Source organism: Populus trichocarpa, chromosome 18, assembly GCF_000002775.5.
Source record: "Populus trichocarpa isolate Nisqually-1 chromosome 18, P.trichocarpa_v4.1, whole genome shotgun sequence".
NCBI classification, from domain to species: Eukaryota; Viridiplantae; Streptophyta; class Magnoliopsida; order Malpighiales; family Salicaceae; genus Populus; species Populus trichocarpa.
Window position 1 is genome coordinate 4,160,115 of NC_037302.2, and position 72,089 is coordinate 4,232,203.

Sequence of the window (72,089 nt, forward strand, 5' to 3'; positions counted from 1 at the left end):
ATATAAGAACTGGTTATATGTAATGTTAAGCTATGTAATGATTATATAGGAATAAGTTGAATTTAGGAAATTATTTGAATGTCGATAATAATGTGAAATAAACGTGTATTGATAGTATTATGGAAAAGAATTTAGAGCACAAAACATATTACTATGTGTTAAATAATATATTTATCTTGTTTTATTTATTAAGGGTAGAATAGTATTTTCAGTTTAACCTATATATAAGCTCTTTGTATTTAGGTTAAAGTAAGAACAATAATACAAATCAACTGAGGAGAATTCTAGCCTCCTTCCCTTTCATGTTCGTATTTATTTTTGTGTTAATTGAATTTTTTTTTAGTGATATTTTGTCTTCCGCTTCTGCAAAATCTGGCATTTTAACTTTCCTTCAGCTTCTACAATTTGGTATTTTTGTTCTGTATCTGCAATTATTTTGGTATTTTATCTTCTGCAATTTGTTTTGTGTTTTGAAGTAATCGTATAATTTCGAAAAGATATTTGTTGAGTATCTATGATAGATGTTCAGTTTCTGCAATCTGGTACTTTGTCTTTCGCTGCTTTTGCATTTTGGTTTTGTTTGTTTGTTAATTATGGCTACCGAAAGAGATTATTCGCTTCAATTTGTGAGTGTGAGGTTGGATGGAAAGAATTATTCGTACTGGAGTTATGTAATGAGAAATTTCCTTAAGGGTAAGAAGATTTAGGGGTATGTTAGTGGAACTTATGTGATACCTAAGAATACTGAGGAGAGGGATGTTGTTTTGATAGATACATGGGAAGCAAACAATGCAAAGATCATTACTTGGATCAACAATTCTATTGAGCATTCTATAGGTACGTAGTTGGCGAAGTATGAGACAGCAAAGGAGGTTTGAGATCATCTACAAAGGTTATTCACGCAATCAAATTTTGCAAAACAATATCAATTAGAGAATGACATATGAGCTCTTCATCGGAAGAATATGAGTATTAAAGAGTTTTATTCTATTATGACAGATCTTTAGGATCAATTGGCTCTTACAGATCGGCAGAATTAAAGGCATGTGGTGCCTTTATTGAGCGTAAAGAGCAGTAACGTTTGGTACAGTTTTTAACAGCACTTCGCAGTGATTTTGAAAGACTTAGAGGTTCAATTCTGCATCGTTCTCCACTGCCTTCTGTTGACTCTATTGTCAGTGAGTTATTAGGAAATATGTCTTCAGTCTTATTCTGAAAAGGGAATTCTTTCTGCTTTGAATCCTTCTATACTAGCAGTACCCTCTAAGCCATTCTCTAATCATTAGAATAAGCCTTACACAAGAGTTGGCTTTAATGAGTGCAGTTTCTGTAAGCAGAAAGGTCATTGGAAGGCTTAGTGTCCCAAGTTGAGGCAACAGAATCATACCATAATACTGCAGCAGTAGCTTCATCAAACTCTATCACCGATCCTAGTACTCTTGCTGAGCAATTTCAGAAGTTTCTATCCTTACAACCACAAGCAGTGTCTACTTCTTCTTCTATAGGTTAGTTGCCTCATAGCTTCTCAGGTATGTCACATTCTGAATGGGTCTTAGATTCTGGTGCTTCCCATCATATGTCTCTAGATTCTTCATCTTTTACCTCTGTGTCTCCTTCGTCCTCCATTCCTGTTATGACTGCTGATGGCACTCCCATGCCTTTAGCAGGTGTTGGTTCTGTTGTCACACCTCACTTGTCTCTCCCTAATGTTTATCTTATTCCGAACCTCAAATTGAATCTTGCTTCTGTTGGTCAAATATGTGATTCTTATGATTATTTAGTCATGTTTTCTGGTTCTTTTTGTTGTGTACAGGATCTGCATTCTCAGAAGCTGATTGGGACAGGCCATAGGGAGAATGGACTATATATTTTGGATGAGTTAAAAGTGTCAGTTGCCGCTGTCGCCGCTGCTACTACTACTGTTGATTTGTCTTCCTTTCATTTGAGTCCTTCATCTTCTAGTTTTTATTTATGGCATTCTCATCTAGGTCATGTTTCGTCTTCTCGTTTAAGATTTTTGGCATCCACAGGAGCTTTAGGAAATTTTAAAACTTGTGATATTTCTGATTGTAGTGGATGTAAACTGGTAAAATTTTCCGCTTTACCTTTTAATTGAATTATTTCTGTTTCTTCTTCACCTTTTGATTTGATTCATTCTGATGTATGGATACCTTCTCCTATTGCCACAAAAGGAGGGTCTCGATATTATGTTTCATTTATTGATGATCATACTTGTTATTGTTGGGTTTATTTAATGAAACAACGTTCTGAATTCTCTGAGATATATACAGCTTTTCGAGCTCTTGTGAAAACTCAATATTCTGTTGTAATCAAATGCTTTAGGTGTGATTTGGGTGCGGAATACACTTCTAATAAATTTTGTCAGTTGCTTGCTTTAGATGGAACCATTCACCAAACTTCATGTACAGATACTCCTGAGCAAAATGGTGTTGCTGAAAGAAAACATAGGCACATTGTTGAAACTGCTTGTTCTCTCTTGTTGTCTGCTTCTGTTCCTAGTGAGTTTTGGGAAGAAGTTGTCCTCACTGTTGTAAGTTTGATTAATACAATCTCATCTTCTCATAGTTCAGTTTTGTTTCCTTTTGAAAAGTTATATGGGCATGTCCCTAATTATTCCTCCTTTAGAGTTTTTGGTTGTACTTGTTTCGTTCTTCTTCCTCATGCAGAACGCAGTAAGTTGTCCTCTCGTTCTGTTATTTGTCTTTCTGGGTTATGGTGAAAGTAAAAAGGGGTATCGTTGTTTTGATCCAATAACTCATAAACTTTATATGTCTCATCATGTTGTCTTTCTTGAGCATATACCTTTCTTTTTTATTCCATCCACTACTCATTACTTGACTAGACCTGATATTATTCGTATAGATCCTTTTTCTGAGGATTCTGATAATATATCATCACAGGTTCCTAGTACCTCAGATACCCTTTCCCATGTTCGACCAATTTGTACTCATCATCCTGTAGGTACTGACACTTTACTCTTTAGCACACCTGAAGCTCCATTCTCATCTACAGCCCCCCAAGCTTCGTCTGAGATTGTGAATCCATCTCTACGTCAATCCATACGCATTCGTAAGTCCACAAAACTACCAGATTTTGCTTATTCTTGTTATTCTTCATCATTTACTTCCTTTTTAGCTTCTATTCATTGGCTCTCTGAGCCCTCTTCTATAAAAAGGCAATTCATGATCCTCTTTGGCAGCAAGCTATGGATGAGGAACTTTCTGCTTTGCATAAGACAGATACTTGGGACTTGGTTCCTTAACCTCCTGGTAAGAGTGTTATTGGTTGTCGTTGGGTGTATAAGATTAAGACTAACTCTGATGGGTTTATTGAGCGATACAAAGCTAGGTTGGTTGCAAAAGGATACTCTCAACAGTATGGTATGGATTATGAGGAGACATTTGTCCCTGTTGCAAAAATAACTACTATTCGTACTTTTATTGTTGTAGCTTCGGTTCGTCAATGGCATATCACAACTTGATGTTAAAAATGCCTTCTTGAATGGAGATCTTCAAGAAAAAGTTTATATGGCGCCTCCTCCTAGTGTTTCACATGACTCTGGGTATGTTTGTAAGCTCAAGAAAGCGTTATATGGTCTCAAACAAGCACCTCGTGCTTGGTTTGATAAATTTTATGTTGTGATCTCATCTCTTGGATTTGTTTCTAGTAGTAATGATCCTGCTCTTTTTATTAAGAGCAATGATGCAGGTCGTATCATTTTGTCCTTATATGTTGATGACATGATTATTACTAGTGATGATATTGATGGTATCTCAGTTTTAAAGACAGAGCTGGCTAGACAGTTTGAAATAAAGGATTTGGGTTCTCTTCGATATTTCCTGGGTATTGAGGTAGCTTACTCACTTAGAGGTTACCTTCTTTCTCAATTGAAATATATTGCAGATATTCTTGAGTGGGCTAGACTTACTAATAACAAGACTGTAGATACTCTCATTGAAGTTAACGCAAGGTATTCTTCTTTTGATGGTTTGCCTTTGACAAATCCTACTTTATATCATACTATTGTTGGAAGCTTGGTATATCTCACCATTACTCGTCCAGATATTGCATATGTTGTTCATGTTGTTAGTTAGTTTGTTGCTTCTCCTACTACTGTCCACTAGGCAATTGTTCTTCGTAATTTACGATATCTTCGGGGTACAGTCTTTCAGAGCCTCTTACTTTCATTCACCTCTTCCTTGGAGCTGTGTGCATACTCTGATGCTGATCATGACAGTGATCCCACAGATCGCAAATCAGTTACTGGTTTTTGTATCTTCTTAGGTGATTCTCTCATCTCCTGGAAGAGTAAGAAACAATCTATTGTTTCTCAATCCTCAACCGAAGTAGAATACCATGCTATGACATCTACTACCAAAGAGATTATTTGGTTACGCTGGTTACTTGCGGATATGGGAGTTTCACCTTCTCATCCTACTCCTATGTATTGTGACAATCAGAATTCTATTCAGATTGCTCAGAACTCAGTTTTTCATGAACGAACTAAGCACATTGAGATTGATTGTCATCTTACTCATCATCATCTCAAGCATGGCACCATTACTTTGCCTTTTGTTTCTTCTTCCTTGCAGATTGCATATTTCTTTACCAAGTCGTATTCCATTTCTCGTTTTCTAGTTGGCAAACTCTCGATGCTTGTAGCTGCCGCATCATGAGTTTGAGGGGAGATGTTAAATAATATATTTATCATGTTTTATTTATTAAGGGTAAAATAGTATTTTCAGCTTAACTTATATATGCGCTTTTTGTATTTAGGTTAAAGAACAACAATACAAATCAACTGAGGAGAATTATAGCCTCCTTCCCTTTCATGTTCGTATTTATTTGTGTTAATTGAATTGTTTTAACAATATGGATATAAAATATATGTAAATATTTATGAGAGCAATATATATAAATATGTACAAGATGTGCTTAGTGAGATTAAATATTCCATAACTGAATTAACGAGATTTTGATAACCTTTGTATTTTTAAAAGAAGCTAGGAAACAGCTGAAGGAAGATGTGGAGAGGAGAAGAAGGATCAGGAACGTCCCTGAGTTATGGAGCACGCCAGATATTCAAGCAGCCAACAACTCCCTTTTACGACAAACATCCATGAGAAAGTGACAAAAGGGAAAAAAAAACGAAAAAAACAAAGAAAGACCGAGGAGCATGAAGGAACAAAAACAGCATGAGCTGGGGAAAAACTAAAACAAAACGAGTGCTCAAACTCGAGAAAAGAACAAGATCACTCACATGTCAAGCCATTCACAGAGCAGACAAAAAAAGCCTCAAACAAAGTAGGCGAATCGAATAAATAAAGAAAGATTTGCGCGAAAAGGTCTAAAGGAATGAGGCCAGCTTCTGAAAGAGAAATAACAAAACAATGATTTTACATCTGCTCTTACCTCTCTTTTTCTTTGAATATTTTTTTTTTATTTTTAAATGTCATCCCATTTTAATTCAATTTAATATTAATATTTTTTAAAAAAAAGAATCATCTAAAATTTTTAAAATATAATTTATATTATATTTTAATATATTCTCTCAAGTAAAAGTCAACCCACACTAAATATTTAATTTTTATCAAATAAATAAAGATGATAAAATTAGAATTCTTTACCGTGTAGTTATCTTGTTAAGAATTTAATATCTTGTTAAAGATATGATTAATATAATTCCAAAAAAATATACCATATTAAAATTACAATAAAGAAAAAAATAAAAATAAAGCCAATGAAAAAACCCTTTTAAGAAAAAATGTTTCGGTCAAAATTCTTAGGTATAAACTCAAACTCGTTTAAATCGCATTTGCTTCAATATTCGAATCCAATGAATTATTTCATCACGGATCCTCTTACAGCCTCAAAAAACTTTCCAAGCAGGATTTCTTTCAATTTTTCTCTAAGAAAAGACCGAGAAGTCGGTGAATCAATTCCTGAAGTAAACAGGCAAATCTACAAAGAGAATCAAATCAGAAAATGACTGAATTCAAAACACACCCAAAAAATAGAATTTTACATTTTAATATCAAGACGACCAGCTAATCAAGGGGTAAAGATAATCCCCCCCCCCCCTCTCTTTCAGTTGCATCACTATGCTCCTCCTTTTTAGTAAAAAACTAGTTAGATATCTCGTGCTATGTCGCAGGTTAATTTTTTATTTGCATAAAAAAATTAAATTTCAAGAGTGTTAGATCTGGCTATAATGTCATACCCAATAATAATATTTATATTGTTAATAATAATATTTAATTTGTCTGTCCAATTCTTATGTTTTTTAATTTTTTAAAAAAATAATGGTTTTTCTTCAATAGTAATAATAGTATTTTTTAAATTTAATAATAATAATAATAATAATTATTATTATTATTATTATTATTATTATTATTATTATTATTATTATTATCAATTTTATTAATTATTTTATTAATAATATTAATAATAAAAAATAATAATAAAAATAATAATATTTATAACACAAATGATGATATTTTTAATATTAATACTATTAATTATAATAAAAATAATAAAATTTATAATACAAATAATACTATTTTTAAAATGAATACTTTTAATTATAATAAACATAATAATATTGATAACACAAATAATTATATTTAGAAACCTAAGACCCAAGAACATTAGGTCTTGACAAATGACTCAAGATGATTGGGTCCTGACGCAGGACCCAGGAGAAATGGGTCCTGACACAGAACCCACGCGAAATGGGTATTAACATAGGACCCAAGAGCATTGGATCTTTACACAGAACCCAAAACAATTGGCTTCAAACCAAGACTAAAAGAGACTTGGGTCCTGACGATGGCCCAAGCAAAATGAGTCTTGATGCAGGACCCAAGGTCAATTGGTTTTATGTTTGGAGCACCCAAGAAAATTATAATAAAAATAATAATATTTATATCACAAATAATGATATTTTTAATATGAATACTTTAAGTTATAATAAAAATAATAATATTTTGAACACAAATTATAATATTTTTGATAGAATACTTTGAGTTTAAATAAAAACAATAATATTTATAACACAAATAATAATATGTTTTATATGAATACTTTGATTTATAAGAAAAATAATAATATATATGCAACTAATAATTTTATTTTTGAGGTGAATACTTTGAATTATAAGAAAAATAATGATATATATAACTCAAATTAATAGACTCAAGAACCTTGGGTCCTAACAAAGGACACAAGAGGATTGGGTCCCGACGCAGGACCCAAAAGACCTGGGTTTTGATGCAGGACCCAAGCGAAATGGATCCTAACGCAAAACTCATGAGCAGTGGGTCTTGACGCCGGACCCAATAGCATTGGGTCCTAACACAAGATTCAAGGCCAAGGCGTCCTGAGCGGGTCTGAAGACCCGCTCACTTAGATCTGCAGTCATGGGTGCGGGTCTGGCCCCAGCGTCCAGGGCAAACCCACTTGGCATGCGGGCGTCCATGGCTTGCTAGCCCCAGCGCCAAGTGTCTACAGTCCGGGGCTTGCAGCCCCACCAAAACTGGAGCTGACCATTTTCTCCCCAACCATCTCTTTAATGTCATATACATCCCAGTGAAAAAGACAACCCCACCCTCCCCCTACAGTCTTTTCAACTCTTTATGGCAAGGACAGCTCTGTCATTACACTGCTTCAATCCATAGTGCTTTGTATCTATATATACAGTAACAGTGACATTGATCCCTATTAGTATATTGTATAATTTCCTTCTTTTATATACCTCATGCTCCTGTTACACAACCGAGAAACATTGTTATGTTCGTTCTAAACATTTAAAAACAAAAGGATAGCATGAATGGACCATATTGAGGTTTTTTCAAGCAATTCCTGAATAATCTTGATTTATCATCATCCTGTGGTATTTGGAACTCCCTGTCTTACATCTATAAGCATGTCTAAACTCTCAGTCACTCTCAAGGTTAAAACCAATCATAACAATTTTTTTTGTAGCTAAAGTTGAAAGGAATGTTGCACCACTGGTACTATCGGTGAAAAATTATATAATGTGATCTCGCAATATGATGGTATTGTGTTTGATTGTCAATTCGGTAAGCAGAAGTTTTCTGGTATTGGTGTGACCCACAATTGGGTAAAGCAAAATATTTTTTGAAAGTTTTTTTATTGGAAGACTAATCTTCTCAGTCATAATTTGGATGTCATGCATATAAAAAAAAAAAACAACGTGTTTAAAAGTATTTTTAACATGGCAATGGATGTGAAAGGGAAGACAAAGGATAACATGAAGGCTAGAATGGATATATCTTTGTTTTATCACCGTAAGAATATGGAGTTGATTTATGATGAGTCACGGGTCGCAAAACTCAAAACCAGTTTTGTCTTATACAAGAATGCACAGTTACCTGTCTACAAATGGTTTAAGAGTCTATGTTTTCTTAATGGACTAAAATACTCATGAAACTAAGAGTTGTTTAAAGCCAAAATGAACACAATTGTGATAACCAAATAAAAAACTCGAGGTCCATTATCTGTCCCTTTTGTTTCAAAACAGTAACCAAAAGCTACATAAAATACTCATAAAACTAAGAGTTGTTTAAGTTCAAAATGAACACAATTGTGATAACCGAATAAAAAAAACTCGAGGTAGAGAACTATGTGAGTATTGCTATCTTAGTGTACACCAAAAAATGAATAGCTCAAGACTTCACATTCACTAATTAGCTGAGTAAATTCGATAGTACTTTACTAAGAAATGTTCAAAGCCTTAAGTCACATATTCTAACATAGTGATCTATAAATTTATTTTCACTTTATAAATCTTCGAGTCTTCATATACTAGTAAGAAAAATTTTCATTCATATAGGGGTGTTAGAATTTGTTTTTAATAAATATAGTTAATATTTTAGAAGGAAAGGAGATTATGAACTTAGCTTCCTAAGTTACCACCCCTTAATCATTTATACTATCCCAAACAAGTTAAACCTTACACAATATTAACCAAAACTAATATTGCTTGGAAAAACATTATAGATTATGAGTGAAAACACTATTTATTATAATAATGTTTTCACGGTTTTCCTCTTTCCATCAAAAAACTTAAAACTAGTTATTTGGAGCATTTAAGTCTTTTTACAAAGCTCATTAGGCATTACCATATTGACCGGGACAAACAAGTTTTTTTTTTTCATTTTAAAAGCACGGTGAAATGACCAGAATACCCTTAAAAGAAAAAAAAACTAACAGCAAAGGGTATTTTGTATTTTTCACAATGGTTTTTTTATTATTATTAGGTTAGCTGAGGAGCAATTTGATATTTCACTAAATATATATATATATAAAAAAAAAAGTTGGCGTGTGCAACGTACGTACCAACATATCAGAGGTGCTCGCGCCTGTCGGGCAGCATGTGTGGCATCTTCCTATGGCCAAACTCTCATTTCCATCATGTCTTTAAAAGCGTCGTAGTGTCTTCTTTCTTTTGGGGTGGCACGTGTTATTGGTGGTGGCACGGTTTGTCTTAGCAATACTTTCTTCCTTTCTTTTCTCTCTCTTCTTGAAATTCATACTTGCCATGCAAAATTTTTTTTATTTGTCCTCTGATTTATTGGGATTTCCAGTTCAATCTTTATTTTTTTTGTTTTTCATCTTTTTGTAAAATTTTAATTTATTTTCAATTTCATCATTCAATCTTGGTTTTGGATATGTTATTTTTTCAATTTATTCCTCATTCTTTTGATTATTTTCTTTTTGTTCCTTTTGGTAAAGTGATTTTTCTTTTCAATTTCACCCTTCAATCAATTTTTTTTTATTTCTATTTTGATCCTCATTCTTTTGACTGTTTAATTTTTTCTTGAGTCCTTTTGTTAAATTGATTTTTATTTTCAATTTCACCATTCAATCAAAAATAAAATTTATTTTTTGTTTTAATTTTGATCCTTATTTTTTTAATTGTTATTTTTATTCTGAATATTTTTGTATAATTAAATTTTTTATTTTAATTCTATCCTTTAACATTTGATTAATTGAGAATTGAGCTTCTTTGTTTTTCCAGATAGAGTGATTCTAGCCTAATGACCTAGATCAAAAGTTTGAAAAGTTAATATGTGTTAACATTATTTTGTGTTTTTTTTTTTTTTTGCTTTTTACTTGTTTTCTATTATGTTTTCATTGTTCGATATTTTTTTAAAATAAGCTTTATGATTTTCTTTTCTTTTTTCTATTGGGTTATCCAATCTCATGACTTAGATCGCTAGTTTGATAGAATAACCCGGGATGGCTTGACCCCGATTGCTGGGGTTAGAGATTTGTCATGCTAACTTAAATTGACCAGGATCAATTTTTTTAGATCTTTTTTTTATCTAATTTCATCTTTCCATATTTAATGGGTTGAGAATTGAGTTATATTGTTTGTCCCCTTCTAAAATAAAAATCTCAAATTATAGTGATCACTTTTTTTTAATTTGATCTATATATTATCATTGTTTTTTTTTATCGTCTAATTAAAATAAAACTAACTTATTTTATGTATTTACTACACCTAGACATCATATATATATATATATATATATATATATATATATATATATTATATCACGGCAACGTAGTGCAAGTCAAACCTAGTCTAGATTATTAATCCAATGAAGAAAGAAACAAGATTACTTCATTGGAGACATAATGCAATCCATTGTCAAAAACAGAGTAAGCATAAACTTGGCAATTTGCAGTATCATCACCGGAGATCGTGCTTGATTTATAATCTAACATTTTAGCATCAGCAATGGAGTAGCAAAGGGTCTGATGTATCTATACTAGGCGAGGACATTCGGCTTCAAAAAACTCTCACAGCAAAGCAAAGGTATCAAAACTGGCAGTGAATTCGAATTAATTTCATTTGGAAAGAGATTCGGCAGCCAAAAGTGTATAAATGTAACAACGGAAATAAAATAAAAGGGAAACAAGTAATATTTGTATTTCATGCATTCTCTTGTCGATTTAGATTAAAACTGTTGCATGATATACACAGGAGACAATGATTAGTTAAAAACCAAGTCGTGGATGGTTGGGAATTTCAACATAGCACTCTTAAAAGAAGCTGAAATGCAGAGGCTTTATAGAGACGGTGATTACAAAGCATCCCAAAGTCCAGTGTAGTGTATACAAACCTGTAGTTGATTCGTTTGGTAAATATGCTTCATTAATTCTCACTTATATTTGTGAACATGAAACCTTAGGTTCTGCTGCAACCGAGTTTGAACCTGCTGACCTTCATTCTTCCGTCCAAAGCAAGCGCTAACACATCATATTCCTCCACATACCAGAGTTCAGAAACAACTGCCTGAATGATATTCATGAGAGAATGCCATCATATGTCCAAGGAAAGATGAGGGGAAAGAAAAGGCTTACGTATGCCAACATACCTCAAATCCACGGATTTTATCGTTTAGTCTGGCAACAAGCTCATGGAAAAATCGGAGTTCATCTAAAGGCTCCTGGGTGGGACAATAATCAACAAAAGAAAGTAAAAAAGGGTATGGATAATAACAATGTAAGCAAGCAACTGATCGTCTATATGATGAGATGATTGGTTGAATGGGAACATTAGAAACACCTATCTTCTCTAGGCATGTGCACATAAGAGGGCATACTTATGCCTCTAAGTCATGACCAGAAAGAAAGCATTTCATGTAAATTGTTGAAATAGAGGATTGCCGACAAAAAAAGAACTTTATTATAATGTCCATAGTGGTATGACAAACATTCATTCCATAGGCTTCTTAAAGGGTAGAAAAGGAGAACATCACGTTGCATGATTTTCTGGTTGATTATGGTTCCATTATTTGAAATTAGTGACCACGGGCAGAAGCTGAAGTAAGCAATTGAACAAGACAAAATCATCAGATAATTAATATAATACCATGGGAGGAGATTTAGGATGACCCAAAAGCCTTGCAAATGATGTGTGTAGAATAGCATCATCATACTGCACAACAAATGACTGCGAATTAGTATCAAAAGTCAAGCACATGGCCAAGACTGCCATGTGTTCCACCAGACAATATGAATAAGAAATCCAATAGTCCAAAAGTAAATTAGAAATTCACATGGTTCTTACGAGTTGCTTCTTTGGGGCATGTGGAAGTGCAGTTTTCAGTTTAGCCCGAATGGTTAAGGGATCTGTTCCAGAGATCACCTACAAAAAGTAACAAAGCAGTGCTGTGAATTATTATACTTCTCTACTACGAATTCTTCAGAAAGATTTTTCATGTTTCTTTATAAAGATGAAATTTAAGAAACGCTTCAAACAAATAATGGGGCTTAAAATACAGTGATTCACCTATCTGATTGATCTACCAAAAAAGGACACCAACTAATACAGCAGCAATAATAAGCATAAACCATCAACTCACACACACACACAAACACACACACACAAAATGTTTTTGAGTTTAACTTGAACAGCAGAAAAGGCTCTGTGAAGGACGAAAAAGAGTGACGGCCAACAGGTTATCCAGACCAAAGAACAAAAGACTTTTAAATCATTTTTCTAACTCTAAAGCCGGAAAGGAAAAAAAAAAAGGAATTGTACTAACAATAATGAAAAAAACAAATCTACAGTTCCTTCCATTTTGAAGGTTTTGTTATTAGAAATATCTGCTTTTTAGGTTCAGAAACATCAAAAGCCAACCCTCAGCATTTTGTATGTTGGGCAGGATCCACCATTTGAATGTGATGACAACTTCCATGCCAACATAGAATCTCTTCAGCACTGTTTAAGAGCAGAAAAGGGGCCATTCCAAGAGGCTTGGATATCACAATCACCATTGTAATGAGAAGCACAGGAACAAGCTGCTTCTTTGGTGGCCGAAAGTAAGGTCAGAATGACAAAATTTGAAAAATCAAAATATACATTGATTAAGGCCCAAAATGCTCCAAATCATCGAGGAGAGACAAGAAAGTCACTGAAAGCAACCTGCCAGCATCCCAGAAGCACGCCAGTTGAAGTCAAAACCACTCTATCCAAGACAATTTTTAAGGGGCAGAGGAAGTCTGCAACAGCTTTGACAGCATTTACTTCAGCTTCGATCTGACAAAACAAAAGAGGATTCAAGACATTAGTATTCTGGAAGGAAGTGAAAAGACACATAGAATAGTTCTAAAGATGATTTACCTCATCTTCAGTGACAGGAACAGGTTCAATATGATGTGAGGCATGAAACATGCTAGAATGGTATACACTAGAATTCTGAAACCAAACTGCTAACCAAAGCACATGTGAGGATTTAACGAGATAACAATTCAACAAGAAGATAACAATACAAAAATATGGAAATGCCAAATGAGGCTGTTTTCATGCGAATGTAAATACCAATACAATTGATGACATTAACATATGAATTGGCAGGCCAAATAATTTCATACCTTTATCAAAGTATGAACTAAATGTATTCTTTACATTGTCCCTGTGCCAAGCAGAGCATAAATATATGATTTAGGCATTGATCAAAGTAGGAAAAATGGAAATGTAAACAAATGCAGAAGGTAAGACAGAAAATGTAACAAGTATCACAAATTTGTAAAATATGAACATTATATCAATGTAAAAATCCATTTTGTAAGAAATATTGAGCATGCATTCAAAAAAAGAAATCAAAACGGAACGTGTTAGTCTAATGAAAAGATATTATTAAAAGGTTACAATATACAGCACCCCCACCCCACTAAAAGAAAAAAGAAAAACCAAAAAAAAACAATGGTTTCTCTTGCAAACCGTGTTGTTCAGTTTGTTCAATCAGACTTAGTTTTCGATATTTTCTTTGTAACATATTCCATTATGTAGTTTTACACTGATCAGTTGTTAAATGGACCTACAAAGACTAGGTTTATATCCAAGCAGCAGTTCACAACATTGACTGCACAAGACTGAAGAAAACTGGATGGCCATTGTTATGCCGACACCAATAAAAGCAATTCATTACCAAAAGTGAATGTCAAAGGGAAATGATGAATAAACTCTCTAGAAATTTTGCTGAAACCAACAAAAATGTTCAGCCACATGTCATACTTTCAGAGGAATTAGGACTGAGCAACTAATTAGTTTTAGTCAAGGTCAGGAAACACAATTTAACTAGCTTAGACACTAGCTTTAGCAGATATGGTAAGCTTATCAAATCACTTTGTTTTCTTAAGGTTGTAAAGGCTGATTAGCTCATAGATGTGGGGCCTTAAATGACAATAAATGGATTGTAGGTTTTCGAAACAACAAGAAAAGGAGCAATTGCCTTGTCGCATACAAATATGTATTGCCCAAAATCCATTAATGTAGCACACATGTAATGCCATCTCCATGTGGCGTCTCTTTTTTTTTTCCCTCTTAGTTAAACAGCTTTAAGAACATAGCCTTGGTGGTCAAGATCCTGCATTTCCTAAAATTTTATGTTTTACATGCAACAAATCCAGAGACAAGTGCGCACTTCATCTGAAATGAAAAGACAATCTCCACCACAAGGTGCATTTCTTCCCTTAGAGGAAATCTACTTCAGGAAGTATTAAGCAAGCTAATAACAATGGATAAGAACATGATATCTAATAAGATTCTTAGCACAGAAAACATCAAGTAGATTGTATGCAAAAAGTCACCTGGCTTAGAAAAGAACAACTCAGATGAAATTGAATAAACTCATCTTGTTACATTATATTTTACACAGTTGATACATAAAGGCAAGTTTTGTTAAAAGGACTCTGAAAACAGTGTCAAGAATCTAAGATTACAACACAGGAGCAAATGCTTCATTTAGGTCCAAAAGGGATATATTTTGCTAGCATATTAGATTCCCACTCATGTTTTATTTACTGGTGGCTAAAACATATTCGTTTTGCTGCCAATTTTATGGCCTAAGGTTTACAATATGTCTAAAATAACAATCTGCTGATCTTAGGAATAACAATAAATCAAAACAAAAAGGCATGAGAAACAAAAGTAAATGCTCACGAGATGGGCACCGAGTATTCTGGGCTAAGATACAAAACATTAGCCCGGACAGGAGGGTTTGCAGCCTGTACACAGAAGGAAGCCATTATTCACTTTTCAAAATGATGGAAATAGGAACTAAAACTTTGAACTAGTTAAGACTAAATTCACCACAAGTTACCTTGAGCACAGGTGTTACAGATCCATCCTTAAGGGTGAAAATATCCGAGAGCAACAGTGACTGAGAAGTTTCACCATGTTTGAGGAAAGCTGCTCCACGCTCATCCAAATCCCTTTCCATTTTATCATACAACCTTGACCGCTGCTCCGAATATTTATCTAATGCATGTATTTTTCAAAGTTAATGTCAGCCTTTTATTCTATAGCATGCATCAGTGAGTTTTTCCCCTGTCTAGACAATCACAACACAAAGAGGGAACAAAAAAACGAAGACATAAATTTTGCAAAACTGAGAAGTCAATCTTCATAAAAGAAATGATGATATGCATTAATTGTGTTCGACTATTTCTCACCTACCAAAAAGACCAAATTGAAGTAAGAGAGAATGTCACCTGAAGACGACGAAGAGGAGGAATTTTGGAGAGCCATATGGAAGAAAAGGATGTAGAAGAAGATGCAAATACACCAAATTAAAATCACAGTTTTGGAATGGCTCCACCAATTCCCAACACCAACTGCAAATGCCCTTGCCATCTCCAACAAAAAAAAGCTAATGAGTTCATAATATTAATATCCCCATCTGCAACTCACATGCACATACTCTGATGTCAAAATCAAATCCCCTTCCTTTTTCTTATCACAATTTACAGTAACCGAACTCAACAATAGTTAAAAAACAATTGAGATTAGAGACCGAGACATCAAAAACCCACCACTTAAAAACTTCAAACATGAAGCACAATCGTAAGCCTTACCTTGTACAACCCAGCCAGACAACAACAACCTCCAATTTTATTGCATGAAGTGCTTGTGAATTCAACTTTTAGTTTGATCTCTTATAATTCTGTCCTGGATGTTTTATTTATTGTGTTTAATTACATAATTTCCCCTGTAGATTTCAATGTGGTCCTCAAAGTTATTCTTGTAGTAACAATTCAAATTAGGTTGGGCTCACAAGAACGAACGTAGTTTTTGTATTGGATAAATTTTTTTCAGTGAAGTAATCCCTGTTTTATAGCTTGGTTTTATGATGGTAATTATTTTTAAAATAATTTTTATATAAAAATATATTAAAATAATAAAAATATTTTTTTTATTTTTTTAAATTTATTTTTATTATTAAGATATCAAAACAATCTAAAACACTAAAAAAATTAATTTAAAATAAAAAAAATAAAAATTAAATTAATTTTTTAAAAAATACTTTTGAAATGTAAAAATAAATAGATTATTATTATTATTATTATTATTATTAAAGCTATTTGTATTGTGTAACTCAAAACTTGACAAGCCTCCATGTAAAATTATAAGTTTTCCGAGGTGAATTCTACCATGACTAGAATTGAAATAACCATTTTTATCAAATATTTGGTATACTAAATTTTTAATTATTTTATTTAAATATAGCACACAATTTCTTAGGTCAAATTAGATAGGTTTAGATTGAATTATCTTAGGTTTAAATTAGGCTAAGCCAATCAAAAATTGTATTTAAATATAAGAATCTTTTGTTTAGTATCAATTTTATTTATTTGGATTCTTGAAATTTGTTTGACAATTCAATAAAACTATTAAGTTCTTAGATGATTTTGGTGTTCTCATTAATTATGTTTTTTAAAAAAACATCCAAGATCAAAGAAATTTTTAAAGTTGTATAACACTATACATACTCATAATAAAATAATTTAATGTATTTATAAGATTGTCATTATATTTTTAAATAATGACTTAAATGCCCTTGTATGTTCAAATTATAAAATTAAAAATTGATCTCTCCTACCCTACCCCTCTCTTTTACCCCTATAACCACATCTTTTCTCTTTTTCTCTGTCATTGGCCACCATTATCCAGCAGGACCAAATCATATCTATCATTTTCCTTATCTCGTGAGAAAATTAGCCTAGATCTAATATTTGATGATCTTTTCACCTAATTTTATTTTTATCTTTTTTGGAAACCTAGTTTAATTTAAGAACTTGAGTAGATTGTTAACTTGTAAATCAACAAACTCATAAAGCGAAACCCATTAACAAAAACCTAAAACTTGAAGGGAAGTTACTATCTAATAAGACACAAAACAATATTCATCGAATAGTGTAGAGATTAAATTGCCTCTGGCTTAGTAAACCTTTGAACTAGGCATTGAGGGCAAGATAGTCTTTTCACCATGATATAATTATCTTTAACAACTTATCCAAGGTTATGTTAGTAATTTCATTTTTTTTATGTACAATGACATTATTAATTTAACCCTAAATAAAAAAAAATTGAATGTCTTTCAATAAGGGGCATTATGATCTTTTTATTTTTTTGAAATAGTAAAATTACTATGTATCCTTTAAAGACAAAATTAACCTAATTCTCTCTTAAAGGTTTTTTTTCCTTTTACATTGGTTTTGTTGTTAATGTAAAGGTTACACAAGGACATTATTATATTTAATTATATAATAAATACTATTACACTTGCATTTCATTTCTTCTTTCGATGCTCATAAATTCTTGCATAACTATCACCTGGATAACGACCTAGCTAGATGTGCTCTGAAAATGAATCTCATAAAGGTTTTTGACACAGTCATTTAGCATTTCATCCTCATAGGAGTCAGGGCTATTGGCATTTCGGATCACTAAAGATGTAAGCAAAACTCTATCACCCATATTTGTTTTGTTGATGATCTTATGGAATTCTGTCATGCTAATATGGACTCGATAGGAATTTTATAAGGACCTTTGGATACCTTTGTTGGGCTTTCTAGATTAGTCACTGACTAGGGTAAGAGTTTTGTCTACTTATTAAGGATGGATGGGGACCTAAGAATTGCTTTTTAGGATCATCTAGGGTTCATATTATGAGTTTTATTGGTTAAATATCTTGGTGTCCCTCTGATCAATATTATATTGACTCACAGTGATTGTATGCCTCTAGTGGAGCAGATGATCTCCAAAATCAAGATTTGGGCATCAGCATCCCTTACTAATATTAGTTGTCTTAAGTTTAAAACTATTCTTTTCTTTATTCATGTATACTGATCTATTATGTTCATCTTACCTTGCTCTATTTTTAGGAGGATTGAGGGTATTCTAATTGCCTTCCTTTAGAAGGTTCATCTCTTACCCACTCAAAGGCTAAGGTTTGTTACCCTCTAAAGGGAGATGGATTGGGGAATAAGAGCGTCAAGACTTGGAACATGACAGCTATTCTAAAAAATGTATGAAGACTCCTTTCAAACAGCTTCTCAGTACAGGCATAATAGGTTTATAGCTACTTGTTTTGTGGGAGATCCTTTGGCATATTAGACTTATCTCAGCCACTTCATGGTCCTGGGTGAAGATTCTACTCAGTAGAGACTAGTGTAGGGGGAGTTTGTTTCTTGAATTGGCAACAATATGAGTACATCTCAATGGTTAGACTATTGGTTGCCAGATGGGAGATGGTTATATGATATTTTACCATTCAGGGTGCTATCGTCTATAAGATTGACTTGGAACGTAAAGGTCTTAGATATTATTTTAAATGGAGTTTGGGCTTTTCCCACGGGTCATCAGGATCTTCAGCTTTTTTGGAACTCAATTCGTTTTTATCCCTATATTGATGTTCCAAATCACTATGTCTAGAAGGGTGATTTATTAGAAAGGTTTACTATCGACTTTGTTTGGGAGGTTCTAAGAGATTTTAAACCCACAACCTCTATGCATCATCTTATCTGGTTTCCAGGTCATATCCCAAGATATTCTTTTATATTATGGCTTGTTTTTTTAGGTCGGCTTCACACCATAGACAAACTTCATGCATATCAGATTATCATCTCTTCAGTATGTATTTTTGTGGGTCGTATGTTAAGACACACGACCATTTGTTTTTTCAGTGTCCTTTCTCCGCTGTGTTTTGGGGGGATACAATGAGCATGACCTTTAAGAGCTTGCCTACTATAACATGATGAGCTTTGATTCAATGGCTCATACACACTTTCAAAGAAAAAGGAGTTCACTCATCTGCTTGCTCGATTAATCTTCTCAGTCACGGTTTACTTTATCTAGTATGAGAGGAACAATCAGGTCTTTCACCAGAATTATGGACATCACCATGATGTTAGTAAGGAGATTTTTGAGCTCATCCGATCTAGGTTGATTGAGCTTGCGCCACGGTATCAGATCCTAGCTGCCTTCAAGTCCATATGATGCTTTCCAGTATCATGTGGTACCACCGCTCATGGTGTTCTTCAAGCTCCAATTCATATTTCTACTCTTTTGCATAATTGGTTGACCGGTTTTAGGCTCTTCCAGAAGTCAATTGACCAGTTTGTGGGGGGGTTTTATTACTAGGTTTTTGCTTGAACAACCGGTCAACCAATTCTGGGGTGTTAACTGGATAACTAATTGTTGTTCAGATAGTCTAGGTCGTGGACCTTTTGATTTTTTCTTTGGTTTGTTTTGTACCTTTTGCTTGATGTCTATTGACTCTGGGTAACAGGTCTTTGTACTTCTTTGGGTATGCCAAAGAATTACTTTTAAAAAAAAAGTATTGAAATCAAGCTTATGCATGTGATTTATAAGGGTTGCAACCACACTAATGTGTAAGTATAAATTTATATAAATGTACTTGTAGATTAAATAAATGGATGGGTATCCTTATAAAAAATATTGCCCCTAAATTTCATGTAAATAACAATTGAAAAGATAATAATTGCATTGAAAAGTTTAAGGTGTTAAATCTTCGATAATTAAACTTTATGATTTTATTTTGTTTACTTTCAAATACGGTTACTTTGGTATGATGACTAGGTCAGAGATTTTACAACTTGATCTGGGTGGGTTTGGATCGAGTTTTTTTAATTAAATTTTTTTTTCTTAATTTTCATCCTTTGACATTTTATATGCTAGAAATTAAGCTTCAACATTTTTCCTTTTCATTTTTCTTTTTATAGAATTATCACATTCTTATTTGATTTATTAAAAATTGGTCTTCAGTCTTTTTTAATGCTTTTGTTTTTATGAGATTATCTCAATCTTGTATATATGATCGTGAAATTTGAAAGTTAACCTAGTTTAAATGGGGTCCTTTTTTTTTTTTGCTTATTTTTTTTTTTTTTTTGTCTTTCAACATTAGATTATTTAATAATCTGGATGGATTTAAGTCAATTTTTTTTTACCTTGTTTTGTTGTTAATTTTTTTTTGTCAATTTATTTATTGTCATATTTTTTTATTCATATTATTCAAATTACCAATCGAACCAATTACACAAGTGTAATATTTTTTTCCTACACATTCTATTTTTACATTAAAAAAAAATTGATCAGTCTATACCGAAGTGCAAACCACAAATCTAGTTGGTCTTTAGAGTAAAAGGGCATGGTGTGGGATTCATTTCTCCATATAGATTGGGACTATAAAAAGAGGCTATGGAATATTGCTATTAAAGCCCGCTCAGTGAATCAACCTTAAAACTTCTTGGTTCGACTCCTTGTCGAGCACTGGTTTATAATTAAATCGTATGAGAGTTGTTTTAAAGTGACCCAATCAACTTGGTAGATTAAAAAATAACCTAGATAACTGATAAAAAAAACATAGTTTGGCCTTAAAATAAAATTTCAGATGACAATTTTTTTTAATACTTGATACGGTGACATATTGGATCCAAAGCAAACTCGATCTACATTTTCCATAATGTTCAGAGGGAAAAACAATATTCATTAAAATCCTCTCACGAAGAACTATTAACAAAAAAATCCCTTTCTTTTATGTTCAAATTTTAGCAAGCTGACAGCTACGTTGTTTTCTAGCAAGTTTTTCTTTTCTTTCTCTAGCTCAGAAATTAAAAAATAAATAAAATAAAATTTTAAATTAAAATAAAAATTATCGTTAATGTGGAGTTAACAATAAATTTTCTTCGTGTTTTATATTCTAGTTCCATATCTTTAAATGTTGTATGTTTACTATAATTTCAAGACTAATATTTTTTTTAATTAGGCTATAAAAAGGGCTTGATTGAAAAAAAAATAGTTAGAAAATTAAAAATTAAAATATAGCACGTGATAGGTGCATGGTTCAATATATATATGCAAACTATGTAGAGGAGTGCCCGTTTCAAATCAGATCAAGGACAGTCCAAATTCAAGGACTTTTTTCAATTACGATACAATTGTATCGCTGGGGCATTTGACCAAACATTGTGCATGCAAAGACTTGACTCCTACACATTCTCGATGTCGTGTCCCGTTATTGACCACTAATTTTTCCATGTAATTAAAAAAAAAATTTCAATCAATTTCAATTAATTTTCACTATTTTTGTATTGTATTTTATTTTGTCTGATAAGATAGGTAAAAAAAAAATAAAATAATTAAAAAGATAATTAAAATAATTTAGGGGTGAAATAAGATGAAAGAAAGAAAAATTCACTACGATGATTAGGTACTAAAAATAATAATGCAAAAGAGGATAAGAAAAATAAAAAAGAAGAATCAAACAAATTGGAAAGAGATACTACATATTCAAAAAAGAAACTTTAATTAATTAGAAATTCACAATAATAATAATAATAATAAAAAAACAATATAAATTTTTCTAACACTCCTTGCAGAAGCCTAGCCGACTAAAAACCTAGCAAAAAGAAGACAACAGGAATTGAAAAGACCTCGTCACCTAAAGTCGTAGTTGCCGACAACCTCCCTTCCACGTGGTATCGTCGAATTTTAATCAAAGCAATCCACGAAAACAAAGCTCTGGCCACCCACGATCATAACCCAGCGTTTCCACAACTGCCGAGCACCACCCACAGCAGCAGCAGCAGTCCCTAGTCGCCTCTAATCGAACCGTTTCTTGTAGGAATGGGCAGGAAACTAGCGAAACAACCACCTTTCCTCGCCTCAATCTCATTGTCCAGGTGGAGATGATTTACATCGCCGGTGTAGGCAACAAGAAGGAGAAGACGAGCAGTCGATTTGCAAGTCCACCTTCTTACATCACCGATGCATGCAATAACGCGCCTCGATCCAGCTAGTCTCTCCATGCCTGTAGCCCATGTCCCATCAGCGTTTGGAAACGTGGTTATACTTCTTTTATTTTTTTAAATTGTTTTGATTAATATATTTTGGATGAAAAATACTTTGAAAAGCAATCGCAACTACACTCCCAAATAAATACTCGTGTTTTCAAATATTTAATTTTTTTTACTAAAAATTAATTTTTTATATATGTTTTGGATTGTTTTGATAAGTTGATCTTAAAAATAATTTTTTAAAAATAAAAAAAAATCATTTTAATGTATTTCGACATAAAAATACTTTGAAAAACAACTACAATCACCTGATCTGCTTCAGTGACTTACTCCTGGAGGTTAATTTTGAACATCGATGTGTGATTTATTTATTATTAGAGTATAACATGTGTTTGTTTTGATTTGTGAATGTATATTTCTTGTATGTCATTTTTTTTTTTCAAAAATAAGTTCAATAGCAGGCTCACTCAATCTCGTCCAAATAGGACCAACGTGGGACGTGCTTTTTAAATAATAATAATAATAATAATAATAATAATAATAATAATAATAATAAAAGATTCAGGAAATATAAATAAATACATTTAAAACTAGAAAAAAAAATATAAAGTTGCAAGACTCCTAGCTCACGATGTTACCCTAACTTGACAAATATCTATCAACATCAACAATAAATAATTTGTAAATAAACTAAAAAAGAATTAGAATAATTAAAGGCATGTGGAAAATAAATTTTAAAAAAACATATAATTTAAGTAACCTTTCTTTGAAAATGATGTGGGAAATATTATTTTTATTTTTCTTTAAGTATAACTAGTCATTTACTTAAATCTCTAGAACTAGTGTATATTTTAGAAATTTTTGTCTCTTTAAAAAACTGGATGGCAACTTCATTTTTTATATTTTTCTTTGATTTTCAATGGTCTTGATGTAAATTTTATTATCACATGGTCACGCAACTCATAATGAAGATGATAATTTCCTTAAAAAATTGAATAATTAGGTTTGGTTGAACTTTGACCCAGAATTAACCAGTAACTAAAAACTAGAGGTATTAGATGATTGCAAATGACATCAAAAGGTCAATTATACCTTCATACGTCAGATATATTCTGTCACAACAAAGAAAAAGAAGTTTGCTCAAATAAAACTGAATTTCATAAATATCTAAAGGCTACTCCAAACTTGCAGTAAAACAAAACATAATATAGTCTAAGATAATAACAATAATGGTCTTATATTAGGCTACAAACCAATAGACATTAACTAAAACTCCGTTAAGTATAAGCCTAATGCCTAAAACAAGCTTAAACATTGATTTTGAGCCAAAACAAACTCAACGTTAATAAAAGTCGTAAAAATGAAATATAAATATACCAAATATTAATTAAAACAATAAATAAACCTTAAAAAATATTTAGATTAATACAAGTTATCAAAACAACCCAAAAACTATATCTCCTTGCATTGGATCCCTTGTAGTTGATTCTGAAACTTGTAGAAGAAAAAGTGTCCCTTTGTGTCGTGCATTAATTCTCTTTTCTTGCTTTAAAGATGTTATTTTGAATGCTGAAGTTTTTTTCTTTTTCCAACTATTATAAAAAAAAATATGAAGGAAAGTAGTTGAAATTATCTCCTTTAAATAGTCTCTCATAATCTATTTTTTAAATAAAAAAATCCTATACAATAATAATAAAAAAAGGAACAACAAAAGAATCCTAAGTCGCCTTACCATCATGTACATTCCATAATGAGTATGAGATTCTTGCAAACTATAGATAATAGTTGTTTTCATATATGTCTCTTTGTTTAACATGGAATTCTCGTAGAATATGTAAGCCAATATCTACCACACATGTTTCCAAGAGCATTAAAAAATCCTTGTATTGATTAGAATTCATAATACATAATGAAATAATATTTCTTCAATTTTCACACATTCCTGACAGATTTCAGTTCTGACTTCAAACACGTCGTTCTCTCTATTTCATATGAATTATTAAGCCTACTAGATATTGATAGAAAGGTATTAATGTCTATTTTTCAAAGTAATTGAAATCTTAGCAAAATTAATTATGTAACTCTAAATATAGTCCAAAAAATAGACGAAAGTCCAAATAGACAGATTTGACAAAATTCGTCCAGTAAATTCGAGTATCTGAAATAATTCCTTATCAAACTCCGATTGCTTTGAAATTTTAACATAATGTAGAACAACATGTATAAAAACACTTGTAAAACTTTTATTTCAATCTCTCAGTCAAATTGAAATTTATACTTAATAGTATAAAACTAGATATAAAAATATTTTACGTTAAAATCTGAATCTTGATCTTCTTTTTTTTTTTGAATTTTAACAATTATATATATTGGACTGGAACGTACTGGAAGAAAGAAAAAATTGATTAAAATTCTAGATAGCCATATTAAATGATTCAATGTCTAAAATTATGTACGGGAGCCTCTGTTACCGCACTATTTTTCTAATGGCGTACTCCTTGCAAGACAGAATAATCCAAATGCCATGTTGATTATTGAAATATTTATATGGAGAGAACTATTTTGCTCCTGCTTATATATGATTATTGTATGTTTTTTTCACCCCTTCCCTTACCACAACAATCATTTGGTTGTTGGTTTGGAATTTTTAAAATGCTAAGATTTCTAAAGATTTTTTTTATTACAAGAACAAGAACATTTAGGAATGTATTCCATGATTGCCCCCACTACACAACGGGTTAGAACAAAAAAAAATTGGATGTAAAACAAATATTTGGGTGTTATTAATGTGTTTTTTAACATAAAAAAATTAAATTATACGAGTATTGATTTAATATGATATGATCGACTTAATAGGTACAAAAATAACTTGGAAAATCGATAAAAAATATAGTTTGACTAAAAAATATATCAAAATGATATCTTTTTTTAAATATTGAAACGACAACATACTAAATTGACTCTAATAAACTCAATTTAACCTGTCAAATCCATTACTTAAGTCATAAGACTCTTATAACCCTATAAAAAGCACACAAAAAATATTAAACCTAATTCTCAATCAACTCAATGTTAAAATATGAAATTAAAAATAAAATTCAACTAAAAAAATGAGTTTAGTCAACCTTAGTTAACCTGTCAAGCCTAGATCATGAGATCGGGATAACCCTATAGAAAATAAATTATAAAGCTCAATTCTCAATCAACTCAATGTTGAAAGAAGAAATAAAAAAATCAACAAAAAAAAGACAAAAAAACCATCTGAGTCAATCGAACAAACCCGTGATCTAAATCATGAGATTAAGATAATCTCATAGAATACAAGCCAAAACAAATTATGAAGCATAATTTTTAACCAACCCAATATTAAGGGATGAAATTAAAAAAAAAATCAACTAAAAAAAACACGAGTCAACTGACCTAACTCGTGACCTGGACCATAACACTATGATAATCCCATATAAATTAAATAAAAATAAAATATAAAAAAATATTCTCAATCAACCGAATATTGAAGGATTAAATTAAAAAAAAAAACTCAAGTCTACCTGAGTTAACTTGTCAAACTCAGATTAGGAGATTAGATAACTCCAAAGAAAGTAAATCGAAAAAAAATATTATAAAGTCCAATTTTTAATCAACCAAATATTAAATGATGAAATTGATATAAGAAAAACTTAATTAAAAAGGAAAAAAAATTGAGTAAACTTGGTTAACCTGAAAAGTTCACAATCTAAATTATGAGATCATAATAAACTCATAGAAAACAATCCAATAAACAATTATGAAGTTTAATTCTCAATCAATCTAATGTTGAAGGATGAAGTTGAGAAAAAAAAATTAAAAAAAAAATAACTCGAGTCAACACAGCTAACTCGCAAAACTAGCAACTTGACTGTGATAACTCCATATAAATCAAATCAAAACAAAACAAATTATGACATGCAATATTCAGTAAACTTAATATCGAAGGATGTAATTAAAATAAAAACTAAGTTTCAAATTAAAAAAAAAAAGGTTAAAAAAGCATTAGTATTTTACTTTTCATTGCCATAGTGAAATGTCAAGGCCTTTTATTATATACTAAATAAGTGGCTCGCACTACGTTGTGGGCTAGGCTAAATCTCATATTTTACTTTTCACTGTAAGCAAGATGCTAAGGCGATGTATGTGTTTTAACAAAATCAAGAAAAATATGAGATTCAAGTAATTGATTCTACTATGTTTATAAGCTTGGTTAATCTAATAATATGATTACAAAAAAAGACATCAATAACAAATAAAGCAAAAAAAAAAATACTAACAATGATTTAATGAAAAAAATGCTTGTCAATACCATGAAAATATATCTTTAGAATATTCTTAAAAGGTTATAATGATCTTATTTGTTAACAAAGTAAAAATTAAACGAGAATAAGATGATCACATAGAAAGAAAAATGAAAAAAAAAAGAATCTCAATTCTTAGCAAATAAAATGTCAACCAAGGAAATTGAAATAAAAAAAAACCCGAGTTTATTTGAGCCATCAAGCCAAATTTACGACCTAGTTATAAAATCGAGATAACTTCATGGAAAGCAAACCAAATAAAATAATGAAGGTTAATTCTCAAATGAACTAGGTCAATAAAACAATAAAAACTATAAAAAAAAACAACATAAAAAGACCTGAGTCAACCCTAGTATACCCATCGAATCTATAATCTGGGGCATGAGATCGGGATTAATCCATAGAAGAAGTGAAAAAAAATAATGAATACAAACCTCCAACCTACATAATGCTAAAGGGTGAAATTGAAAAAATCAATTTAAAAAAGAACTTAAAAAAAGATCAAATCCAACCCGGTCTAATCCCTTGAACTTGTGATATGGGTCATGAGGTCGGATTGAACCATAAAAGCCAAACCTAAAAAATCATTAAGGCAAACTCAATCAACTAAATAGTGAGGGGTAAAATTGAAAAATTAATAACAAAAAAATAATTAAAAAAAATTAAAATTGAAAAGAATAAGGACCAAAATTGATAAAATTAACAAATGACCATACTTTTCTGAATTTTTGCAAGGAGAACATGTTTTTCAAGGCTGGAGAGAGAAAAAAAAAAGGGGAGACAAACCATTGTCGGAGCTTCACTGGGGTAAGCCAACACGTGCCTCACCACAATGAAATGGGTGGCGTGAAGCTTTGAACGATGCCCTAAAATATGGACACCACACGCACTATCCAAAAGACATCAGGTGCGTCCCATTTGCTCTTGCATCCGTTACACACGATAATAATTTTTTATTTAAAATAATATTATATTTTTGTTGAAAAACTTGAATATCCTTACTAGTTACATAAAACATAAATGAAATAACAAAACACTCTTCGCCTTAACTTTAAGAAATTTTTACTTCAAGAGTAATTTTAATATCTTACCATGCAAAAAAATTTAAAATGCCTGAAAAGCTCCTCAGTTGTAAGTTCAATTAATTTAATTTTTAAAGCTAGTTTAGTAATTTTACATCCTAAATACCCTTGTGAACTACGTAATTTTATATCCTAAATACCCTTGTGAACTTTGAATTGACAATTCAATACCGTAATCAAACCATGTTGTAAGTTTTGTGTTGTCAAGAGTAAAGAAGTGATTTTACTATATCCATCCACAATAAAACAAGAGGTAGTCTTCAGTAAAAGTCTCATGAGTTTTAGTTTTTTTTTAATTAATTAATTAATTAATCTTTTTATCCCTTGGTTTTGTGACTTTTTGTGGAGTTGTAAGAGAATTGAAATTCATAAAAAAATGAAAATAAAAGGGATAAAAAAATAAAAATGAAAATAAAAGGGAGGATGTTAGATTTAGATTTGAACCAATGGAGTTCTATAATATCAAACATATTTAGTTTCCCCAATAATTCCCAAACTTAAAAAAAAATTGTCAGGCTCAGTAAAGAAGATAGAGTATGTTTGAGAATATAGTTATTATTATTTTTCAAAATATTTTTCACTCAGAATGTATTATAATAATATTTTTTTTTTATTTTTTAATAATCATATTTGATATCAGCACATCAAAATAATCTAAAAACACAAAAAAAATATTAATTTGAAGCAAAGAAAAAAATAAAAATTTTCAAATTTTTTCAAAAGCGTTTTTGAAATGCAAAAACAACAGGGACTTCATCGCTACTTTCCTCCTAGTTGCTCTGTTCCGAATCAAAAACAGAAACTCACTATCGTGCTTCCCCAAAATTTGAGAGTGGTAATCTATACCACAGCTGCAAGATTTATTTTGATTCATCAATGATGAGCTGTCCCCGTTTTTCAAGCTCATTAAGCATTGCAAGTGCCGCAGAGTCATATGAGGTCTTCTTATCAGCACTAGCCTCTCCCGCACATTCAACAACGCCATACGACGGTATGTTCATGATGATTTTTGATACATAACTGTTAAATCCCGTCCTTTTATCAGGGCCTTCACCAAATTCAATTGCAGTTCTGCGGGAACAAGTTAATTAGAACGAGAAATATGCAGGAAAAAACAAATGTAGCATGGAAAACTAATGATCTTTGTATATATATAAACGAGAATTTGGGCGACCAAAAAATAGCTTGTAGAGTTGGCAAACCTGGATTTCGTTTCTGTTGTGTCAAATGTAGGCATTGTCCATTGAACTTTCTTACAGAGATCATAAAGACTAGTACGAGGTCCTCCTTTCTTCTTGTTAATCGACTCAATAACTGCAAAAGGGGGTGATTTAGCGAGATATTCCACAATATTTGAGGGTACGATTGAATTCATCAGAAAGCAGAAGACTACTCATTTAACAATGAAAAATCAAGATATAACTGCAGGCACCAACCAGCACGCTAATTTTCTTGCAAGAACCAAAAAACTACCCCCTCAGTCCCATGACAAGCATTTATTATATTAACCAAACTCTTCAATTCATTCCTGGTGCACAAGATGGGCTAGCAACAGTTTTAAGGAAAATCGAGACGGCAAGATAATATAAGATAGGTGTTAAGCATTGGACTTGATCAGAAAGGAGCTGAGATAGTGTGTGCCCTTGAGCAGCACATATAAAATAAACTGTTCCTTCTCTGAATCACATTTAGAATCAAATAGGAAGCCAAATAATTTGATGATGGATACCTGGGGGACCATGACTAGGACTGATGGCAGGGGAACAATCTGTATTTGAATCTCCGGGCACTTGGTTTTCTATTTTCTGCTTTTTTGGCTTTGTTTTTCCAGAAAAATCTTCACTTTCTAAGAAGCCAAGGGAACTTGAATCAACAACAGGGTCAGTGTCCTGTTTCCTCCTCTTTGAACCTCCACGTGAGTATACGATGCCTCTTTTCTGTTTACATGAGCATACAAGGGTTAAAATAAAGTTTACATGAATTTGATTTTTTGAAGCCTTTGACAGACATTCAATTAATTAATCACTGTATGTTTCAAAGACAGAAAAGCATCAAAGTCACACAAATATCTTAAAATGCTATTATTTCTTCATTGATTTTAATTTACAAAAACAGCAAGAATTAGAATGCTGTAAAAGCTTTCACGTCCATGAATTTTCCTGGATAAATATCATCTTTAGTTTGCTCATTCTAGAAACCTGCTGTTGGATTTACTAGCCAAACAACCACCAGAACGACTTTTTAAGTACAGAATGGATTTTTCAGCAGTATGACCATTAGCCAAGAAATCTTACAACAATAGTGATAGACTGATAGTTACTAGAAAAAGAACTAAAGAAACAAAACAGCTCTGGGTTTTATTATTGTGGGATCCAGCAAGTGGTAAAATATGAAAACATACAGGCATGATTGCAATTCCCAGAATTACAAACCTGGAGCTTCTTCAACAAACAAGAAGCTGCTTTTCCTTTAGCTGCTTTCCTGTTCTTCTCGTACCCCTCTCCAGACAAGAGCTCGTTGTCCAGCTGTACCCAAAGCTGGGCGTGAACCATCTCAGCTTTCTTGGTACATTTTTCTTTTACAAAAACCCCTATAGAGTCACATAATTCAACAAGTTCACGCAGTGGAGGCAGCTCAAGTTTCTCAGGGGTTACAATTGGAGATAACAAGGGCTTGAATATTCTCCACACACCATCGAGATTGAACTTTGTATCAATTAATAATGCCCCTGCAATGCTTTCAATCAGGTCTCCAAGAGCCTGTAGGAAAGACAACAATCAGAACAATTTGTCATTAATAAATAGGATTGCAGAACAGAAAACCACCACAACAAGTTTAGATATGTAAAAAGCACCATAATCAGAGCTTCAAAGGATTAGTTGCTGCTAACCTTTGAAGATAGCAATATAATTGAGGAAAACAGCACGGTTCTAACATTAAGAAAATAAGAGATTGAGTGGGTCAGTATAGGAACTTACCTTGGGAGCCTTTGTGCCTTGATCAGATTCATGAAAAGAATTTACATATTCTGTTATTTGACTTTGAAGGAGTGTAGAACAATGAAGAAGATGGGTATATAGGTTTTGTTTCACAGCAACTTGAGCAAAGTTATCATTGTTAACAGAAGCTGAGCGCAAGTCAGTCAGCTCGCCAGGATCAACATCTGTGTGGCTCTGATAGAGATGCCATGTTATAAGCAAGTCCAACACAGAATCACCAAGAAATTCAAGCCTCTGTCGAAAATCCAAAAGTAATATAACAAACAGGCCCGTTAAGATTATTGCAAACAGTTACAGGAAATATAGAGTCTTGTGCACTTAAATCTCGTCATCAAATACATTTAAGTGAGTAAACGTTTCTGTATTAACATTATAAAATGAAAAAAAAAAAAAAAAACATTGAGATCATTCATGTATGTTACAGAAATCTGTTTAAAAATTGCTCAGATAAAATTACTGTACCTTGAGATTTCAATTGTTTTTTTTTTTTTCCAAATTGGTTTCGCTGCTGAGCCACCAGAATAACGAAAATATACTTAAATAAAAAAAAAAGTGTCAATTAAAATAACCCCCTTGAACATTATAGGCACCACCCAAAAGTTTGAAAAATCTTACCAAATCACCTCCAATTTTAAGAAACTACTACAGAAACCTCCTTTTATAACAAAAATACCCTTCATGGGCTAAAATTATCCCCTTTGACAGCAAGGGAATTTGTAATGATTTCTTAAACATAGAAAGGGTTTTTGTCAAATCCTCAAACTTTTAGATGCCATTTGTAATTTCAAGGGCTATTGTAGTTTACCCTAAAAAAGAGAAGAAGAAAAATAGAAGACCAAGTTGATAAAAATTTCATTACCTGGTAACAGTATGTAACACCCTGTTCTTGTATAGATGCATGAGTCATGGCCTCCTGCAAGACAAACTTGACACCGAAGGTATACCCAAGCTTTGACTCTAGACTCTTAATCTCATCTTCTTTAGGGATATAAGATCGTAGAGATGCACTCGTAATTGCTTCGCTTATTAGTGAAGGATCAAGTTCAGCATTAATGCCAAACCACTTCATCACATGAATTGCAGCAATCAATCCACCACTGACATAGTATGCCCCTATGACAGATTCAACACAATCTGATATGGTTTTGGAACCCATCCATCGGTGGCCTGAATCACAAGGTTTTCCAACCTTAACAATTGCGCTTTCGGTTTGGAACTTACGATCCAATGGTACTTCTAAAGTATCAACCCCACATTTGCAAGGAGCAGGAGTACGTACAGATTTCTGTCCAGGAGCAGCCCAACGACGGGGATCAAATGCACTGTCTAGTATATATCCCTGGCATGTAAGAAATGCAGAACATTTTGTTTCAGACACCTATTGCAAACGAACTATTCAAAACACTTATAGATTTAAAATATCGTGGCTAGAATAAAATTTGTGGAAGATTATTCAGTTTCATATCAATCCCTGTGCCTGAACTATTAATTCTGGTAAAATTGAGTGACAGAAAAGGACGATGATCAGAATATACATGTGTACATATGAAGTAGAAGGTCTACTATTTAGACTTGTCCAGATTCAAATACCACATCACAGTCATTTCATGGAAATATAAGTGCAAATACAAGTGCAGAACATTTGATAACTATAATCACAGCAATGTGAAACACTTCAATTCAAGTCTCAAAACAATCAGGGAGAGCATACTTCAATGGACAAAGAAACACTAACAAATTCTATCCCAAAAGAAAATTAACATTGGGTTCAATTGTAAAATCTTCTGGAATTCGTTTCTGCAATCGCAGAACATCAGCAAAGTTATTAAACAATACCTGAAAAAAAAAAAAAAACACAAAGGAGGAGGAAAAAACACATGCGCTCAGAAAACACAATTTTTTATGGAGAATAATACTTCTTAAAGATAGAACTAGAAGCCACATATATCATAATCAAATACCTGTACTTTACAATCTGTTCCCAATTTATGTAGGGTTGAATTACAAACAGCCCCTGAGCGCCATGAGGATAACTGGCCTTCATGTTTATTGGGATATTTTAAAAATAGGTGGCAGCTGACAGCATACTTTAGAACTGAGTCCCCTAGCAACTCCAGTCGCTCCATCGAAAAACTTTCACAGCATCTAAGTGTTGTTATCGCTTCCAGAATCTAATGATCAAAGCAGGTGACTACATTAACTTAAAGGCGAATAATTCATTAAAATACAGAAAAACGAAGAGCAATTTAATGGGACAAGACCAATGAGCTTGGGATGTAAAAATTAGGAGCATGACAATCAATCTCTTGTCTAAGTTGACTGGCCAACATCAGGCACTCAAGACGGTGCATCAAAGATGGCATCAGATAAATTGATTTTACAACACTGATAGGAACATCAATCTTGATCAAAAGCTCTGGTGGCATATGCACATGCTGCTGCTGTTTTCTGCCAACCATGCCATCTTTTGAATCACCTGGTCATTTAATAGAACATGTAACAAATCAGATAACAGAACAGGGAACTCATTGCTAAATTCAACTGCATAGCCTGATTCAGAAGACAATGTAGTAGCTTATAATGTCAATTGATTGCTTTTATAATTGAGAGAAGTTGATGCATATTGGTGAATTTCCCAATTCTTCAAATCTGGTTTACACGTTGTCAATAATCATAGCATAGGATTAACTTCAAGATAGTAGAATTGAAGTGCCAGATAATCAGACTGAGACTGAGTTGCCCAACAGAAAACAATTCCACCTCATAACAGATCTCAAACACACAAACTAACAAACCTTCATCATTAAAGTTTACAAGATGATTGTGTGGGTTATGGCTTTGCTTTAACCGCAACAGAGGCTGTCCTGGATGCATCAGCACAATTCCGTACCTGAGAGCAGCTGATGTTAGGTATGGAAACTGTAGATGATAACGAGGAGAAATGAACATAAGACCCTCAGCTGGGCCCACCAACCTTTTGTTGAAGTACTCTGTGTATGTAGAAAACTCTGTCACATTATCAGCATTTCCCTCAAAAGCACTCTCCGCAGATGAATCGTTCACGACTTTAACAATGGAGTAGATTCTTCCCGTGTGGATTGCCAGTACCACCATATCTTTAATGTTCTCTACGTTGACTAAAGCATTAGCAAAATGGATTAAATTTGTACCATTGCATTCTATGGTGGATGACTGAACATTATCAGGTAATGGATTTCCTCCACCACTGTAAGACCGAGCAGCCAAAAAAGAGTTCTTCAAGTATTCTACCACAGATGAGCAAGCTTCAATTCCTTTCCAATCTATTTTACACCAATCATTACTGGAAATGCTCCATGGCTCTAGTGGTAGAAGCAGATACATGTTTGAGGGACTCCACAGTAATGTTGTTTCTTTCTGAAGTAAGAACTCCCTAGATGATTTAGATCCAGTAAACAACTTTCCAAACAAGCCATTGAAAAAGAATTCTTGAAACCGTTTTGCTTTTGTCATCTGATAAAAAAATAAAAAATAGATACAGCATTCAGGAAATAACCAATCCAAGATAAAAAAGAAATATTACTGAGAGAATGAGCACGCAACATGTTAATACCTGTGCAGCATCCAAGTGAACTACTCCACATGAAGAAATAGAAGACTTGACTATCTTTGCAACCAAATAAAGATCCAACTCAATGTTTCCCACATCATCATCGAGCTTTGACTCAATGAGAAGAATAAATCCAGAATAGATCTGACTGACAATGGAGCAAGAGAAATCAAACTTGTATGCATGAAAAGTGGCTCCATCAAGTTTCTCTCCCCAACTTCCGGATAACGCATGAATGCAAGCTGTCCCATGCAATTCCTTCCTTTTTGTAGTTCCTGAATAGGCAAGAGTGGAACAGAGAGAGAAACAATGAGTTATTACATACAACAAGGAGAGAAACACCGCTACACCTTCCAGGATTGATACAGCAATCCAAACACATTCATGTGAAACTATTAGTGTATCCACCCATCAAGGTTTTGCCAACTTTGCTAAATTACAAAAGCAAATGCATTATAATGTTTGTCCTTACATGAACCATACTGATGTCTTGACAATTTCATTTTATTTTTTTCATTATTGCTTCAGAGCATTCTAAATGATGATATCGCACACATGCAGCGGAATTGCTCTATACTTTAGTATTGGCCACCTGATATCAACAAAGCATGGTAGTTGGCAACTACAGATGAAGGAATGTGTTCTGGATTACCTAATAAGTAGGCTAATTTAGTCAAGTCATAGGTTATCTATGATTTTTCATAGATTCTTTAATAGTAAAAAAAGAGATAACCCAACTAAAAATCCTAGCAGGTTCAACTCTTACTAATGACCCAGAAAGAAAGGATGGTGCAGCTTGGCCAATGAGCTAATAGAGTTTCTTATAGGAATATTCAATATGAATTTTATTATAATAAACATATACCTGCACCTGCAGATGTTGACTTGCTTTTAACAACAGCAATTTCTGAAGGCTCTTCAACTGATGGCAGAAGATGATCATCTAAAGCACCCATTTGATGCAATTTCTTACATGCTTCCAAGCATACAAGCTGCTTTGCTAATTGTTGATTCCTACATGTTGGACCAACTAATGTTTGAAATGCTGCATTAGGAGGTAGCTTCATTGCACAGCGGCAAGACTGTTCAAAAACTTCAAACTGAAAAGTTGGCTTTGGTGTGTAGTACCTAAATTGTAAAGGAAACCAATTAAAAGTTAATTGCTTCTATACCGTATACTTAACCCAAAAAAATGGACAGGGAAATATTTAAATACCTGTCGCCAGGGAGGTGTTGACAATATCGATGTATGAGGCTAACACTAGAGTCTGCAGTTACTGATGCTCCTGTCACATCCACCACATAAGCCTTTGCTGCTTCTGAAGCACATGCTTTCAGATTCCATACATTAGGATCTCTATTTATAGCTGTATCTGTCATTGACCACTCACTTCTAATGATTTCAAATAGCTGATCCCGTTGTTTGGTGTTTCCCCTGCAAGTATATGCACAGTTATACCATGTTTACTGATAACATATACATGAAAAAAATCATGCGCCAAGCATGTTTATGACACAAGAGCTTTAACTAGGGATTCTATCACAACTGTAATGATCTACACGATCAAAATATCAAACACACAAACAAAGATGAAGGCCCCATTCTATTTGCTACGCTACAGCTGCTTTTTGTGCCAGAAAGCATATCAAAGATGCTTCAGTGTGACTGCAGTCTAAATGGATGAAGAGGCATCACCTTTCAAGCATGGTGATAAAGTGGGAATTATTTTGTCGAGCTCGTCCCCGAGACTGGACATAACTGCGGACTGTCTTAGGCAGATCAAAACGTATTACACAGGAGCAGTTTGGCACATGAATTCCCTCCTCCACCACATCAGTGGCAAATAATAGATTGACCTGCATAAAGTTACCCGTGTGTTATCGCGTTTCAACTTCCTGCGAACAATTCATAATACTGAAGAACATATACCTTCCCAGAGCGAAATGATTCCAAGGTCTCCATTTGCATTTTTGGGGCCAGTGCATCAGCTGATGCATTAGTTCCAGTCAAATATGAAACAGTGAAATGTGCTAAAACCTCAACTTTCTTCATAAATCTTTCAACCACTTTCGCTGTAATAATTCTTTCAACAAAAATGAGGCACAATACTTCCCTAGCTTCTCTGCAACCACAAAAGGATAGTAAATCAACTTGGATACAAAATTAAAATAAAAAGATGAGCAAATATTTCTATTACCCAAATGATAGAAAAAGTTGGAGAAGTTCATGTAGTTTGGGGGATATGTAGCCAAAACCCAATGCTGCTGAACAGTCAAACCCATGATCCAAAGAGAAATTATCACCTGAGTTAAGAGAAGGAATAATGTTGGTAATAAGCATCATACTCAAAGCACAATCAAAATACATACTAGTGTCTCCAGAAAGGCAATATCGCAAGGAAAAACATCAGGCAGACAAAATATTCACTGGCACTGTGCTCCAGAGACAGTATCTTTATGCACTATGAATGAATTGCTTGCTCATGAACAACAGAATACATAAGAAATAACAGGAAAATAATAATTGTGGGAGCGAGATGGGAGGAGTTGATGAAATAGAATCTAGGAGAGATACTACATTGTTTGAACCTAAATTATACTCTCTTTCAACTTAAGTAGTAAACTACTGTACACCAGATGAAGCTAGGTGCAAGAGGTAAGCTTTGTTTTGTCCAAACCATTGATTCGCATAAGGGATGGGCTAGCTCTATCTGTACCCATCCTGTGCTCTATAAGGCCCTCGGTTCCTTGGCAGCACCTTGACATGCATTACAAGAGAATTTAAATATTCCTCAATCCACAGGTATGGGACTTTTACCTGTTTATCCAGATGCGGTGCCCTTTATAGTTATAACTTATCGCTCTCTCTTTCCCCTCAGCTATTCACACACACAGACTGTTTTATGCAAGCTCAATTTTGGTTGCTGATGCTATATAGGAGTAAATTACAGCAGGATCAGTCACGGTTAATTTACAATTCTCAAGTAACTACTTGAGTCACAAGTGGCATCATCCGATCCTTGATGCATCCTGGTAGGAGGTTGATGCATCATTAATCTTCACTAATTACTCCAAAAGTTAAAGCTCATATTATTTTAAAATTTTCCAATCGGTCACCCAATCAAAGCAGTCCTCCTCCATGCAGTCTCATTGTCATGAACCCAAACAAAGCCAAAAGATGCACGTGTTTAACAGATTCCAAATACTCCAAACAAATCATAACAAAAAAAAAAGTAACATTCAAAGCCAGATAGTTCCATACATAAATGGCAGCTACAAAATCCCATTATGGGATTAACTGTGAGAAACCTTATCATAAACAAGAACAAACAACACAGTTTTCGAGAAATGCAAAGGCTTTTTTTTCCTTCAGCAGGAGAGACAAAGGTGCCAACATCCAAATATTGAATAATGTTAAATAAGGCAAGCGAACAATGTCAACCACTGCAAGTGATTTATCAACAACCATGTATATAAATACAGGACAAAGGAACAAAAAAAAGTTTCCATTAGATTTGAGCACACCTCATTTACAGCAAGTATGCAATTAGCTGAAAAGCAATATTTTACAAATTCTTAGGAAAGAGAAAGTATAAAAGGTGCTATTATCATACCATGCAGCAAAGATTCACCAATTATATGTAACACATCCTCAAGGAAATATCTACACTGCAAAGAAATTTCTTGATATAATTTGCATTCACCAGTGGGGTTACCAGCATTCTCTAGACAAACCTTGATGGCCTATATGAAAGAAAAGTGAGAAATAATAAACTGCAATCACAAGAGAAGACAACTGCAAAATAAAATCCTTGTCCCCTTTATCTTTATAAAAGCCATGTGAGTTACATTTGGGGGTGATGGAGGATAAGAATCACCCTAGTGCTATACCCATGGGGATAATCCCGCCACCCCCCTGCCCCTGTTATATATATTTCAATTTCTCTAACTCTTTTTTTCCCCTCAAAGAACACACCTAAACAATGTTTAATTCTCTCTCTTCTCACTAACAATATCTCAATCTTTTTTTCCTTAAAAAATGTACCCTTCCATTTATCAACACACCAAGTATGTTTAAAAATCTAATTTTACACCCTTAACAATCATTCTTTTAATAATTACTCATGAAAAATTTCACCTAAATTTTCTAACCATGTGCCAAATAAACCCTTAGAGGAAAACAAAGAAAATGAGGTATTCTCTTTGTTCCAAAGTGTCTTTTTTGATTGCACATTAAGAATGCCTAAAAATATTGCGTCACCTCAGTTATTCCATATCAACTTAAGAATTTTCTAATCTAAGTACGCTTTTCAAGAGTTGGAAAAATTGAAATCAATTTTCAACTAAGGGTAGACAAACCCAAAATGAAAGAACGCTATTTGGGATGGAGGGAGTAGTATTCATGAACACATTTTATGAAAATCACGAGTATAGCCTATAGCTACTGCATTTCACATAATAGAAAGAAGACAGAGTGACAGCAGAAGAACATAGGGCGTGGGCGTTACATCTCAGCATTTAATCCATTTTCTCCTTAGTTTTTAATAACTGTGATTGCAATCATACCTCATAAGCACATATGAGGCCAAGATCTTCTAGGCAATTCAAAATCTTTGCGTGGTCCTTGGACAACTGCTTTCTCGTTGCTTTAAGCTTATCATCCATATCTTTGTAACAACTTTGTGTTGAGCCTTGCAAAGCTAACATTGAAGCATCAAACTATCCACTCAAAACAAAACATATCAGTATCAACACCAATAAACCACTCATTCCACAAATCTCAAAGCTAGAAATTTCTTTGTAAGTGCCACCCCCACCACATAATTTGATATATGTGCACAAGAAAAGAATACCTTGGACCATGAAGCTTCAATCTTATCTTTCAGCTCCACATAAGAACACCATGCTTTGTCATAAAATCTACATAATTCTTTTGCAGAGGGAACATAGACATGCACCTCTGCCCTGTCTTCAATAGTATAAATCTGCAGTAAAACACATAGAATAAATTAGGGAGGAGAAGCGAAAAAAGAAATACCGCATAAGGGAGGGAGGGAGAGAATTGGGGGGGGGGGGATTCCATTGAAAAAAGGGGGAAAGACCAAGAAGAAAGATAGCATAGAAGCAGACTCTATAACCAATTCTCAGGACTTCGCGCTTGCTAAAACAGCAGCATCCCAAAACAATAGGGATGAGATTCTTATATAAGCAATAAATCTAGACAAATTAGAATATAAAATGAGAAGCATGCATATCCCCAGACAAAAATGAAATAAGACAAACTAATGCAAGTCTATCCCAGTTGTGCTTCTGTGGCTTGGCATCATAACTTCGAGATAAGGAATAAGAATTAAGTTTGACTGCATGGCCATCATAGGAAAAAAATTAAAATTAAAAATACCTGAGAATCCAATACACTCTCAAGTTCTGCTAGTTGATCCTCACAGTCCATGGCAGACGAGACACCTAATGAAAAAAAATTTAAAATTACATAAGAAATGCATGCAATAGGTTTATGATTGGACTAAATCTAGAAATCAAAAGATGAAAATAAGCAAGCAGCATACAAGCAAACACAAAGAAAAGGTTTTTAAGAAGATGAACATGATCAGAGGAAGAAGCAAGTTTTGCAAATAATAAATGGCTACAAACGGTAAGGGTTAAACACATACCAAATATTCTCTTCATGGTACTGACTGTTTACGTAATTCAGCTAATTTGAAAAATACAACATCTGTCTCCAGTTAACACACCTATAAAACTGAACTTCTAATTAAGAATACCTCTCTGCTAATTGCATTTGGGCCAGCAAGTGTGAAGACTATTCTTTTCCATGGAAAAATAAAACAAATATATGCAAAATCAACTGCCATCAAGGCAGACCAGAGAAAGAAAGGAAGTTTGAGTTGCAAACTGATCAATGATGGTGCCATCTTGTCCTGGTGACATTTGAAAGTATCAAGTGTCAATGACAATGAGGGGGGCGGGGGACAAATAAGGTCGTAATAATGTCAAATAAAAGATCTAAATAAATTTATGCACTCAAACAGTTACTAAATTTCAAACCCTCCATAATGCCACAACAAGTTCTCTTACCTTTTCTAACTACAGGAGATGCTGTCATTCCAAAAACCTTTGGCTTATTCTCCATTTTGTGATAGAAATCCTTCACCAAACAATCATAACTATCAAAATTAATTTACTCTAACATTTAGAAGAGGAATCGTGACTATAAGAAAGATCAAATGAAAAAAAACAACAAAATTTGTAGCAAAGAATAGGATATCAACCTTCATAATTTTCTTATAAGGATGGTTACCGGTGGAACGATGACACTCGTCAAGTATTAACAAGGATACCATTTTTAGATTCAAAAATGCCTTTCTTAAGGCATCCAAGAGGATCTGGGGTGTCATAACCAACACCTACAAAGTAAGAAGAAAGGACATGCATTAATGAAGCTCTACCAGCAGCAAACCAAGATTAAACATATTTGAACACAGATGATAACCCAAAGAATATTGTCTCTTTCATAAGTAAAGCCATCTATGTTCCTCTAATACCGCTAGTTTAATCTCTAACTGTATAATTATAAGAATGAAGTCCAAAGTACAATTAACTTTTGCATAAATGAAAACTCAATCTAGCAAAATATTGCAGGACCAAAGAACTGCAGATAAAGATGGTCACAGCATAACTGACATTAGAAAAATGAGAGATATTTGTTTCTTCTTGGTTTTATTAAATGCACTAAGTGCATAAACCAAGACCATTAAAACAAGTAGCCCAAAAAGGAAATTGTTAGAATATACATAATATATGGAAACAGAGATATTCAATCTACAGAAAAATTCCTACTCACATCGTGCTCATCAATTTCCTTCTCCCAGGACTTCAGAGACCACTCATCTATTCCCTTAGCTCCATAGTACTCTCCCACTCTAAAATTTGTTTGAGATTTAATGACTTCATATTGCTGCAAGCACAAAACCCACTTAATTTCAACTTGTGAATCAATAGATCAGCCAGATTGTATATACAGAAAAGAAGAGAGGGAAAATAACTATAAAACAGCACTGGAAAAAAAAAACCCTTTTTATATTGAGAAAAACATGCATTAGCATGTTAACATTTACAGAGAATTCACTTATTAAGGAGAAAAGGAGAGATTGATTTATTAAAAAGAACAACATGCCTGATTAACAAGATGAACTGTTGGAGCTAAGAAAAGAATCAATCTCTTAACACCACTGTAAAAGACAGCTTGACCAATCTGTTTAATTAACATAACAGCAATCATTGTCTTTCCAGCTCCTGTTTCCAGCACAGCAATTGTATTCCTCTTAACAGCCACCTCAAAAACCTTTGACTGATACCTACAGTCACCAAAACATGCATAAACAAAACCACATTGTAAGGGGAAAAAAACCATGAAATTTTTCTTCGAGAAAATCTGAGTAATTACAGAAAAATTCAAACCATCAAAGAAAGAAAGGAACTTTGACAAACCCTCTTGGATAAAACTCCTTATGATTACTAAGAACAGAAGCTAGTCCTTGTGGGGTGGTGTCATTATGATCAGTAATACCATTGGAAGTATCCATAGCAAGACAGCTCGAAGAGCTGTTGTTGTTGACCATCATGTCACCAAAGCTTCTCTTGAGAGGATCATGGTCTGGCATTGCAGTATCCATAACTGACAAATAATAGTATCAATTAACTCTAGTAATAAAAAAAGAAAGAAAGAAGGGTGGTGTGCAATTATCGTGATCAAAGATTTTTAATGGAGAAATCATGAAAAGAAAATAGAAGGACCAGAAATTATAAACACAATAAACGTGAAAGCCCTAATAAAACCCAGAAAGAAAGGAGAAAGAAAGAAACAAAGGGAACTTTTTGCTTGCCTAGTTTAGTGATTCTTCAAGAATTTTGGCAGTTTTATTTATTTAAAATTAAAAGAAAAAACAGGGAATCCACTGAAATCCTTTTGTGTTTATGGGAAAAACTAATATACTCTGCCTGTCTCAGTCCGTCTGTGAATGTGTATGATATACAGAGAGTGAAAGAGAATTGTGAGATAATAATTAAATGAAGGTCATGAGTAAGGACTAGATTTTAGGGATTTATTCTTTTTGGGTTAAGAGTGTCTTTTCAATGTTATCTTTGTTGGACTCCGAAGACAACAGCGAGCGTGTGTGCGTACGTTCGAGGAAACAAAAAAAATAAAAGGGAGGACAAGAGGCTTGCAGGGTTCTGTAGCCAGTGAAGAACACGAACCAATGAGGATCCTGTGGGACTTATTTACTGTTGGAGAGCAGTTCGATGGGGTGTTTGTGAAAATAGTAGCATTGATTTAAAAAAATATTAAAATTTTATTTTTTTTATTTTAAAATTTTTATTTTTATTATAAGTATATTAAATCAATTTAAAAATATAAAAATAATTTTAACCTAATTCTATTTGGACCGTAGACCAAAAAAGATATATATAAACCCTGTTTGTTTTTATGTTTCAAAAGCGTTTTTGAAAAAATTTAAAATTTTTTATTTTTTTACTTTAAATTAATATTTTTTGTGTTTTCAAATTATTTTGATGCGCTGATATCAAAAATGATTTTTAAAAAAAATATATTATTTTAATGCATTTTCAAGTAAAATACTCTAAAAAAACAACCACAATCACACTTTCAAACACTCTCATACTAAATGATCATAGAAAAGAAAAAAAAGCAACGTAGTATGATTTTTTTGTTTCGCATGCTCATAGGGTTTTTACCTCTATGCCAAAACGTCTCTGTTTTAGATTTTTTTTATTTTGATACGAGTACATCAAAATTATCAAGGAATACTATAACAAAAATATTAATTTGAACGGACTTTTTTTCCGATTTCTTTCTTTCTTTTTTTCTTTCTTTCTTTAGGGAAATAATTTATTTTCTTCCATCCATGCATGCATGCAAGTAGCTTGTCATCCTACTTTGACTCAACGTGTTTACAAACCTCCCCCCAAGCCAAGCTTGCTTTCTCTCTTTGTTTAAAAATAAATATTGAGAAATTAATTTAATTTAAAAAAAAATCTCTTTAAAAATAAGCTAAATCCAACTAAAGAAATATAAAAAGGCATTCCAACCCGTTTTAGTGAAAGAACGTGTTATTTGCTTACATCCATTAGTTCGTAAAGGATTTAATACAGATTTTGATGGTGATCAAATGGTTGTTCATGTATCTTTATCGTCGGAGGCTTGTTTACTTGTGTTTTCTCATATGAATCTCTTGTTTCCAGCTATTGGAGATCCCATTTTCATACTAGCTCAAGATAAGCTTATGGGGCTCTATGTATTAACAAGTAGGAATTGTCGAGGTATTTGTGCAAATAGGTATAATCCATTTAATTGTAGAGATTTTCAAAATGAAAAAATTTGTGTTGATGCTAATAAAGATAAGTATATAAAAGAACCTTCTTTTTTTTTTAATTTCTATGTTGCAATTGGAGCTTATCACCAGAAAATAATCAATTTAGAGAGCTCTTTGTGGTTTCAATGGCTATTAGATCAAGGCCTTATTGCTTCAAGAGAAGCTCCCATCGAAGGTCACTTTGGATCTTTAGGTACCTATCATTAGATTTATGGACACTATGTAATAGTAAGAAGTATATATAAAAAAAAATTCTTTCTATACACATATGAACCATTGTTAGCCATATTTATCTTTATCGAGAAATCGAAGAAGTTATGGGTTTTGCTAAGCCTATTAAACGGTACTTAATTAATCATTGGTCTGAATTCAGATCTCTCTGGTGCAACTACGACTATAGCTCCTAAATTTATACACGAATCAAGATTGAGAAAAGAAAGTTTTCAAGCATTGATTCAAATCTATTATCGAGCCCTATTCATTATAATATGGAGGTATTTATGGCCGAACTGACCAATCTCTTCTTTCACAATAAAGTTACAAATAGAACTACCATTAAACGAATTATTGGTTGATTCATAAATCACTTCAAAATGGAATATACATCACACATCCTGGATCAAGTACAGACTCTTGGTTTCCACCAAGCCACTATTGCATCTATTTCATTAGGAATTGATTATCTTTTAACAATACCTTTAATAGGACGGCTAATCCAAGATAATGAACAATAAAGTTTGATTTTGGAAAAACACCATCATTATGGAAACATACACGTAATGAAAAAATTAAACCAATCCATTAAGATATGGTAGGCTACAAATGAATATTTGCGACCACATTTTAAGATGACAGAACCCTGTAATTCAGTCTATATAATGTCTTTTTCGAGAGCTAGGGGAAATGCATCTTAAGTACACCAATTAGTGGGTATAAAAGGATTAATGTTAATCCACAAAGACAAATTATTGATTTACCTATTCAAAGCAATCTACGCAAAGGATTTTCTTTAACAAAACATATCATTTCTCGCCATAAAGCCCGAAAAGGAGTTGTGGATACTGATATATAAACATCAGATGTTGGATATCTTATGTGCAGACTTGTTGAAGTAGTTCAACACATTGTTGTACATAGAACAAAATGTGGCACTACTTAAGGGGTTTTGTGAGTTCTCGAAATTGAATGATACTGAAAAGAGTTTTCATTCAAACATTAATAGGTTATGTATTAGGAGACAATATATATATATATATATATATATATATATATATATATATATATAGGTTTATGATGCATTGCCACTCGAAATTAAGTTATTAGGATCGGACTTATTAATCGATTCATCACCGTTTAAACACAACCAATATCTATTTGAACTTCTTTTACTTATAGAAGTATGTCCTGTATCTGTCAATTATGTTATGGTCAAAGTCCTACTTATGGCGACCTGGTGGAATTGGGAGAAATTGTAGGTACTATTGTAGGTCAATTCATTGAAGAGTTAGGTACTCAACTAACATAAAAGATGTTTCATACCAGTGGAGTATTTATAGGGGGTACTGTAGAACATGTACAAGCCCCTTCTAATGGAAAAACCAAATTTAATAAGGGTTTGGTTCATCCCACAAGTACATGTCATAAGCATCTTGTTTTTCTCTATTCTATGAACTTATATTTAATTATTGAGAGTCAAGATATTATACACAGTATGATTATTCCGCCAAAAAGTTTTCTTTTAGTTCAAAATGATTAATATGTAGTATCAGAACAAGTGATTGTTGAAATTCGCTCGGGAACATACACTTTGAATTTTACAGAGAGGGTTTGAAAACATATTTATTTTGATTCATAAGGAGAAATGCACTGAGTACTTATATATACCATGCATCTGGATTTACATATAGTAATTTCCATCTTTTACCAAAAACAAGTCATGTAAGGATATTTTCAGGGGGTTCATGTAAATCTAGTATAATTCTGTTTTCGCTACACAAGGATCAAGATCAAATAAACATTCATTTTCTTTATGTGAAAGATGATATATTTTTAACCCTGTAGTAAATAATGATAAAGTTAAATTTATTTTATCTAGTTATTTAGTTAAACCAATGATTCGTTATTAGAGCATATAACAACCACCATTTCATATGATATATGTATTTATTTATTTTTCCATAGTTTTCATCTTTCATTAATAGAGGTTTTTTTGATGTAGTGAGGAGTTTCTCTGGTTGTTTGTTCTTCAAGAATTCTTGTTTAGGCAGTTCATAATTCATACCATCCATATATAGTGTTTTGATCTAAGATTTCAATTCTTCCATGTTTTAACAGTAACATATTGCTATGTATCTAAAATATAGAAGAATGAGGTGTTTCCATAATATCAATTTTGTTCCATTTAATCTCTATTCTGTAGCCACATATCTTTTAGGTTAAGGAATGAGAAATATTTCTCCTATTACATGAATCCAATTTTCATTTCATATGAGAAAAGCCATATTTATTTCTCAACAATGCATTTGTTATTTGATCCAATAGTCTACCGTTAGATAGTAACAAATTTGATAGATACTGATAACTCTCTGATGGAGTATTAGAACGAAAAAATCCATTAGATAATGAACAATTGGTTCTAAGCATCTATGGCTATGAATTAACAATTTAAAGTGCTTTTCTTGCATATTCTTTATAAACTAGCATTGATTTATAAATGTAAAAGGATTTATTTGGGAAGTAAGAAGCCTCTTTGGCATATCTTCATTTGCAAAACATTCTTAATGTGAAAACATAGAGACAAGAGGTTGATCTTCGGATAGGAAAAAGAGTGGATTTGAAGAGTCTCTAATGAATTGGCTTATTCAAATAATGCCTTGTTTTTTGGAAGATCTATCTCGTACCTAGTATTGTATAGTTCCACTCTACAAGAACTCCGAATCATTTTCTCGAAGCTCATCCTCTTCATGATAAATGATCCATTCCCTTGAAATGACCTAACCCAATAGGAAAATCCTAATGAATTGGGCCTTTTGATACAATCAAATAGAAAGCCCAAAGAGCTCTATATTCTAGGAGCCCAAACTATGTGATTGAATAAGTTCTCTTCTATTTGTTGCAGGTAGAGGATTCTTTCTACTTTTTCCTCTTTAAACTTCAACTCATATTTTTCATATAGAAGTCTCTGATCAAGGACAAAATAAGATCCATTTTGCATTATATCTAAGGGACTTTTTGGTTCGGATTGAATAATTAATGTCACTTGATCATTATCAAACTGATTGTAATATTTTTATGTTTGTAAGGATCCCACCAGAGCGCCTTCGACTTCTAATAAGCCATAAACTATATCAGAATCATTCTCAATAAGTCCATAGTAAGTGATCCCATTTTTTTCATCGGGTCTAGGTGGAGACCAAATAACTTTTTTTCAACTGAAAATAATAGGTTGAAATATTTAACGATATTTCTACAAGAAGTATTTTATTTAAAGATTTAAGTTATTGATTAAGAAAGAAAAATTAAAATTCTTAAAAGATGAGATCAATTTAGAAGTACTTTATTTTAGTATTATAATAGACAGAAATACATTGGTCAGAATTTTGAATTTAAGAGGCATCCAATAGATTTGAATCCTATCTATCTATCAAAATAAAATAAAAAATATGATATGGCCCTTAAATATTTATGGCCAAGGTTTAAAAATAACAATTAAAATAATAAGAATAAAATCTTATATGTAAATATAATTAAGAAGAATGAAATTAAAAGAAAAAATCAATAATAAAAATCATCCTAAATAAAATAAATAACAATCAAAAGATTAAGGATCTTTTTGAAATGAAAAAAATTGATGGAGGATGAAATCAAAAAACAAATTCAATTCTATAAACTAATTCAAATAAAAAAATAGCAATTAAAAGAATAAGACAAATACTAAGTAAAAGCAAATTGAAGGGTTGTTGTGAAATGTTGCAAGAACAGACACGAAAACCAAAGAAGAAAGAAAAAAAAGTCAATCGTCGTCATACCACTGAAAATTAAGCCACAAACATCGCCTGGTAAAGTAGCCCTCATTGTTGCAAATCAAAAAACACCAAAAAAATCTTTGGTGGGGTGGCTCACTCGCTAACACATTCTATGAACACACTGACATCTTTTCTTCTTAATTTTTTTTATTAATTAAATTACTATATTGCTCCTATGACCACATGATAAATGCAAAAAACCCAATGTGAAATCACCAATATGCCCCTAAAGCCAAGACTGAGAATTGTTTTATTCTAGGGAGAATAGAGTAGTTAATCTTTGCTTGTCAAAACAAAATATCATAAAAGCCCCTAGACTAGAGTTTTTTGTTTTGCTTTTAAAGGTAACAAAGTAATTTTACTATGAAAAAATGTGAAAAGACTGAGATACCCCCGCCCAATTCTAAAATGAGAAATGAGCCTTGAGAAAAGACTATTTTACCCCTAAAAGACAACTTTGTATGATTTGTTTAGGAAAAAATCATCAATTCACTATTATAATCCACAATTCATATCATTTTGTTGTACTAAAGATCATCAGTAACACTTTGACAAATTTTTACAGCTTAAAATTTGGCTTCAAGTCCTGGTAGAGGAAAACATTTTTCTCTTTCCCTATTGTCATTAGGCTTTCCTTTTCATTCTTTTTACCACATCAAAAAAATAAAAAGCCCTAATAGACAAGGTACAAAGATAATATACCACTAATTACTCTCTAAGCACCATAAAATTATTAGCTTTTAGCTCATTTCAATATGTAAACATGTGATAAAAAAAAATACTATTTTTAAAGAGTAAAGTATTAATCAAGTTAAAAAGTTAGCTGATGTAAAATTTATAAAGCAAATATACTAATCATTTCAAGTAATTTAATGTAAGTAAGATTATTGCTCCTATGAGGACTATTTATCTATCTATTAGCTATTGAAATTATTCTAGTCTTTAATCATTTGAAATTAAGCATAAAATAGATGATTATGTGTAATAAAATTGACAAATTAGCAAATAGAAGTCAAACAAAAACACAATTGTAAACTAAATCCACTTATGAATAAAATGCTAAAGCTTTCAATTTACCTAACCAAGCTAGACCAATTCTTAAAATATGTTACTAAGTATTTATCTTTCAAATTGACGGTGAAATATTATAATCTATCTAAGACTATTTCAAGCAGAATTGAAATTACCTACACATTATAACCCATGATATCTCTATACGAGTTTAAAAGTACATGAGCACATTAATTTCTAAATATTTCAAGATAACAACTGCACAATATAAACAATTCTCTTATTGTAAACATAAACAATCAAATAAAATCTTAATGCTTATGATCTTCATAATTTTCACATTCAAATAAATATTAAAGAAAGCATATTTGGATTCATAATAAACCCTTTGAGTGATTTATGATATCCATATGTGAATTGATGAAGATATTGTGTTTCTCTTTTAACCCTTAATTCTTTACGTAAGGTTTGGATAGAATAAACATTTAGTGCTGGGCATAAATTGGACCAATTTTATGAAGAGGCTCTTTATTTCACATGTTTATCAAGTGCGTATTTACTGAAAATAAAAACCACTTCTCGAAATTAATCAATAGGGTTTCATCATTAATATTTATTATCTCATTCATATGGACCATATCTTTCATTCTTCCACTTGGCTTACAAGACATTATCTTTCTTCATGAATTAATAAATATACTAACGTAATGAGCATAGAGTAATGCTAAAACTTTACATACATTGGTCACATCATTTATCATAATGAAGTAACAATTAATAAGTGTCACGGTGGTTGTACATCATCTATCCGATATAGTCTCTTTCATTTACTACAATATTAGTCTTTACTTATCATAACTTGTAAATGAGAAGCACATAATCGGTCAAACAATAATGTCTTTATCAAAGACAATTATTATTATCATCATTCCAATTCAATCATGTATACCAAATATAAAACAGTAAATATTAGAAACATCTTTATAAATGAGCTCAAAGTTTCAAATACATAACATTATAAAATCATGACATAATATCAATAATGATGTACCTTAATACCCATTCATTCTATATGATTGCTAAATATTTTAGGTGATAATCCTTCCGTTAATGGATCAACAATCATAAGATTGATGTTAATGTGTTCAATTGACACTTTGTGTTTCTAAAATTTTTCTTTAACGACAATTATTTCAATTTTATATGTTTGAACTCTTTTAATACTTGTCATTTTTGTACAAGAAGATAGTTGCGAAATAATCACAATAAATATTTAGCAACATGACATAATTGTCGATTACTCCGAGTCTTGAAATAAAGTTTTACAATCAATTCACTCGAATTATAACCTCAAAGCATGTCATAAATTCAGCTTTTCATAATGAATGTAATAATAATAGAATATTTTGTACTCTTTTATAAGATTGCTCCTTTAACTAAACGGAATAAATATCATAATATGGATTTTTTTTATCCACACATCCAACAAAATCTAAATCTAAATATCCAATCATCTCAAGATAATAATATTTTCCATAAGTGAGCATGTAATCTTTCATTCCTTGCAAGTATCTCAATATTTCATTATAGTCTTCCAGCGATTCAAATTTGGATTACTTTGGTACCTGCCTAACATTCCAATAACAAAGTTGATGTTTGGCCTGATAAAAGTTTGAACAAACATTAAACTTTCAATAATTGATACATAAGAAATTCTTTCCATCAATTTATTTATGTTCCTCATAATTGTAAACTACTCCGAGTTTTGAAATAAAGTTATGCAATTAATTGACCTGAACTATGACCTTAAAGCATGCTATAAATTCAACTATCATAATGAATACTATAATAATAGACTATTTTGTACTCTTTAATAAGATTATTCTTTTAACTAGAAGGAACAAATATCATAATGTGGATTTTTTTTTTCCACACATCCAACAAAATCTAAATCTGAATATCCAACTAACTCAAGATTATATAAATGAGTATGTAATCTTTTATTCCTTACAAAAATCTTAATATTTCATTATAGTCTTCCAGTTATCCAAACTCGGATTACTTTGATACATGTCTAGCATTCCAATAGCAAAGCTGATATTTGACCTGGTATAAGTTTGAACATACATCAAACTTCTAAAAATTAATGCTTAAAGAATTCCTTCTATCTATTTATATTTCAATTCATTGATATTCTATCTCTTTTTGGAACAAGTGAATCAGAAATTACATCTTCATGTCTAAGATCTGCTGCTTGAGAATCATTATAGATGTCGAGGTACACATTGTAAGAAAATAAATTTATCTCTTTTCTGAATTGGAACAATATTTATTGAACATCTATCCATTCTAAAAGTTTCTAAAACTTTATTAATGTATTCCTTATGAGATAACTCTGACAATTATTGTGATTTATCTTAGAATATTTTTATTTTAATCACATAAGTTATCTCTTCTATATCTTTTATCTCGAAGTTACCAAATAAAAATTTCTTAGTCTTATATAGTAAATCAAGATCATTAGTTGCATGCAAGATATTATCAATACACATAATCAGAAATACAAACTTACTCATACTTGACCTTCACATATTGACACAAGTTAATAGTGTTTTTCTTAAAATTAAAAAAAATAATAATATCATTAAACTTGAGATACCATTTTTTGGAAGCTTGTTATATATATATATATATATAAACTCTCTTTACTTACCTATCTACAATTACATCCCATAAAAGAAATATCTTAATTTGTTTTTATATCATGGAAGTAAATTTGAACTTTTCCTTATATATTTAATTATACTAATTTAATTCTATTTATTTTTTTCTGTATAAAATAATAAAAAAATAAAATGATATATTTAACACAAAAAATGCTCCTGATAAGAAGTTTATATATGCTTATATTTTAAAGATTTATCTCTATTAAATTTTTAAATGCATAATTGCTCTTATCATGTTCTTACCTCTTAGTTAAATCTCAATAAATCCATATACTCATAATAATAATAAACCGTTCAGATAAATAAGATTTAAGCGTGCTAGCTTTAGATGATTTATTTATATATATACACACACTAAAGGTTATTTCTTACATTAAAACACATCATATACATGTGTACATGAAAAAAAAAATTGTTAAAAAAAAATTAAACTATCGAAGTTCAAACTAGCACAAGGAAGGAGAGATATAAGAACAAATGAGAGAGAATGGCCATTGATATTTGTTGCTAATGTTTTACGTTCATTGGAGACCGTGCACGGCCACAGTTCCACTTCGCCTTCCAAGCTCCAACAGGAAAGAATTTACAGTGTTACTGTGCTACAGCTCAATTTCAGAAGTGCAATCCTTTTGGAAAGCTGGTTCATGCAGTGACCATCACCAGCAGACCAAACAGTTTTAACGTCACCACAACTGAAACAAAACCCTTTCACCCATTTTAACCGATAATCAGTACTAATCTATCCCAGATTATAATCCAAAATTTTGCAGCCATCACACATTAGTCATACTTGACGAATTGCACTATCATGTAATTCAATTCTATCAGTTACATCTGGGAAAAAGAAGAGGAAAAAAAAAACTGTGACAGAAAAATAAGTTACAAAATTAACAAAATGCAACGAGCTGCAAAAGTTCGGCTCATGTAGGTTCCCTGATCGCTACCAAAATGTAATTCTGCTGTCAACCTGTTAACACCTTAATGATACACTTCTGCTCCCTTTTTTTCACCTTTTCCCTAACTTCACATGTTTTCTCTTTTTTTATTTTTTCAGGCTTTCAACTACTTTCTCTTCAATATCTTCCATATACAGATACAAGAATGATTTGATGACTATGGCTTGGGTTTTGCATTGTGTCAAAAAACTCCTATACCTCATCATGCTGCTGTGACGCTGGTTCAATACATCACTACTCGAAGCAGCCCTGGCTGTGGTTCAGTGTAGTCGAGGCCCTCTTCTTCGAGCAGGTATCGCTGTACAGCAACTGGAAGTCTTGCAGGAGTGCGAGCACCCCTAGTGTGATGGCCTGTTCCAACACATATATAAACCTGCAAACGCTGATCTGCTGCCCGTGCTGTGCTCCTCAGAATACTCAACTCGTGCTTTAGCACATGAATGGCTTCAGTTACATGCAGCCCATGAAGGTCTATCATTCGTTCATGCCCTCTCCCAGTTCCCTGCATCTCTAGACTAGCTGGATTCCTAGAAAAAAGTTCAGGCAGAGAGTAAGAGAGAACAAAAACCAACTATTAGCTTACCAAAAAAAAACAAAACTCCAAGGTCTAAGAATTAATGAACACAAAAACGAGAATTTCTAGTTATGGCTCTTCACAGCAGACATTGCTGACGCTTCTTGAAAAAACAGGTCCCCGCAACAAAGAATGCAATCAAAGGAAGAAATGGAAAATGGCGGGGCAAAATGATTTTAGAAAATGAAATGATCTAACCAGACAAGCACAACATCATTTGCTTAAAGGAATAAAAAAATAAAAAAATAAAAACAAGGAGAAAAGCATTTGTCAAACATGAGGCATCAGCATGTCACAGCTAATGCTAAAACAGATGATCAGAAGAGGGAAAGAGGGAAGAAAGGAAAAACCTATCCTCCATTGATCCCAACACATCAACTTGTCATGGCTGAAACACACAGCAACAAGAATTGACAAACCTCTGGCGATAAATGGATTCTTGAGCTTTTCCATGAGCTTCCTTCATATGCATATTGTGCAGTTGTCCTTTGGCACTCAATTCCTTCGCCAGAGCCTTATTTCCAATGAGGTAAGCTTGACGTGCCTGTTGTGAGATGAAATCCATTACAGCTTTATGATTTGATTTTTTAAAATATTATGCTGGCATATGACAAAAAAATCAAATAATGAATAAAGATAGGAGCAGACTTGCACATTATTGAGACCACATCAAATTTGCTGCATAATAATCTAGTAAAATATCCACTGCAGCAGTACATTAGCAAAATGTTCAGAAGCAAATCTATCAGCAACACGTGCTCACCCAGCATGTTTTAGGCTGATAGCATGCATGCATGCTTGCCTGTGCAACTTGATTCGTTCTTGATCCTAGGTGAGCATGTACAACTATAGTTTGTTCTAGATTCTGTTAATTAATTTTCACCTTGGGATCAACCAATAGCTTACTGTTCAACTTGGAATTCAGTTGAGTTTAATTTCAATCCTACTTGAGACTTAAGAGGACATGGTGGGTCTGGAGGTCATCTAGGTGGCTTGTGTTAATTATAATCCTGATTTCTGCACTATAAAGGGCCATCATCAGTCCATATACCTCCTTATGATGACCCGTACATCTTTCTCAAGCCAACTTTGATCATGGTTTGATCACAAAACACCTTGATGGTCAAAACAAGAAAAATTTAAACAGTGTAACAGCAAACAAATCTTGAGGATATACCTGTTCAAGGTATGCATTCCTTATACGTGCATGATCACGAGCTTCTTCCCGCATCTCAGAATACATGCTTGCTGCCATCTCAACAATGTTAATGGAAATATACACAGGAAAGGCATTCCCACATTAAAAAGTTTCATAAACTAAGTAATTTTGTTGACCAAGGAATATTACCCACTGCTTCTCCAGTTTCAAGCCAGACAGGAGCTGCTTGACCTGACCCACGACTTTGCGACCTATCTGCATAAATGCCTCTCCCATGACCACCACTATAAGCACTAGCCAAAACATGGGAACTTCTGCTTGAGCCAACAGTTGAATCAGCAGAACCATTTCTGTCATGGTTCCACATACTAGAATCTTGAGAAGCCAATTTCCTGACAGCTGATGCAAAATCCACAGCACCTCTAGATGAAAAGGAAGCACCAGACTTGAATACAAGCATGTTGTCTTTGTTAGAAGATCGATAAGGAATGCCAGCTTGCTGAAGATCATCTCCAGCATATTTTGAAGGACCATTCTGATTATCTGGCACCGTAAGTGCTGGAAAGTCCAGTGCACTGAGATTGGTGGGAGCTGACACAGTCTTCGAGTTCGTAGTCTGATTGAAACCACCATCAACTTGGAGCTACAAATAGAAGAGAACATGTAACATAACAGCTCAATATACAAAGCAAGGCAAAGGCGCATACACAAAAAAATGTAACTCTGATCTGCAGAATCATTCACGAATGGGATGAGGGGTTTTAGCTACTTCATGGAATATAAGAAAATATGTTATCCTTGAGGTCAAGCACTGGTGCTCCTACCAAACCACATTTACACAACTATTGCAATGGATATTGCAAATTAACAAAAGAAACCTCAGATCATCAATAGGAGGAAAAGACCAAAACAAATGGACCAACCCCCTGTTACCAGGCACAGTGTCTTAACAATTTGAGGTTACACGTAAGCTATAGTCCCATTGGGTCACCAAAAACTCTCAGGGGAGCAAACTCTTCCCGGCCAAAATAAGGCATAAGAGGCATTGGTCACCAAAGTTAGCATCCAATCAAATAGCAGAGGCACTGCATCTCCACAAAATTCTTGGATGAGCAGCAAAAGGACTGTTTCCACTATATTTATTCCAATAAATAAAAGTCGTGGGAAACATAGACAGTTTGGATTGAAAATTTCAAGAGAATTAATGGAAATACAGAAACGAAATAAAAAAATATCTTGCAGTTAAGCAAAGCACGTGCAGGCACATCCTTTTGACAATGCATTAAGATAATACATCTTCGTAAAAGCATTTGCAAAATGTGATCCGGCCAAATTAAATGTGATTAGAGACATGAAAAAAGGAGTTCACCTCTAACTGAGTGAGCATCTCAATAGTGAGATTTAAGTCACAGGCATTTGCAAAATAAACTTCCGCCAGGCTTTCAGCAGCAAACCCAGGGAATTGTGAAGCCAAAAACTCCAAAGGGTTTATTTCAGTATCATCCACTATTGCATGCTCACCTAATATTTCACTTCTGAACCCATGTCTAGAATTTCCATTGTATGGATGTACCTCCCTACCATTGCTAAGAAGTTGATCACTGTTAGCAATTTGCTTGTCCCAGGGCTTAGTTGGCAAGTTCAAAAAACTTGCTGAAGTAGGATCTTCCCCGTATGAAGCAACAGCATATCTCATATTTTCACTGAAGCTGCTACCATTGATATGATGTGGTGACGGTTCCTGCTGCTCAGTCAAGACATATCCGCTTCTGGAGGAGGCATGGAATCTTGGCACTTCACTACTGTCATGTAAAGACAAGCCTGCTAAAGAGAGCCCTCCAAGTCCCTGAGACTCATCTTCATTCATGACCTTAAAATCAGGGGTGATATCATCTGGGAGCTGGTGGCGCCAGAATTGATGGGCCTCGTCATCAGAAGCATTAGAAACAGATGATTCTGATCGATCAAGAACTGATTTCCCTACAGTTCCAGAAGTAGCGAGTTTTGTTGCAGCATCTGTCGTGTTTGAGGTGCTTCCAGATGGAGAAGAGGATGATCTGAGGGAAAAGGGGACAAACTCTGCAGCATTTGGGTTCAAGGTTGTTGCCTTGTTTGGAAGACTAAGCTTTGTATCGTTGGTTAAAGAACCTTTCTTGGATAAGTTCATTTCTTTACTAAAATGGAATGAAAGAAAAAAAGAAAAGGATGTCTACATGCATAAAAAGAGACTGACACAAAGAATAACCCTCCTGAGTTGCAGTAGGCTTTATCCAAAACCTGTAAAACATTTTCATTTAATTATACTTATCAGTTAAACATACAAAAAAGAAGTACAAATCCCATGACACACCCACATGCATACAATCCAGTCCTGGCCACAGCTGACCTCAACAACCCCTGCCTGAAAAGGATACCAAGATCTCCAACAGGCATATCTCAATTGAAAATTATCCTAAATGAAGCAACTTTAGCATAACCATTTTCAGTATTCAGCTTTTACAATTACACTAAATATATAGTGTAAATAGAACAGAAACTTCACTACAATATTCAAATCATTTTCTCCCCAGGTGAAGCTCAATTGAATGCTCTGAACCATCAACGAATCAGCACAAAATGCATACCGTGTGAATAAAAAACAAATATTTTCAGTAAAACAGCGAGTCAATTGCACTAAATAGGACCCAGTAGCACAAAACAACACTTCAAAACCCATAATTGATTAAATAGTAGGTTACAGCTCATAAAACACAAACAAATTACCTCAATTTAAACCCAAAAACCTACAAAGAATAATTAAATCAAAACCCCATAAAGTTATTTTCACAAAAAACGAATAAAAGCAAACGCTACAAATCAATCACCACCAAAACCTACACAGTCAATCCTTAAAGATCTCGAACACTAAATAACTAAAACCTAAAGAAGAAGAAAGATCTATTGTAAAAGTCAAAGACAGAGAAGCATACAAATATATATACCTTTGCGAATCAAATCAAATGGATCCATTAGAAAAACAGAAGATAAGATCCGATGATGATAAGAGAATTAATTATAGCTATTTCAGAAATTTTGGTGGTTTTTCTTTTTATTTTTTCTCCCTTTCTTTCTCTCCTGTTATTGTGTCTATCTATTCTACAAAGAATTATCTTCCGGCTCCTCTCCTCCCTCTATTCCTTTTATTCTCTATCTCAGTTATTATTATTATTATTATTATTATATATAATATGTAAACATATATTGCTTTCTTTATTCTCTCTCTCTCTCTCTCTCTCTCTATATATATATATATATATATATATATATATATATATATATATTTATATATAGACACACACAGTAGCAAAGACAGCAAGAACCACAACCACGAAAATAATTATAAAAAACCCTTCGCCACTCGATTTGACCTTCCTATCTCTATCTCTCTCTCTCTCTATCCATCCTTCTCTTGCTGAGTTATTGAGTATTGACCCTTTGATTTATTTATTGTTTCTAATAAATTAATTATTAGTTTGGGATTGGGAAAAGTTAAGCACTAGCCCTTTTTTGACAAGTTACTGTTACTCCTAATTTTCTCAATTCGCCCTCAAATAAATTATTTACGTGGTTTAAATGTTTGTTAATAATTAATACTCGAAGATTCAGAATTTAGGTATTATTTAATTTAACGTAACCTTTTTTTTTTCAAACTATACTACCAAGTTTTTTGTAATTTAAAAGTGGTATAGTTTTTTATTTATTTAGCTTTTATCTTTCTTTATTTAATGAACGGAGCACTAATAAATAAATAGCTCATTTTATGCTGCATATCAAGTTAAAAAATTTTAAATGTAAAAAGGTGTCCTGACTAACTTGAAACTCGTAATATAAGATTATAATAATCTTTGTAAAAATAAAATTGAAAAAAAATCACAAACTTTAAGGTTTAATAAACTAATATTAAATGAAAAAAAAACTTTAAAAAAAAATGAGTTAACTTGACTAACCAACTACCCACAATATGAGATCTGGATTAAAAAAATTAATTTAAAAAAAAACAACCTAAAAAACATCAAAGTTAAATTAATAAAAAAACCTGGATCAACCCGAGTTAACTTGACTAATATTTGACTCGAGATAACCCCATATAAACAAAAGCGGAAAAAATCACAAAGTACAGAGTCCAATAACCTAATGTCAAATGATAAAATTGAAAAAAAAAATCAATTTCATAAAAAGAAACTTAAAGAAAAAACTCATTTAAACTCGAGTTAACTCGATTAACCTGTGAACCGTGATATGAGATCAAAATAAAAATAAAAACAAATTTAAAAAAAAAGACCTAGAAAAAAAGACCACAATTAAGTCAATAAAAAACATTATAAAAAAAACTCGAGTCAACCCGGGTTAACTTAACTCACCTGCTACCCGAGACAAACCCACGTTAAGGAAAACATAAAAAGCAACAAAGTTGAAGGTCCAATAATCTAATATCAAATAATAAAATTAAAAAAAAATCAATTTAAAAAAAGCTTAAAAAACCGAGTTAACTCGACTAACTCAAAGCTCAAGATATGAGATCAAGATAATCACATGGAAAGAAATACGGAACAAATCACAAAGTTCAAGGCTCGATAACTCAATGTTAAAGGATGAAATTGAAAAAAAATATATATTTTTTTAAAATGACCTAAAAAGACCGAAGTTAAATCGGATTAATCTTCAAAACCAGTGAGAAGGGTTATAAAACCGAGATTATTCCATAGAATGCAAACATTAAAAAAAATCATAAAGTAAAATTTGTAATCATAAATAATTAAAAAAGACAAAACAAAATAGTAATCAAAACAAGAAGGATCAAATTTGGTATAAAAATTAAATGAAAAAAATAATTATAGACTAAATTAAAAAATAAAATAAATTAAGATAAGGATAAAAAAATACCAATCAAAAGAGTGAGGACCATACTTGAATAAAAAAAAGGAAAAAATATTGAGGGGTAAAGTAGAAAAATAAATCAAGAAAATGATAAAAAAATAATAATATAGCAATCAAAAGAATCTAGACCAAATTGAAAACAAAAGTTAAATGAAATAAAATGCTTAGGGATGAAATTGAAAAAAAAATAAAAGAAAAACTAAATAGTAATAAAAAGAATGAGGACCAAAATTAAAAAAAATACAAACTAGAAGACATAATTGATTTTTGAAAGGTATAGGGTGAAATTTGATGTTAGGAGAGAAAAGAAAGGGAAGAAAAGAAAAAACTCATTAGAGCCTAACTGATGATTCTCCGTACACACACGTCAGACCACCGTGAAGAGGATAACAAGATGTTTCTAATGTTGCGATGGAAAGCACAACCGCCTCCCATTTGCATGCGTCATTCACTGACGCATCAACCACTTTTAGTTTTTTTAATTATTTTTATATTTATTAAAAAAACAGAATTGCCCCTTATTAAAACTAATTATAACTTTAAAAAACCATAATGATAAAATGAAAATGTTCATGAACGCCAATTTTAATTTTTTTACTTTTAAGGGCAATCCAGTCAGTTTATTGTGCAATCAAAACTTAAAAAGACTAAAAGGCCCTAGTACTCTAGTTTATTTATTTTTTTTATTTTCAAGTATAATTAAGTCATGTTAATGTGTAAAAAAACCCAGAAGACTGATTTACCTCCATTTAATTTGTTAATGCGAATTGAACCGCATAAAAAGACCATTTTGCCCCCCAATCTTAACTTTATTGGTTGTTTTTCTCGAGGACGAAAACATCATTTTTTTGTATTAATGTACAATAAAATATTGATCCTAACTTAAAAAGACTAGAAGACCCCTGTACTCCAATTATTATTATTATTTTTTTACTTTCAAGGATAATTAAGTCATTTTACAAAAAAAAAAGCAAGAAAATTGATTTACCCTCAGCCACTTTGATAATGCCAACTGAATCTCGTGAAAAGATTATTTTACCCCCCTAATCTTAACTTCTTTTTTTGTTTTGCTCAAGAGTAAAAACATCATTTTCCTGTAGCAATGTACAATAAAACACTTATCCCAACTTAAAAAGACTAAAAGGCCTATGTACTCCAGTTTAATTTTTTTTTTACTTTCATGGATAATTAAGTCATTTTACTATGCAAAAAGAGTGAGAATATTGATTTACCTCCACACAATTTGATAATACCAATTTAACTTTGTAAAAAAATCATTTTGCCCTTTAATCTTAACTTATTTGGTTGTTTTCTCGAGGACAAACACATCATTTCTTTATAGCGATATACAATAAATCATTTATTCCTTTTAGTTTTTCTTTAATGTGACTTATTTGTTTATAAATATTTATGATTATTTGACATTTGTTATATATATTTTTTTAAAATGGTTATATGAATAATAATCAAAGTGGGTTCCATTTTATTTTAGTAAAAAAGTATATTTCCCTACACTTTCTCTATAATTAAAACAAGAGAAGTAAAAATAAACACTCTTCATTCTCTTACCTTTTCTCATTCCAAACAAAGAACTTAACTTTCTTTTTCTCCCCTTCATAATCCATTAACCATATTATGTAAGATTAAGAGGTTAGTTATCCCACTAATAGTTTGAATGATTTAAGAACCTAAAAAAACTTTTAGGGATAGACTAGCTAAGTCAAACCTTACATAAGCTATATCTTATCCACTAGGATTGATCCTTGATAAGACACAAATCATATCATATTCATTACTTTTTATAGAGACACTATTATTTTGTTACCGATCCTTACAAGAAGTGTGATATGTTGGGAAATAGTAAGATTATCATTGAAGATATGAGGACTATGTCTGGAAAAGGCTAGTATGACAAGGGAAATTTTCTTGAATCGACCAAAATTCCTATCCTCGATGAGAATTTTTCAAGAAAATTCGACCTAGTCTGTCATCATAGTCCCAATATAATAGGAAACTTGAACAATAATAAACATGTATATTTAATCCAACATGTTGCATTCATTTGTATATTTTATTTATCTTTTTTCATCCATATATATATAAGAAGAAATGTAGATCGTCTTGTAAACGTTCAATTTTCCTATAAAGACCACAACACTAGATCTAGGCAGAGAAAAATAAAAAATAAAAACAAGTCACAAATAGAACAAAGTTGCCAAAGGAGGTTATAAAGTCTAAAAGAAGAGGTCATTAGGCTCACTAGCTTGCTTGGGTGACCATTACAAGCTATACCATCAGGGAAAGAGACCTCCAATTAGGGATAAACTTAGATAAAAATGTCACTCTACCCTGATGTCTAGTCGATGACTCAAATGCCATGAGATTTATATATTTTAGCACCTCTAAACTAAAAGGCATCCGATGCTTCTCTTGAGTCCCAATTCATATCGCATTTTCCATTCTTAGACTCTCCACCTTCACTATAAGCCTATGTTGCTCCAATTATTGGCCTCACCACTAAAGAAAACCAAAGGGTCAAGATGGTAGAAGAGCATAACTTGGAGAAGTTGTTTAAAACAGAAGAATGACTTCGAGCAATAAAAGGCAAACACCTTTGTGACTTAGTAAAGATAATTAAAATATACATCGTGAATGACATCATAATACCTAAAAAATTTAAGATGCCTAAGCTCATTAAATACAATGACACATAATGTCCCATGACACACATAGAGGTATATTGCAGTAAAATAGCTAAAGTAGTCTATAATGAAAAACTTTTGATCTATTATTCCATGAAATCTTAAATGACACAATGTTGAGTTGGTGTATGCATCTAGGGAATACCAAGATTTAGAGATGAAGGGATGTATTAGATGATTTTATAAAATAGTACAAGTTTAATATGGATGTAGCTTAAGATCATTCTAATTTGCAATACACAAAAAACATACCTAAAGAATCCATTTGAAAGTACTCCTAGAAGTGGCGCGAAGTGGTTACATAAATCCATCTTTTTTTAATAAAAAAAACATCACAGCTTTCTCAAATACATTCAAAACTCTATGTTTTGAATATTTGGTTAACAGTATAACACAACATTTTATAAACATTGTTGTTGTAGTTGAGAGAATTGAGCAGACAGTAAGAGCAAGGAGATTCTCAAACATTTCTAAGGTTAACCAAAGAAAAAGAGGGTTTTCAAGGTAAAAAAAAGGACAATAAAGTACATCAGGTGGAAACCAATCATTTTCATATGAAAGGTCATTAGAGTAATCAATTGAGGTCTAACCAACAAGTCAATAACAGTAGTACTAATATACAACCATTCATTTTGACACCATTCAATCCTACATACATCATCAACCTAAAATTCTCTTCATAATTCCTTACTTACCAATCAAATAACTTCTTATAAAATTAGTTATTTCTTAACCAATAAATATCAATCAACCTTATAAAAGTACCTGAAGAAATTAGATAAAATTACCACCTCTTTCTTTACCCATAAAAGAAATGTTCAAAAGGCTCATTAGCATTGGACAAATTTATCCTACCCCATAAAAACCCCTTCAACCACCTTACCCTTCTTAGTATAAACTAGACCATAAATGTGAATACCATACTAGTGATGTTGGATAAAACATAGATAATTGCCATACCTTCAATGCTAAAATCCTATATCATCTAAGTGGGTTGGATAAAATTTAATACGAGTCAAAATGCCCCAAATATGAACACAAACCATTTATCAAACCACATTGCTATAAGGAAAGAAGGTGTTAGTATGATTTCCAGTGATGTTGAGTATGATAGGAAAAAGGTCACTATGAAGATGATAGTGAGCAATTTGTTTGACATGTTACCCGATGAAAATTACCTTAGGGCACCCTCCAAAGCACAGGTAGTTGATAATTTTAATAAGTATTATAAGTTTCATAATGAGTCATGACACAATACCAACAACTATTGTCGCACATGTGCGGTGTCACGATGATAATTTTCCTGGATCAGGTTTTACTCTTAGTCTTTTAACTCTTCTACCCATTTAGGTTTTGCGTGTTTGACTGCCTTTTTGTCACGCATCTTAGACCTTTAGTTAATAAATAAAGTTCTGCTTAATTATCTATTCCTTGAGAAGTGACAAACTCTCTTAGCCATGATGTTGCCCCCTGGTCGGATGATCCCCCCTAATTTGTGATATTTTTGCACCATTACCTATTTATTCTTTATGGAGAAATTATGCTTTATCATTCTCATTTTCTGAAGGATTTTATCAAATCATCTATTCCTAATGACCGTTGAAAATTACCCCCAGTTGATCTGGTTATGCACATCTCTTTAACATTCATTAAAATACACTTATGTGATATAATCTTTATAGTCATCTTTTAAAAGTGAAACCAACTCTTAACCATGAAGATGCCCCTTATGTGTAGTGTTACACTCAACTGCTGATTAAGTTCATCAAGTAATCCACTATCATATATTGTCTTTAAGCTATATTACCCTCAATTAATTTAGGTATTATCCATTACCCCTTATAAGAAAAGTCAAGATCATTTTTATCAAGAACTTTACAAACTTGGTCAATGACCCTTGTTATTTGAAAATCATTTTCTTGTTTTGGAATCAAATCATAAATTTCAAGGATCGTATCCATTCAAGTCTAATTATTGCAAAGAAATTATAGAGATGTAATTTTAAAATTGTTTCTTCGATTGTGACCCCAAGACACATCATTTAACACTAAGATGCGACCTTCTTTAGTATTTAATTGACAATTGTCAAGGTTAGAAGGAAATGTCAGCTCAAAATCAAGTTATCCATGACTCAAATAAACATCATGAAATTTTGACTCTTGTATTTTAAAAATAAAAATTTATCCGATGTGAGCTTTTTTTTTGCAACTCCCTAAGGGTTTATCTTTAGAAAAGGGAGAATTTGATCTTTTATGCAGGAAAAAATAGGACCAGTGAAGGTAAGTGGTGAGGTAACCTTCTATTTTTATAAGTTTCCAAGCAAGAGGCTTGAGTAAAAGCTCAAGGTTTCGTTGAGAAAAAATGTTTTATTTTTTGCACTTATTTTATTAGCATGAATAATAACAAGTAGCTTATTCGCAATGTCATGATTCTTATAAAAATATTCATCTGTATTTTGAGAATGTCATTTATTGGTCTAAGTTACTTGTTTGCTTGATTAGAAAGAGCTTTTTAAAGGCACGTAATGCAGACTATGACTTTTCAACTATGAAAGAAAATGATTTATTAGGCTCAAAGAGTGTTTTCAAGGTTTTAGACTTAGGATCACTGTTAGTTATCTTTCTTGCAATCTTTTATTCGTCGTGTTTCTTAGATTTGCTTTTTTTTATTGCTTTGACGGGATATCCTTATTTGCTTTGATGTTTTTTCTTTTTGATTCCTAATTCAGGCATGCCCCCTACCAATTGAGTTTTTCAGGCTTCCTTGCTTTTTAATTTTTAAATTTTTGCTTGCCCCCCTCCAATATGGGGTGTGATCCTAATCAGAGTTTTTTATATGAAAAAACTCATTAAGACTCAAATTGGGATCACAAGGGTTATACATATTTGTAGAACGTGAAATGATAACAAAAATGATCTTTCATCATTTCAAGCGCAAGTGGTTAAAACTGATAAATTTTATTCTTATTTAGTGTAATGGTTTGAGATTTGTAAGAATTGCATTTTAGAGTCTATGACTATCAAATTTACTACATGTTGTTATACATACATTGAAACGTGGCTCAAGAGACATGGTGTATAGGTAATTGCATATTTTCTTCATTTAATGTCTTTTGGTTTAAAAAATGTTTGGTCACCTCAGAATGGAAATTGCTTGAATGAATGATTTATTTGCCACTTTACATAAAGGATGCCTAAATATTATTTTGAGCAAACATCAAATTATTTTTGAAATAAAAAAAATCCAATTTCAAGATTATTTAGGCAAAAGGTTTTTTCTTTTTACAAAAAAAATGATTTGGTTATAATGTTTTGAATCGACCTATGAGATTAGTTATAAGGGCCAATGAGTTTCAAAAGGGATGGGGATTCCCTCTTAGCATTTTGCATGACACACCTTAAGGTTCGATCATTTCTGTCATTATTGACATTATATTTATCCAATCATGGATAATAATAGATTGACAAATTATTACTTTTACAAAAACATCTATTGATTTCATAACAACAATAAAACATATAAAAAAGACATTTTATTCAAAGACACAATCCTTTACAATACTGATAAATTTTTAAATGAATAACATAGATGTATTTGCAACGCTTAGACATTCATCTCATAACATTCATGAGTTCTTTGGTTTACTTTATCAAAAACTAAATTGCACATTTTCACCCATCCTTTTATGGAATCAACTAATCAATTCATGTAACATTAAGATCTCTTATACTTAAGTTATTTTGTTCAACAGTTCCTAAACCTCTTATGATTGTGTTATATTCACTATTTTTATCTTCAGAAGACAGTCACCAATTTTGGATCATGTTGTTCACCTGCTTTTTAAATCCATAACAATGATCAATGCAATGACCCACGGTTCCTTTATAATACTCACATTTGACTTTTTTGTTGTAATATTTAGGGAAAGGTGGTTGGATAAGCTTAGGGGTCAAAGTGCTATTAGACTTACATTCATAAGGTGTTGATAAATGTTAAAGAGAGGAATAAAAAAAGAAGGTTGTTCATAATGTTTCCTTTTATATTATAGGATGAAATTAATGATTGGGTGAAAATTTAATTACAATTTTTTTTAAGAAAACCTATGCTTTATTAGGTGTAAGGTTCGACCTAAGCATGCATGTAGATAATTGAATTAGTTAGTTCAATTATATGAAATTTATGTTTGGTTGTGCTACCTAATAGGTTTGATGATTGAGAATAAAATTGATTTCATGAAAACTTGAATGAGAACCCATGTTGTACTTGTTGTGGAACTTGACTTAAGCTAATATATAAGGATGAGTTTGGTTGACTTGATTATTATAATGATTAGGATGACTTGTGTTAGGCGAGATGGTAAATGGTTGAATTATTAGGAAATTGACATGGAAACTTAAAGAGACAATCCTTAAAGTTTTGACTAAAGAGAGAGAAATGGAAAAGGGATAAAATTGTACCTTATAGTCCTCTGAAATTATTGTTAAATTGATAATTTTCACAATGAAAGTTTTTTTTTTGAAGAAAACCTATGCTTTATTAGGTGTAAGGTTTGGCCTAAGCATGCATGTAGAGAATTGAATTAGTTAGTTCAATTATATGGAATTTGTGTTTGATTGTGTTACCTAATGGGTTTGATGATTGATAATGAAATTGATTTCATGAAAACTTGAATGAGAACCCATGTTCTACTTGGTGTGGAACTCGACTTAAGGTAGTACATGAGGATGAGTTTGGTTGACTTGATTATTATAATGATTGGGATGACTTGTGTTAGGTGAGATGTAAAATGGTTGAATTATTAGGAAATTGACATGAAAACTTAAGGAAAGAATCCTTAAAATTTTGGCTAAAAAGAAGAGAGAGAGAGAGAGAGAAATGGAAAAAAGGAATAAAATTGTACCTTATAGGTTTTATGAAATTATTGTTAAATTGATAATTTTCACAATTAAATCTATGGGAAAGGATTTGAATATAAAAAGTGTGCATGTGTATGGAATTTTAAGGATTTTCCTTATTATTAGTTTGAGAATAATGGTTGAATAAAAATTAAAATGAAATTTTAATGCTGGCTGAATTATTGATGATAATTGTATCCCTAGTTGTATAGGGAGATGATAGGGAGAAGATAGCAACATATGCACAAGCTCCAAGTAGGTGCATTGCACTTTTTTTTTTCTCCTGCTTAGAAGATTTCTTAAGTATTTAGAATTGCAAATTCTTAGAATGTGCATTTATTTTTAAAAAAGTTAATACCAAGGAATGATTGATTTGACTAACTATCCTGAGTGAAGCTACTAGTATTAGGGTGATTTATTGTCAGGATATGTGATTGAATAATTGTCTTGAGTAGAGCTAGTCAAATTAGTAACATCGATGGCCGAGATGTTTAATTAACTAGTTGTCTTGAGTGGAGCTAGTGACATTTGAGTAACTGAATATGAAGATATGAAATTGACTAGCTGTTCTAAGTAGGGCTAGTGGTGTCAATATGATTGATTATCAGGATATTTAATTTCACTAGCTATCTGGAGTGGAGCTAGTGATGTCCATGTGCCTGACTTCCCGGATTATTAATGAATTATTTAGGTGGAATCAAATAGTTGACAAGTAGAAAGACATTGTGCAATTATGTTTGAAGTGTTGATTTTTTATTAATGAAATAAAAATGGAGGTGCATATGTTTTGTTATGTCAATTGCTGAATTATATACTCATGTTGTGTAATAAATTGATTTTAGGTTCATCACTGACCCGAGAGGATCAATAAATTTTTAATAGTGTTTCTTTTTGTTTAGGTAATAATCATGCAAATATGATTATGCTTTCCTTTTTGTAATATCATTTTTATGACTAACTTTTGTAATGCAAATTAAACTAGTATTATGATGTATGTAATTTAACTATTAAATTTCTTTTATCAGGTTTGAAATTTAACATAATATTTATTCTTGTTTATTAAATTAATAATGCATGTAACTAATTCATCATTCTTCTTATATTCTTAATTATGATATTGATTGTGAAATATTTTTAATGTGATTGATTATGGATTGTGAAATAAAGAGTTTTTAAAGGAATGGATACAGTTATTCTTAGTTGGTGTTGGTCATGGAAAAGGTCCAAGATAGTTGGACTATGAATTAAGTTTTGATTGTGTGTGGATTGTTGATGGCGACACTTGAAAATGTTTAATTTTAGGGGATACTTTGCCGAAATTTATGTTGATTCTTAAATGACTCTAAAGGTGGTAACATATAATCATGAATCATGGATTATGATATTAAAAAAAACATTTTCCCAGGTTTTCAATGATTCATGACCGATGATTTGTCCGAAATTTGTTTTAAAAGTTAGGGTTGTTACAATTATTATTGACAATCCATCACCAATATTTACATTTGTGTTTTGAAAAATATTTTGTTATTTTTCTTTTTGTCTATATAGTGATGTACTCACTCAAACCTGTTAAATTATTTTTCTATCTTGAGAAGATTATCAACTTCAACTTTTATTTCATTGGGTTGCTTTTTCAAATTTCATTTTCACAATCGCATACAAAACTTAAATAATTTCTTCATTGCAAGATGAGTGATTTCAAACTAATATATGTGTTCATTCACCGATAACATCTCTATCCTTACTTTCGCATAGAAAACTTGGAATTCCTCTCTCCATTTACACATATTTTTGCTTAAAACTTTTGTATTGCACTCTATGACTTTACTTGGTTGTTATTGTTAATCTTATTTTTGCTATTTTGCTTTGTAGTTTCTTTCATCCTTGTAATATACAGAATGTAATTTCCTTTTTTGCTTGTGTCTTATGAATGTATCCTATCATTTTTTTTTCCTCTCAATATCATAGCTTGTTAATTCACTTATAGAGCGGTTGCTTGTTAAAGTATTTTTCATTTGGAAATGTATCAAAATACTATTTTTTTTAATTTTTAAAAATTTATTTTTGACATTGGCATATCAAAACGATCCAAAAACACTAAAACAAAAATAATTTTAACAAATAATTTGTTTTAGATTTTTAAAAAATGAAGTTTTGGCCGCAATGCCAAACACACTCATACCCTGTTTGGGAGTGTGATTTGCAAAAAATTATTTATTTTTATTTAAAATTAATTTTTTTATATTTTCAAATTATTTTATTTTGATATATTAATATAAAAAATAATTTTTTTTTAATATATTTCTAAATATATTACACTTTAAAAACCAATCAGACCGCATTTATAAACATATTCACTTAAAGATAGCCCGCGGCTTAGCGCTTGCATCCTATACAGTTTATCCTAAAACGAAAGGCTTGTCGTCTACACTTTAGTCCATGGTTGCTTTTTCTCACAACAAAAGACATGTCATATTGTGAACTCTGAAAAACACGTTAAAATTTCTTTTATGTCTTAACACATGTTTTCAATTCTGTCACCCGCCGCCACCGGCAAGAAAGATACAATCATCCAGCGTGTCAAAACACTATTCGTCCACGTTTACCAATTTAATGTTCTCCTCTTCCTCTCGATCACATCCAATCCATTGACGATCATCAAATCCATCTCTCTCTCTCTCTCTCTCTCTCTCTCTCATGCCTTCTCTGAGGTTTCTCTCTCTAAAACTTTGATTTCTATCAAAATGATTAACAATTTACTTCTCGTGGTCTCTCCGAAACCGAAGCTCTGCTTCGCTCGAACTTCAAAATTCAACTTTGACAGCGTTCACTTCAATGCTAACCTCTCTAAACGCCGCCGTTTGGCTCTCCGGCCTCGTGCGTTCCCTAAGTTCACCCTCTCAAGTTCTCTCCAAACCGAAACTGACCTTGAAAACGCTGCGTTTCAAGCTCCGAAGAACAACAATTCGCCGATTCTCCTTGATGTGACCGGAATGATGTGCGGCGCGTGTGTTTCGCGCGTCAAATCGATACTCTCCGCAGACGAGAGAGTTGAGTCCGCCGTGGTCAACATGTTGACCGAAACGGCGGCGGTGAAGCTGAAACCGGAGGCGTTGTTGGAGGGAGAAGTGTCGGCGAGTATTGGTGAGAGTTTGGCGAAGAGATTGAGCGAGTGTGGATTTGAAGCGAAGAAGAGGGTATCGGGAAATGGAGTGGCAGAGAATGTAAAAAAGTGGAAAGATATGGTTAAAAAGAAAGAGGAGCTGATCGTTAAGAGTAGGAATCGGGTGGTTTTTGCTTGGACATTGGTTGCTTTGTGTTGTGGATCTCATGCTTCTCATATCTTGCACTCTCTTGGGATTCACGTTGGTCATGGTAATTATCACGCGCATGTAATGTAATGTAATGTAATGCACACACGGTAACCCAATGCAATGCATCAGTCATTTCAATCATAATTACCGACTGATGCTACTTAATTTCAAGATGTTAAGTGAAGATGATGACAGTTGAAAATTGTTGTTGACTTGCTTGCTAATATGTGGTTTTTGGAGTAGGTTCGGTCTTGGAGGTGCTGCATAATTCGTATGTGAAGGGAGGCTTAGCTTTGGGATCTCTCTTGGGACCAGGAAGAGGTAATTAGTTGCATTGGCACTATTTTTTTTTTATATATATATACATCAACCTTGTTAGTTTTATATCATCTGCATATGAATCACCAACACTTCATTTAATCATGCATATTCTCTGCGGGACCAATCGAGCAATAAATTAAAGTTTCCTTCTTTATGAAATATGGATCACCACGTAATATTCTTGCTAACTGACTATTGTATTACTGCTTTCAAATTTATCTGTCTTGATGTTTTTCTCCGATGTGAATACTGACAAAGGGTAATCAACACCCAAATGTACATACTAGCAATCACAGCTCAGATAATTTTTTTTGTTGATTTTTGACTTGAGAGAATCTTTTGCAGACTTGCTTGTTGATGGTCTAAGGGCATTCAAGAAGGGATCACCGAATATGAATTCTCTTGTGGGATTTGGATCCATTGCTGCATTTGTCATCAGTGCGGTGAGACCCTTAGTCAATACTGTGATTTTCGTTTCACTCACGATCATTTTGCTAAGTTTTTTGCCTCTAATTGTGCTCTCTTGTAGATCTCGCTTCTCAACCCTGCGCTTGAATGGGATGCATCTTTCTTTGATGAACCGGTGACTTGCTTGCTTTTAGTATTTGCACTTTTTCTTTCATGTTTCTTGATTTAATGAGAAATTTATTGATCTTCCAAGCTGAGTGTGACATAATACTTAAATTACTCCTTGGTCCTTTTGAAACCTCTCAAACGCCGTCACCCATCTTATCACAATAATAGGTTTTTTTTTACATGTATCAGCTACCAGTTTTGTGTTTATTAAAGCCAGAAAATAGCTTTTACTTTATGTCCCAGGAACAAGTTTCTTATGGATGGCTCATGCCTTTTAGTGTGCAGGTCATGCTTCTTGGTTTTGTGCTTCTAGGACGTTCTCTTGAAGAAAAGGCTAGGATCAGGGCATCTAGTGATATGAATGAACTTCTTGTAAGTAGTAATCACTTTTATATCTATTATTGCAAGAAGCAACTGGGATGCTTACTTGATTCCCATGTCAAATCCAATTCTTGTTCATCCTGTTGAATTGTTTAAATGATGGATGTTTGTTGTAAACATAAACACTTTCATTTCTACAGCTGAGACAATCTTGTTCCTCTTTCCTTCTGTTCTTTCTGTGGTGTTTGACCTTTGTTGCATTCAGTTTGTTTGCTTTCATAGGTGAATAGAACTGGTATTAGCCAATTCATGGAAATTTGAGTGAACACTTTACAGCAGAACGCTTCATTAGTTTCTCAAACATTGTGATGTTTCATATATTTCCATTCTACTCATTGTTGTAATATCTCAGAGTATTCATTTTAGAGCGATCACTGTTGTCAATGTGAAGTCAGCAAAGGCAATATTCATTTTTCAACATATGAGAGACCATTGCTTGTTGTGAGGAGCAAGCTTGTCTAACCTTTGATGACTGTGATTTGTTTTTCAAACAAGCAGACAGTGGTTAAGTTTCATCATGTTGGGATTATCAATTCATGGCTTGCTGCCTTACATTGGTTGTCTGTTGTTTTGTTCTTGAGTTACCAAAATAAGCCACTGATAGACTTTATTGTTAACTGCAAGATGTATGAATTTTATTGTTGAACTGTATCAAGTAAACTTTAATTATATGGTGAACATTTAATAATCACCTGTGTGATTTCATTGATCTGGGTGTTTTTGCAGGCACTCATGTCCACTCAGTCACGACTTGTAATTACTCCATCGGATAGCAATTCCCCTACGGAAAATGTTCTTTGTTCTGATGCTATTTGCACTGAAGTCCCCACTGATGATGTCCGAGTTGGAGACACATTGTTAGTTCTGCCTGGAGAAACTATTCCTGTAGATGTAAGCATTACATATTCTTTATCAAATTACTCATGGTCTTAAAATTTATATGTTGATTTTCTTTCCTCACAT

At 32.4% G+C, this 72,089-nt stretch overlaps 4 protein-coding genes across 14 annotated transcripts in view; 1 reads left to right on the forward strand and 3 right to left on the reverse strand.

The window, feature by feature from the left end:
- Window positions 1–10,951: 10,951 nt before the first annotated feature.
- Window positions 10,952–16,061, reverse strand: LOC7476685 (uncharacterized). Of its 4 annotated transcripts, none has more exons than XM_024589769.2 (11): window positions 15,916–16,061; window positions 15,553–15,686; window positions 15,162–15,319; window positions 15,002–15,066; window positions 13,432–13,472; window positions 13,181–13,266; window positions 12,983–13,096; window positions 12,125–12,202; window positions 11,927–11,992; window positions 11,430–11,501; window positions 10,952–11,347 (listed from the first exon to the last, which is right to left on the reverse strand). In XM_024589769.2, the coding sequence occupies exons 2-11, from the start codon at window positions 15,587–15,589 to the stop codon at window positions 11,240–11,242; spliced, it is 825 nt and encodes a 274-aa protein (XP_024445537.1). In that variant the 5' UTR covers window positions 15,590–15,686; window positions 15,916–16,061; the 3' UTR covers window positions 10,952–11,239. The 4 variants fall into 4 exon arrangements, with proteins under 4 accessions (XP_024445537.1, XP_024445535.1, XP_024445533.1 ...); XM_024589767.2 differs by having other exon boundaries at window positions 10,952–11,343; window positions 15,553–15,694; window positions 15,916–16,058; XM_024589765.2 differs by having other exon boundaries at window positions 15,553–15,694; window positions 15,916–16,057.
- Window positions 16,062–28,218: 12,157 nt separating this feature from the next.
- On the reverse strand, window positions 28,219–42,237 carry LOC7463776 (endoribonuclease Dicer homolog 3). Of its 6 annotated transcripts, none has more exons than XM_024590248.2 (26): window positions 42,061–42,237; window positions 41,666–41,831; window positions 41,352–41,532; window positions 41,019–41,132; window positions 40,447–40,581; window positions 40,253–40,322; window positions 39,558–39,622; window positions 39,010–39,141; window positions 38,723–38,875; window positions 37,771–37,900; window positions 36,355–36,460; window positions 36,087–36,279; window positions 35,853–36,013; window positions 35,373–35,591; window positions 35,022–35,284; window positions 34,160–34,431; window positions 33,542–34,059; window positions 33,363–33,457; window positions 32,829–33,043; window positions 32,529–32,738; window positions 31,427–31,906; window positions 30,547–30,801; window positions 30,001–30,327; window positions 29,298–29,505; window positions 28,771–28,882; window positions 28,219–28,639 (listed from the first exon to the last, which is right to left on the reverse strand). In XM_024590248.2, exons 2-26 carry the CDS (start codon window positions 41,797–41,799, stop codon window positions 28,429–28,431), a joined length of 4,959 nt encoding a protein of 1,652 aa, XP_024446016.1. In that variant the 5' UTR covers window positions 41,800–41,831; window positions 42,061–42,237; the 3' UTR covers window positions 28,219–28,428. The 6 variants fall into 6 exon arrangements, with proteins under 6 accessions (XP_024446016.1, XP_024446015.1, XP_024446017.1 ...); XM_024590247.2 differs by having other exon boundaries at window positions 41,666–41,852; XM_024590249.2 differs by lacking the exon at window positions 42,061–42,237 and having other exon boundaries at window positions 35,022–35,170; window positions 41,666–42,054.
- A 9,881-nt stretch (window positions 42,238–52,118) lies between these two features.
- Window positions 52,119–57,243, reverse strand: LOC7463773 (polyadenylate-binding protein-interacting protein 7). 2 transcript variants are annotated; one of them, XM_002324167.4, is made up of 6 exons: window positions 57,002–57,238; window positions 55,390–56,297; window positions 54,210–54,663; window positions 54,039–54,109; window positions 53,281–53,405; window positions 52,119–52,814 (listed from the first exon to the last, which is right to left on the reverse strand). In XM_002324167.4, exons 2-6 carry the CDS (start codon window positions 56,185–56,187, stop codon window positions 52,511–52,513), a joined length of 1,752 nt encoding a protein of 583 aa, XP_002324203.1. In that variant the 5' UTR covers window positions 56,188–56,297; window positions 57,002–57,238; the 3' UTR covers window positions 52,119–52,510. The 2 variants fall into 2 exon arrangements, with proteins under 2 accessions (XP_002324203.1, XP_024445439.1); XM_024589671.2 differs by having other exon boundaries at window positions 52,668–52,814; window positions 53,212–53,405; window positions 57,002–57,243.
- An 11,924-nt stretch (window positions 57,244–69,167) lies between these two features.
- The window catches only part of LOC18107733 (copper-transporting ATPase PAA2, chloroplastic), a 9,039-nt gene continuing 6,117 nt past the window's right edge, over window positions 69,168–72,089 (forward strand). For both annotated transcript variants that reach the window (XM_006371981.3, XM_024590211.2), the window contains exons 1-6: window positions 69,168–69,909; window positions 70,092–70,169; window positions 70,515–70,612; window positions 70,699–70,752; window positions 71,031–71,117; window positions 71,853–72,017. In XM_006371981.3, the coding sequence (XP_006372043.1) occupies window positions 69,279–69,909; window positions 70,092–70,169; window positions 70,515–70,612; window positions 70,699–70,752; window positions 71,031–71,117; window positions 71,853–72,017 (1,113 nt within the window). In that variant the 5' untranslated portion in view covers window positions 69,168–69,278. The remainder of the gene's footprint in view (window positions 69,910–70,091; window positions 70,170–70,514; window positions 70,613–70,698; window positions 70,753–71,030; window positions 71,118–71,852; window positions 72,018–72,089) is intronic.

Coding starts and splice junctions, on each gene's coding strand:
- LOC7476685 (XM_024589765.2), bottom strand. CDS start 15,694: ATGGCAAGGGCATTTGCAGTTGGTGTTGGGAATTGGTGGAGCCATTCC. Junction 15,320..15,552: donor CTCCTCTTCGTCGTCTTCAG/GTGACATTCTCT, acceptor TACATGCATTAG/ATAAATATTCGGAGCAGCGG. Junction 11,993..12,124: donor ATGCCCCAAAGAAGCAACTC/GTAAGAACCATG, acceptor TTTGTTGTGCAG/TATGATGATGCTATTCTACA.
- LOC7463776 (XM_024590247.2), bottom strand. CDS start 41,850: ATGGATACTGCAATGCCAGACCATGATCCTCTCAAGAGAAGCTTTGGT. Junction 40,323..40,446: donor CTTATAAGAAAATTATGAAG/GTTGATATCCTA, acceptor TGTTTGGTGAAG/GATTTCTATCACAAAATGGA. Junction 31,907..32,528: donor GAACAGATTGTAAAGTACAG/GTATTTGATTAT, acceptor CTTACATGCCAG/GGATATATACTAGACAGTGC.
- LOC7463773 (XM_002324167.4), bottom strand. CDS start 56,187: ATGAACTTATCCAAGAAAGGTTCTTTAACCAACGATACAAAGCTTAGT. Junction 53,406..54,038: donor GGAATGCATACCTTGAACAG/GTATATCCTCAA, acceptor ATCTCACAACAG/GCACGTCAAGCTTACCTCAT. Junction 52,815..53,280: donor GAATCCATTTATCGCCAGAG/GTTTGTCAATTC, acceptor ACTTTTTTCTAG/GAATCCAGCTAGTCTAGAGA.